We start from the raw sequence: 72089 nt of genomic DNA, 5'->3' as shown, positions 1-72089 counted from the left end.
CCTCTCAATAAGTGGAAATCACATCTTTTATCCCAAGGATGCAAGCAACATGGAATGCAGTGCAGAGGTCAAACTGCATGTAGCCAGTTATAAGAACATAAGAACATAAGAAATAGGAACAGGATTCACCACACGGCCCCTTGAGCCCGCTCCGCCATTCAATACGATCATGGCTGATCCGATCATGGATTCAGATAAGAACAAGTGTATTTTCCACTTGCAAAGTTACTTGGCTATCGAACAGCGGCATCCTCACAGATGCCTTCTAAAAACATTGGGCCCAAGTGTCGCCGTTCACGCCACAAAGTGCGCCTAAAAAAAACTCACCTATTCTCCGGCTCCCTGCAGGGCCTCTGGAGCTGGGCGCGGCGCAGCATGAGCTGTGGGGTGCGGAGCTAGGTCCCTGCGCTGAAAACAGTGCTGGGACCTTTGCACATGCGCACTACAGTGGGCGCGCATGTGCAGTAGCTCCAGGCGCCCAAAACTGTGGGGGGGCCCAAAGCACGCAGCCCCTAGCCCTGGCCGAATGGCCTCACTGGGGCTGCGAGAATAAGGCTCACCTCCCACCCGACCGGACCGGACCCCGACTTGACTGCCGCACCCGGACCGGACCCGGCCCCCGCTCTCCCCACCCCGCCCCGGCGACCCGACCTCTGTTTCCCGCCCCCCCCCCCCCCGGTGACCCGATCTCCGCTCCCCCCTGGTGACCCGACATCCGCTTCCCCCCGGCCCGGCGACCCAACCTCCACTCCCCTACCAACCCCGACCTCCACGACTCTCTTTCCCACCCCCCCGACCTCTGCGACTCTCTCCCCCCCCGCCCCGACCTCTGCGACTCTCCCCCGCAGACCTCCGCGACTCTCTCCCCTGCCCCCCCCCGATCTCCCTGAATCTCCCCTGCAGACCTGCACGACTCTCTCCCCCCACCCTCCCCGACCTCTGCGACTCTCTCCCCCCCCGCCCCGACCTCCTCGACTCTTCCCCCCGACCTCCGCGACTCTCCCCCCGCCCGACCTCCGCGACTCTTCCCCCCACCACCCCGACCTCCGCGTCTCCCCCCCGATCTCCGCGACCCCCCCTGATTTCAGCGACTCTCCCCCCCCCCGATCTCCGCGCCCCCCCCAGATCTCCGCAACCATCCCCCTGGACCCGAGACCCAAGACCCGACGCCACTTACCTGTAAATCCAGCCCGGAGTTCTTGGGCCCGGCCGTTCAGCCTTCTTCTCTCCCTCCCTCCCCTCCCCTCTCCTTCCCTCCCTCCCCTCTCCTTCCTTCCTCCCTCCCTCCCCTCTCCTTCCTCCCTCCCTCCCCTCCCCTCTCCTTCCCCTCCCCTCTCCTCTCCTTCCCTCCCTGTCTCCCCTCTCCTTTCCTCCCTGTCTCCCCTCTCCTTTCCTCCGCTCTCCTTCCCTCCCTCCCTCCCCTCTCCCCCTCCTCCCACCCCCCAAACCCTCCACCTCCCCCCTCCCCCACCCCACTCTACCTTCCTCCCCCTCTCCCCCCCACCCGCCTTCTCCCCCTCCCCCACCCCCCTCTCCTCGTTGTCAGAAACACTGACACTGATAGACAGAGAGTGAGAGACACACACACAGACAGACAGAGAGATAGAGACACTGACAGAGACACACTGGGGGTGGGGGGCCATCCCAGCACACTGTTGGAGGACTCCCGGTGCTGCAGGCGGTAAGGAGAAAATGTTTTATTTCTTGATTTTTTTTTTTTTTAATTTTTTTTTATTGATTTATTGGTTGATTTATTGATGTATTTATCATTTATTATTGATGATGGCTCTTTATTTGTAAAACTGAAATATTTAATGTTTGTAAACTTCCCTTTAAACACCCCCCTCCCCATTCCCTTTGCCTGATTTGTAACCTACGCCTGATTTTCTAAAGTGTAGACAAGGTTTTTCTGAGCGTACAAAAATCTACACTTGCTCCATTCGAAGTTAGTTTGGAGTATGTTTTCACTGCCTAAACTTTCAAAACAGGCGTAAGTGGCCGGACATGTCTCCTTTCGAAAAAAAAATCTGTTCCAAACTGAAACTGTTCTAACTGACTAGAACTGGAGCAAACTAAATGCCGAGAATTGCAATTTTTAAGATACTCCATTCTAAACCAGTTGCTCCAAAAAAACAGGAGCAACTCAGGCTGAAACTTGGTCCCATAGCTGCCAGAAGCTATTATTAATTTGAGTTTACTCTATCTAAAATCACTTAAAATAAATATACACCTTGCATTTTCATTACAGGGTTATCCACAATTAAGAACAGTTCAGCAGTATTTCCTGATAGTCTGCAATATACTGTATCGGTTGTTTTCATCATCATAGGCAGTCCCTTGAAATCGAAGAAGACTTGTTTCCACTCTAAAAGTGAGTTCTTAGGTGACTGACCAGTCCAATACGGGAATTAATGTCTCTGTCACAGGTGGGACAGACAGTTATTGAAGGAAAAGCTGGGTGGGGAGTCTGATTTGTCGCACCCTCCTTCCGCTGCCTACACTTGCTTTCTGCATGCTCTCGGCTCAACGCCTTCACAGATGCTCTTCCGTCACTTAGTGCACTCTTTGGCCAGGGACTCCCAGGTGCGCTTGCAGTATAGGAGTTCCGGAGTAGAACGCTTGCTTTGGGAGTCTTGTGTCAGGCATATGAACAATGTGGCCCATCCAACAGAGCTGCTCGAGTGTGGTCAGTGCTTCGATGCTTCAGATGTTGGCCTGATCGAGGACACTAACTTTGGTGCATCTGTCCTCCCAAGGGATTTGCAGGATCTTGCGGAGACATCGTTGGTGGTATTTCTCCAGCAATTTGAGGTGCCTGATGTATTTGGTCAACGCCTCTGAGCCATACAGGAGGGCGGGTATCATTATAGCCCTGTAGACCATGCGTTTGGTGGCAAATTTGAGGGCCTGATCCTGCGAACACTCTTTTCCTTAAGCGGCCGAAGGCTGCGATGGCACACTGGAGGCGGTGTTGAACCTTGTCATCGATGTCTGCCCTTGCTGATAATAGCTCCCGAGGTATGGAAAGTGGTCCATGTTGTCCAGGGCCGCACATTGGATCTTGATGACTGGGGGGGGCAGTGCTGTGTGATGGGGTCAGGTTGGTGGAGGACCTTTGTCTTACAGATGTTTAGTGTAAGGCCCATGCTTTCGTATGCCTCAGCGAAGATGTTGACTATGTCTTGGATTCAGATGCAAGCGCAAGAAAACAGGAACTTTCTAATCTACTGGATGAACACCAATCAACTTCTAGCTCTACTTCGTAGATCATAAATATCCTTCCCAGATGGAAGGATAAATATTAAACAACTTCCCAGTATCTCCATTCAACATCCAAGAGCTAAATTATGTCTTGAAATGCCTCGACTACACTCAGTTCCCAGGAACTGTGGAGAAAAAAAGTGGATGGAGACCTGCTACATCAGATCTCGGCCCCCACTGCATTATCCTGCATTTCTTGGACTTTTCTCAATGAATAGATCTAGGGATTATTAGGAGACCAGCTGTGGTTATGAATATAAAATCCCAAGGGCTAGACTTTCCACTAGGTGGCCATCGCCCCCAAAAATGGACCTTGTTCCAGCGATATAGGAGGGCCCAACCTTACTGATCACTGGTACATGGCCCTTTTTTTTTGCGATTTTCCACTCAGCCACTCAGCTGATGTGGAATGGGCGATCTGATTTTTCGGCGAAGTCACATTCGCCCACCAATAAAGGAAGTCAAAAGCTTCCCTAGCAACGACCTTGTGCGCATGTGTGAGAATTTTTTCAGCCGACTGGTTTTACCATGTTTCGGGAGGTCAGGGGTCATCACACATGCTCAGAAGGCAGAGGGAGGAGTAGAGAGAGAGAGAGGAAGTAGCAATAGAGAGAGAGGAGCAAGACAGAGTGGAGGAGGAGAGGAAATTGGCTAGTTTTGAAGTATTTGGAGAAATATAATTGCAATAAATTTAACGACAGTAAAAATAAATAAATATTAGTAAGGTAAGTAATGTTTAAAATGGCATCAGAGTGCGATTCCGAGAGGAAAACGGCAAAATCCTTTAGTGATGAGGCGAACGAGGCCCTGGTGAACGAGGTACATGCCAGGTGGGCCAACTTGACACGGGGTGTGCATGGAAAACCTCCACCTTGTGTCTACAGAAAAATATCGGTGGAGATTGCAGACGTGGTAACGTTTGCATCCTATGAGGCGAGGGGGCCTGACCAATGCTGAAAACGCTGGAATAGCTTGGTGGCGGTAGCAAGAGTAAGTTGCATTTTATATTTTATATTTTAACGGTAACATTTTACTGATGCATGCAAATTTTGATTAGAGCATTGAATTTCCTGCATTGAATTTAAGTTTGTCATTCTTAAATGTATTACGTAAACCATGTTAAGATCCGGATAGTGATCTGAAGCAACAGCATGTGACATTTTAAACTGTTGTGACCTCAAAATACTACCAAGTCCATTAGCTTATGCTATACCATGCTCTCTTCTCATTTGTAGAAGAAGATATCTATTAACCGGTCAGAGCAAAGGTGGATGGGGCGTGGCTCTGCTCAACTCCAAACTTTATCGGAAATTGAATCATGTGCGGCCGTGCTGGTTGGCCATGACAATCGTTCGGCCACCATCCATGGTCTGGCCGAACCCAGCCTTGTGTCTCGTGAGTAATGTACACTGCGTAATGTATAAACAGTATTAAAAACAGTATTAAAAACTTAAATAAGTCACTGATGTAATGCCCTGTAATTATAATGCAATATGCAATATACTTGTGATGTACTCATGATATACTAATGATGTCATGTCAGGTCATGCATGCATGAATGTATGCAACCCTTGTGCACAAGAAGCAGAGGATGTGGCCAATACAGCTTTCTGGGGTAGTGTAAAGTATTGATATGTAACATCTCTTGGTATTGTTCACCGTTATGTTCTAATTTTTTGAGGATGTTTCCAGTAAAGTGGACAAAGGAGAACCAGTTGATGTGGTATATTTGGACTTTCAGAAGGCTTTCGACAAGGTCCCACACAAGAGATTAATGTGCAAAGTTAAAGCACATGGGATTGGGGGTAGTGTGCTGATGTGGATTGAGAACTGGTTGTCAGACAAGAAGCAAAGAGTAAGAGTAAATGGGTACTTTTCAGAATGGCAGGCAGTGACTAGTGGGGTACCGCAAGGTTCTGTGCTGGGGCCCCAGCTGTTTACATTGTACATTAATGATTTAGACAAGGGGATTAAATGTAGTATCTCCAAATTTGCGGATGACACTAAGTTGGGTGGCAGTGTGAGCTGCGAGGAGGATGCTATGAGGCTGCAGGGTGACTTGGATAGGTTAGGTGAGTGGGCAAATGAATGGCAGATGAAGTATAATGTGGATAAATGTGAGGTTATCCACTTTTGTGGTAAAAACAGAGAGACAGACTATTATCTGAATGGTGACAGATTTGGAAAATGGAAGGTGCAACGAGACCTGGGTGTCATGGTACATCAGTCATTGAAGGTTGGCATGCAGGTACAGTAGGCGGTTAAGAAAGCAAATGGCATGTTGGCCTTCATAGCGAGGGGATTTCAGTACAGGGGCAGGGAGGTGTTGCTACAGTTGTACAGGGCCTTGGTGAGGCCACACCTGGAGTATTGTGTACAGTTTTGGTCTCCTAACTTGAGGAAGGACATTCTTGCTATTGAGGGAGTGCAGCAAAGGTTCACCAGACTGATTCCTGGGATGGCGGGACTGACATATCAAGAAAGACTGGATCAACTGGGCTTGTATTCACTGGAGTTCAGAAGAATGAGAGGGGACCTCATAGAAACGTTTAAAATTCTGACGGGTTTAGACAGGTTAGATGCAGGAAGAATGTTCCCAATGTTGGGGAAGTCCAGAACCAGGGGTCACAGTCTAAGGATAAGGGGTAAGCCATTTAGGACCGAGATGAGGAGAAACTTCTTCACCCAGAGAGTGGTGAACCTGTGGAATTCTCTACCACAGAAAGTAGTTGAGGCTAATTCACTAAATATATTCAAAAGGGAGTTAGATGAAGTCCTTACTACTCGGGGGATCAAGGGGTATGGCGAGAAAGCAGGAAGGGGGTACTGAAGTTTCATGTTCAGCCATGAACTCATTGAATGGCGGTGCAGGCTAGAAGGGCTGAATGGCCTGCTCCTGCACCTATTTTCTATGTTTCTATATTTCTAATAAGTTCTTTAAAAATGTCATTCGTGTTTTTAAGGTCAACCTGAGAAGCTCGAGACACTGCAGCCATCCCCTGCACCTCCACCAACTACCTCGGAGGAGGAAGAGGAGGAACACGAGGATTCCCAGGATTCCCAGGAACAAGAGCACTTTCCTCACCTCCAGGTGGAGGAGGAGGAGGAGGAGGAGGAGGAGGACTTATATCCTGACCTGCTGGATCCGTCCATTGTTGTGGAGGGGGATGAACCTGCGTTGATCAGGAAGAGGCACCCGGGACCAAGCGGTGTTCAGCTGGCAATGACAAGGCACGATATATTGCGAACACTGACCCGGGAGGCACACATTACTGCACCTCGTGCTGCCTCCCTATATAAAGCAGGCTCCCCCTGCAGTGCTCACTTTTGGAGCTTACATTAAACCTAAAGGTCACAAGGTGACCAGCTCCAGCATGGGGCACATGTGATTTATTATAGTGATAATCATATGTATCAACTGGTGACGAGAATAGGATACTAACACGCAGCTATGGCCACCGTTGACTACATCGAGCGATATTGCGTCGGGGAAGACTGGGATGACTTCATTGACCAGCTGGATCAATGCTTTGTCGTGAAAGACTTAGAGGGAGCCGCAAATGCCAGCAAACGCAGGGCCGTCCTCCTCACAGTCTGCGGATCACGGACATACGCACTGATCAAGGACATACTGGCCCCGACGAAACCCACTGAGAAAAGTTACGAAGAACTGTGCGAGCTAGTTCGAAATCACCTAAAGCCGAAATGCAGTGCGCTCATGGTGAGGTACCGTTTCTACACCCACCGGCGTGGAGTAGGCCAAGACATGGCAGCATTCATCGCTGAGCTCAGGCGTCTTGCGGGGCCATGCAAGTTCGGGTCAGTTCTTGAAGAAATGTTAAGAGACTTCTTTGTTTTGGGAATCGGGCACGAAGCGATTTATCGCAAATTGCTAGCGGAGGAAGACTTGGACCTAGCCAAAGCCTCCCTAATTGCTCAGGCATACATTGCCAGAGAGGAAGAAACAAAGCTACTCTACTCACAACTTCGGAATCACCCGGGGCCAAACACCATGAATAAGCTAAATTCTTCGGCAGACAGGAGAGGTGCCCTCAGTTGGGCTAATGCGACCTCTGCTCGACCTGAGATGACTCACTCACCACAACAATGGACTAATGTGAAGAGATCAGTACCTGAGAATGCAAGTCCATCAGCAAGCTGTTGGCGTTGTGGAGGGGCTCATCGAGCAAACCAGTGCAAGTTCAAACAACATGTCTGCAAGAATTGCTCAATGATGGGGCACCTCCGAATGTGTAAACATGCTACAACTCGATATGTAGCGGAGAATGGGAGGTCAAGCATAGATCCTGAGGATCGTGCAGAGATGACCGAGGAGGAAGAGGTACATAAGGTGCACATGCATGAAGTGCAGACCTTTACCAACAAGAGTCCCACGATTATGATGAACGTTAAACTGAACGGCATACCGGTACCGATGGAACTGGACATGGGTGCGAGCCAATCGATCATGAGCCAGAAGGCCTTCAAGAAGTTATGGACAAACAAGGCACACAGGCCCAAGCTGAGCCCAATCGACGTGAAGCTGCGCACCTACACCAGAGAGATTATCCTGGTCCTTGGAAGTGCAATGGTTCAGGTGCTGTATGATGGTTCTGTGCATAAATTGCCACTATGCATTGTTCCTGGTAACAAGCCCACGCTGCTTGGCAGAAGCTGGCTATGGAACTTTAACTGGAAATGAGGCGATGTAAAAGATTTATCGTCGGTGGAGAAAGCCACGTGTGCGCAGGTCTTAGACAAGTTTCCGTCACTTTTCCAGCTTGGCATCGGCAACTTCACAGGAGCCAATGTGACAATTCACCTCAGCCCAGACGCGAGAGCCATTCATCACAAGACCAGAGCAGTCCTTTACATGATGCAGGAGAAAGTAGAAGTCGAGCTAGATCGGCTTCAGCGCGAAGGCATCATATCGCCAGTGGAATTTAATGACTGGGCCAGTCCCATTGTCCCCGTTATTAAAAGTGATGGGACAATTAGAATCTGTGGAGTAACCATAAACTGAATATTGTTGCAGGACCAGTAGCCACGACCCAAGGTGGAGGATTTGTTCGCGACCCTGACGGGTGGAAAGCTGTTTTCGAAATTGGACTTCACCTCGGCGTACATGACCCAGGAGCTGGCGGAATTGTCCAAGATGCTGACGTGCATAAACACACACAAGCGCTGTTTGTATACACCCGGTGCCCCTTCAGGATTCGTTCAGCGGCTGCGATCTTCCAATGAAACATGGAGAGCCTGCTGAAATCTGTCCTGGAAACAGTCGTCTTCCAAGACGACATCTTGATCATCGGACACGACACTGATGAACCCTCCATAACCTGGAAGAGGTGCTATGCCGACTAAATCGAGTAGGTCTCAGGTTGAAACGAACCAAATGCATCTTCTTGGCACCAGAGGTGGAATTCCTCGGAAGGAGAATCGCAGCAGATGGCATCAGACCCTCAGACTCTCTCAGACTTCTGGAGGCGATCCAGAAGGCCCCGAGACCACGCAACACGATGGAGCTGCGCTCGTTCCTAGGACTACTGAACTACTTTGGTAACTTTCTGCCTGGGCTGAACACTTTGCTTGAACCATTACATGTATTGCTCCGTAAGGGTGATGACTGGGTCTGGGGTAAAAATCAAGAAACTGCCTTCGAGAAGGCCAGAAACATATTGTGCTCAAACAAACTACTGGTGTTGTATGATCCCTGTAGGCATCTTGTTTTAGCGTGAGATGCGTCATCCTATGGGATCGGGTGTGTGCTTCAGCAAGCGAACGTGTCGGGTAAGCTCCAACCTGTAGCGTATGTGTCCCGCAGCCTTTCCAAGGCTGAAAGAGGGTACAGCCTGGTCGAAAGGGAGACCCTAGCTTGTGTGTACGTGGTTAAAAAAGATGCACCAGTACCTATTTGGCTGGCGGTTCGAACTAGAAGCTGACCACAAGCCGCTCACATTGCTATTCTCTGAGAGCAAAGGCATTAACACTAACGCCTCAGCTCACATTCAGAGGTGGGCATTAACGCTGTCCGCTTACGGCTACACGATCCGCCACAGACCAGGCACTGATAACTGCGCAGATGTGCTCAGCCGGCTCTCGCTCGCCACCTCCGAAGGTGAAGCAGAGCAGCCCGTGGAACTGGTCATGGCCATGGAAGCCTCTGAGGGCGAAGGGTCACCCGTCACGGTGCACCAGATAAGAATCTAAACCAGCCAAGACCCACTGCTGTCCCAGGTGAAAAACTGTATATTAAGTGGAAACTGGGCAACCACGTATGGAGAGATGCATGGCGATTTTAAGCCGTTTCACTGGCGTAAGGATGAGCTATCCGTCCAGGCTGACTGCATTTTGTGGGGAAATCGCGTAGTCCTGCCCAAGAAGGGCATAGATTTATTTGTCAAGGATCTCCGTAGCACACACCCCGGCATCGTAATGATGAAAGCCTTTGCAAGATCGCACGTGTGGTGGCCCGGCATCAAAGCAGACTTAGAGTCGTGTGTACACCGCTGCAACATGTGTGCGCAACTCAGCAATGCACCCAGGGAAGCCCCCCTGAGCCTGTGGTCCTGGCCCTCCAAACCCTGATCTCGTATCCACGTAGACTACGCGGGTCCCTTTCGAGGAAAGATGTTCCTAGTTGTAATTGATGCTTATTCAAAATGGACCGAATGTGTTATAATGTCGTCCAGCACATCCACCGCCACAATAGAGAGCCTTCGGACAATGATCGCCATCCATGGCCTGCCCAATGTCCTTGTTAGTGACAATGGACCATGCTTTACGAGTTCCAAATTTTGAGAATTTATGTGCAGTAACAGCATAAATCATGTCAGGTCGGCCCCGTTCAAACCAGCCTCCAATGGCCAAGCTGAACAGGCAGTACAGACCATAAAGCAGGGTATGTAGCGAGTGACGGAAGGCTCCTTGTAGACCCGTCTGTCTCGCGTTCTGCTTGCATATCGGACGAGGCCCCATTCACTCACAGGGGTTCCGCCCGCCAAACTCCTCATGAAGACTACCCTCAAAACAAGGTTGTCCCTCGTGCACCCGGTTTTAAGTGAGATTGTCGAAAGCCAGCATCTTAAGCAATGTACATATCATGACCACAACTCTGTAACGCGTTGTATCAATGTCGATGACCCTGCTTTCGTGCTGAACTTTGGTACGGGCCCCAAGTGGCTCGCAGGCACTGTCGTAGCTAAAGAGAGGAGTAGGGTATTCGTGGTAAGACTCACTAATGGCCCAACCTGCAAGAAGCACATCGATCAAACCAAATTGAGGTTCACCGATGATCCAGAACCACTGGATAACTACAGTGACATCGACTTCCAACCACAAGCAACAGAACCAGCGGTTCACCAAGAGACAGAACCCGTCGCACCGGACAGTCCGACCAGAGCCGCAGCACCGCAAGGCCACAACACTCCGGTCAGGCCGCCCACACCCAGCGTCCAACTCAGACACTCAACCAGAGAGCGCAGACCCCCGGTCAGGCTCGACCTGCAAACCGCATCTAAGACTTGGGGGGAAGTGTTGTGATGTATTTACAGCCATGCTCTATACAATGCTTTGTACCATGTAATTACATGTAGCGGCCAACAGATGGGGAAAGCCCGGGAGGCACACATTACTGCACCTCGTAGTGCCTCCCTATATAAAGCAGGCTCCTCCTGCAGTGCTCACTTTTGGAGTTTACATTAAACCTAAAAGTCACAAGGTGATCAGCTCCAGCAATGGGCCACATGTGATTTATTATAGTGATAAGCATATGTATCAAGAACCATTTGACTATTCTTGTTCTGTGGTGTAGCAGAAGAATGTACTTGTTGTAAAGCATGGATCTCATTAGATTGTTCATTATAGCCATACTTTTTCAAATATGTGGCCCAATACAAATTCAAAAGTACAACATCTGAAAATGAAAGCTCAACACATGAATGGTTATTTATAAACGGATCAGATAGTGTTTGATTTCAATGAGAATATATTTTAAAAGACAAGTGATTCATCCCATATGGCTGCTCTTTACTTTAAACTATATTATATCATAAGTGTAGTGTATTTAGATTTTCAAAAAACATTGGATAAGTTGCCACACAAGAGGCTATTACACAAGATTAGTGCTCATGGAATTGGGGGTAATATACCAGCATGGATTGAGGATTGGTTAACAGATGGAAAACAGAGAGTAGGAATAAACCCTTCATTTTCAGGTTGGTAGATTGTAACTAGTGGGGTGCCGCAAAGAATTAGTACTTGGGGCACAGCTATTTAGAATTAATATCAATGATTTGGATGAGTTGACTGAGTGCAATGCATCCAGGTTTGCTGACAATACAAAGCTAGGTGGGAAAGTAAGTTGTGAGGAGAACGCAAAGAGGCTGAAAAGATTATGTGTGTGGGTAAGAACATGGCAATGGAATATAATGTAGACAAATGTGAAGTTATCCACTTCGGTAGAAAAAATAGTAAAGTAGAATATTTTTAAATGGTGAGAGATTGGGAAGTTTTGGGGGCTGAAATTGCCCACTGTTGGAAACAGGGCGCACCTACCCTGTTTCTTGTGTTTTTACTGGTACGGTAGATGTGGCGGCCTCTTGAGCAAAATTCTGACCTTTGGCTTTTTTTTTCCCAAAGGACTAAAAGTCGGTCATAATGGGGGTGAAAGTGTGGCAGAGCGCGAAAGTTCGCCGTCTAGAGGGCCGGAATTTCGGGGTGGGCAGAATGGCCACCGCTGTCAGTCATCAGCGTAGAGCTGATGATGTCATCATAGTGCCGCATCACTACGGCTCTCCCCTTCACTTAAAGGGGAGCCTGTGTGATTCTTTAAGTTTGGTCCACTGGGGCAGCAGGGAGTGTTTCGGCGGTGCCAGGCTGCCTGTTAACGGCCTGGACAAACCTGGGGGCATAATTGTTGGCCCAACATGGCAGTCGGCGGAAAAAAAAAACCATGACGGCAGCGGCAGTCGGTCCTCCCCTTTAATAGGAGCTGCACCACCGTTTTAGAAGGACTCCAAGCTCAGTGCACCGGCAAAAAAAGCTGTTTTTGGCACCGCGTGGTGGGAGCAAGATTTCTTTAGCAGAATTTCGACATCGGGTGAGAACATCTGATGACGCACTTAGGACGGATCGGCAGCAGCGAAGCAGTGGGGTGGAGTGGGTCACCACCAGGATACCGCAGGAGCAAAATTTTAAAAATGCCGGCCATTACACAAGAAACCGGCGGCCATTGCACTCACAGCATGGCCGCTGATTTCTGGTTGCAACAGGCCTTAAGGAGAGTGGCAATTTCGGCCCCAAAGATGTTCAGAGGCACCTAGGAGTCCTTGTACATGAATCACGTGGCAGTCCTGATCTGCGAGGAAACATCTGCGGCAGGTCGGGGCCTTAAAAGGAGCATACCACCCCAGGGAGCAGTGGGAGCTGGTGCAGCAAGGCCATGACGTGAAGAGGGCGACTGGATTAGATGTCACGATAACCCAGGTCACTGATTAGAGCATGGGCAGGTGAAGCAGGTACGGTGAGGTTGGGGCAAAGGTGCGGTGAGAGATTACACAGTGACATGATTGGGACCCAGGAGAGGTGTGAGTTCATGACCCAAAAGAGGCATGGGCCCAGGGGCAGCACGGGCCAGCCCACACTGCGATATGTGTGCGCACTAGGTCCGTACAGCAGAGCTGGTTTCCAGTCGTCTTGGTTAATCCTTGCCACTGGACCAAGTCCAAGCTCTGTTAAGCCCGTGTGGTGGCTGGTGTGCAACGACCACCACACGTTAAAAAAATCCACACACTGGCATCTTCCGCCCTTCAATATGCAGTTTGGGACCTGAAATATTAGGTCCTTCTTTGAAACATCTGTGAACTTATCCCCTTTTGGCATGGAAACAAGTCATCCTCGATTCAAGGGAATGCCTAAGAAGAAGGAGAAGACATGAATCACTGAAAGTTGTCATGCAGGTAAAGCAAGCAATTAGGAAAGAAAATGGTATGTTCGCCTTTATTACAAAAGGATTGGAGTATAAGGGTAAAGAAGTATACAGGGCCTTGGTGATATCATATCTGGAATATTTTAACATAAGAACATAAAGACAGTTTTGGTCTCCTTACCTAAGGAAGGATATACTTGCCTTAGAGGAAGTGCAGCAAAGGTTCACTAGACTGATTTCTGGGATGGGGAAATTGTCTTATGAGGAGAAACTGAGTAGATTATGCCTATATTCCCTAGAATTTAGAAGAATGAGCGGGGATCTCATTGACACGTATAAGGGCTTGACAGGGTAGATGCAGGGAGGATGTTTCCCCAGGCTGGGTAGTCTAGAATTAGGGGTCACAGTCTCAGAATAAGGGGTCGGCCATTTAGGACTGAGATGAAGAGAAATTTCTTCACTCAGAAGATGGGGAATCTTTGGAATTTTCTACCCCTGAGACTGTGGATCCTCAGTCGCTGAGTATATTCAAGGCACAGATCGCTAGATTTTTGGATACTAAGAGGACCAAGGGATAGGGGGACAGTGCAGGAAAGTGGAATTGAGGTAGAAGATCAGCCATGATCTTATTGAATAGTGAAGCAGGCTCGAAGGGAAGAATGGCCTACTCCTGCTGCTAATTCTTATGTTCTTATTTAACTCTTCACCTTCCTCAATCAAAAACAGTGCCCTTTTAATTTATAGAAATAAAAGTCTGCGTATAGCACGCATCTATCACACCTCAAAATATCACGCAGCGATGTGTCACATATTCAAATTCCATGTCATGCTTCTACCTGAATGGTTCAAAGATAATATTCATAAAAAGCAACATTATTCAACATATAGGGAACTGAGTAATGTCAAGTAGAAAGCAGCTACGAAAAGTACCAATCAAAATGTGCCAAAGAGGAATTAAAGCTACCAAACAGGAATCAGAAGTTTATAAACAGAAACAACTTATATTTATATAGCACCTTTAACATAGAAAATATTCCAGGGTGCTTCACAGAGGCATCAGGAAAAACTGATGCCAAGCCAAAGAAAGACATATTAGGAGGGGTGATGAAAAACTTGGTTAAAGAGGTGGTCTTTAAGGAGGGTCTAAAAGTGAGAGAACGGTGGGGTACCTTCTGTTGTGCTTGTCCAGTGGTACACGAGGTGTAATTCATGGGGAAGTGTGGGAAATCCCCCAGATAAACCACTTGAAATGGGAAGGGCAGACAGGAGGTCCTGGTGCAAACATATTCTGCCCCAATTCCCTACCCCCATGCTGAAATTAGATTTTCCCTCTAGGAGGTGGAGCCAAGATTATAAAATAATAAATGCATTAGCCATATATAACTAACAACTATATCATTAAACTTATCCATGTCTTTTCTGTGTTTGAAATGTCCCCAACAATTATTTCCAGCGGAACTCTGCCCCTCTCTTGGGGTGGGATTTGGGTTTTGCTTTATCCCCACAGTTATCCCTGAGCATGAAGCTTAATTGAATACCAACAACAACAACAACAACTTATATTTATATAGCGACTTTAACATAGTAAAACGTCCCAAGGCGCTTCACAGGAGCGTTATAAGATAAAAATTTGACACCGAGCCACATAAGGAGAAATTAGGGCTGAAGAGGTAGGTTTTAAGGAGCACTTTCAAGGAGGATAAAGAGATACAAAGGCGGAGAGGTTTAGGGAGCGAGTTCCAGAGCTTCGGGCCTAGGCAGTTGAAGGCACAGCCACCAATGGTTGACTGATTATAATCAGGAATGCTCAAGAGGGCAGAATTTGAGGAATGCAGATATCCCACTTTCCAGCTCTAGGTCCATAACCCTGAAGGTCACTGCAGTTCAAGTGCACATCCAAGTACTTTTTAAATGTGGTGAGGGTTTCTGTCTCTACAACCCTTTCAGGCAGTGAGTTCCAGACCCTCACAACCCTCTGCGTGTACAAATTTCCCCTCAATTCCCCTCTAAACCTTCTACCAATTACTTTAAATTTATGCCCCCTGGTTGTTGACCCCTCTGCTAAGGGAAATAGGCCTTTTCCACTATATCAAGGCCCCACATAATTTTATATTCCTCAATGAGGTCTCCCTTCAGTCTCCACTGTTCAAAGGAAATAAACCCAGCCTATCCAATCTGACCTCAAAGCTAAGATTCTCCACTCCTGGCAACATCCTCATAAATGTCTTCTGTACCCTCTCCAGTGCAACCACGTCCTTCCTGTAATGCGGTGACCAGAACTGCATGCAATACTCCAGCTGTGGCTGAACTAGTGTTTTATATATGAAAGCATAACACCCCTGCTCTTATATTCTATGTCTCGGCTAATAAAGGCAAGCCTTCTGTATGCCTTCTTAACCACCTTATCTACCTGGCCTGCTACCTTCAGGGATCTATGGATTTGAATTCCAAGGTCCCTTTGTTCTTCTACACTTCTCAGTGTCCTACCATTTAATGTGTATTCCCTTTCCTTTTTAGCCCTCCTCAAATGCATTAACTCAAACTTCTCTGTATTAAATTCCATTTGCCTCTGTTTTGCCCACCTGACCAGTTGATTTATATCTTCCTGCAGTCTGCAGCTATCTTCTTCATTATCAACCACACAGCCTATTTTGTTATCATCTGCAATCTTCTTAATCGTACCCCGATATTCAAGTCTAGATCATTATTGTATACCACAAAAAGCAATGGACTGAGTAGTGAGCCCTGCGGAAGCCCACTGGAAAAATCCTTCCAGTCACAAAAACATCCATCAATCATTATCCTTTGCCTCCTGCCTCTGAACCAATTTTGGATCCAACTTGCAACTTTGCCCTGCATCCCATGGGCTTTACTTTCATGACCAGTCTGCCATTGGGACCTTAACAAAAGCTTTGCTTAAATCCATATATACTATATCATACTCACTGCCCTCATCGACTCTCCTGCTTACCTCCTCGAAAAATTCAATCAAGTTAGTCAGGCATGATCTTCCCTTAACAAATCCATGCTGACTGTCCCTGATTAATTTGTGTCTTTCTAAATGTAGATTTATCCTGTCCTTCAGGATTTTTTCCAATAATTTTCCCACTACTGAGGCTAGGCTGACTGGCCTATAATTACTCAGTCTATCCCTTTCTCCCTTCTTAAAAAAAGGTACCTCATTAGCAGTCCTCAAGTCCTCTGGCACCACATGTGAATCCAGATCGGTTTGGAAAATGATAGTCAAAGCCTCTGCTATTTCCACTTTTGCTTCGCTTAACAGCCTGCGATACATTTCATCCGGGCCTGGGGACTTATCCACTATGAAAGCTGTTAAACCCTTTAATACCTCCTCTCTTACTATGTTTATTTCATCTAATATTTCACACTCCTCCTCCTCGATGTCTGCAGCGCCCCTCTCTTTTATGAAAACAGACGCAAAGTATTCATTAAGAACCATATCCACATCTTTTGCCTCCACACACAGATTACCCTCATGGTCTCTTATAGGCCCTACCCTTTCTTTAGTTATCCTCTTGCTCTTAATATATTTATAAAACATCTTTGGGTTTTCCTTGATTTTACATGCCTAGAATTTTTCATGCCCTCTCTTGCTTTCCTAATATCTCTTTTAATTTCACCCCTGGAGTTTCTGCAGTATTTAATCCTCGGTATCTGTAATAAGCTTCCCTTGTTTTCTTTATCCTACCCTGTATGTCCCTTGACATCCAGGGGTCTCTCGATTTTTTAGTCCCATAATTTTTCTTTATGGGCATATATTTGGCCTGAACAATGCGAATCTCCTCCTTGAATGCCTCCCACTGCTCTGACACTGATTTACCTTCAAGCAGCTGTTTCCAGTCCACTATGGCAAAATCACCTCTCAGCTTAGCAAAGTTGGCTTTTCCCCAAGTTAGAGCTTTTAATCCTGGTCTTTTCTTGTCCCTTTCCATAACTACCTTAAATCTAACTGAATTATGGTCACTCGCACCTAAATGCTCTCCCACTGATACCCCTCCACCTGCAAAGCTTCATTCCCTAAAACAAAATCCAGAACTGCCCCCTCCCTTATTGGGCTTGCTACATACTGACTAAAAAAGTTCTCTTGAATGCATTTTAGGAATTCCGCCCCCTCCATAGCCTTTACACTAATTTTGTCCCAGTTAATATTAGGATAGTTGAAATCCTGTACTATTACTGCCCTGTAGTGTTTGCTCTTCTCAGAAATTTGCCCACATATTTGCTCTTCTATCTCCCTCCCAGTGTTTTGGTGGTCCATAGTACACACCCAGCAATGTGATCATCCCTTTTTTGTTTAGTTTTACCCTTATGGGCTCGTTTGATGATCCCTCTAACATATCATTCCTCCTCACAGCTGTAATAGTTTCTTTAATCAATACCGCAAACCCACCACCTTTCTTAACCCCCTCCATCCCATCTGAAAATCCTATATCCAGGAATGTGGAGCTGCCATACCTGCCCATCTCTTAGCCATGTCTTTGTAATAGCCATAATATCATACCCCCAAATGTCTACCTGTGATCTCAGCTCATCTGTCTTATTCTCTATGTTCCTTGCATTGAAGTATATACCATTTAGTACAGCCAGACCTTCTTGTTGACTACTTTCTAGCCCTTGTTTCCTCTGTCCTTCAAATTCACTTCCTATATTCTTGCTTTCCAATTCCAGCTTTACTTCCATCCATAATTAATCTATTCTCAGGTTCCCATCCTCTTGCCAAGCTAGTTTAAACCCTCTCCAACAGCACAACCCCCACCCCTCCTCCCCCGCCCCACGAGGATATTGGTCCCGGCTCTGTTGAGGTGCAACCTGTCCGGCTTGTACAGTTCCCACCTCCCCTAGAAGCGGTCCTAATGCCTCTGGAATCTAAAGCCCTCCAACCTGCACCATCTCTCCAGCCACGCGTTCATCTGCTCCTCCTATTTCTGTACTCACTAGCTTGTGGCAACGGGAGTAATCCGGAGATTACTACCTTGAGGTCCTGCTTTTTAATCTCTCTCTTAGTTCGCTAAACTCAAAGTTACATAGGCTAGAATGTGGGAAACCAGCCAGGAGTGCATTGTAGTAGACAAGTCTAGAGGTAACAAAGGCATGGTTGAGGGTTTCAGCAGCAGATGTGCATGAAGCAGGGGCGGAGATGGGCAATGTTATGGAGGTGGAAATAGGCGGTTTTAGTTATGCCGCGGATATGTGGTCGAAAACTCATTTCAAGGTCAAATATGACACCAAGTTTGCAAACAGTCTGGTTCAGCCTCACAGATGCTCGGGAGAGGGATGGAGTCAGTGGCTAGGGAACGCAGTATGTGGCGGGGACCAAAGACAATGGTTACAGTCTTCCCAATATTTAATTGGAGAAAATTCCTGCTCATCCAGTACTGGATGTCAGACAAGCAGTTGAGAGAAGTGGTGCTGAGGTAGAGCTGGGTGTCGTCAGCGTTCATGTGGAAGCTGACGCCATGTTTTCGGATGAATTCACCAAGGGGCAGCATTTAGATAAGAAATAGGAGGGGCCAAGGATAGATTCTTGGGGGACACCAGAGGTAACGATGTAGGAATGGGAAGACAAGCCATTGCAGGTGATTTTCTGGCTATGATTGGATAGATAAGAATGGAACCAGGTGAGTGCAGTCACACCCAACTGAATGATGATGGAGTGGGCAATCGTGTCAAAGGCTACAGGCAGGTTGAGAAGGATGAAGAGGGATAGTTTACCTTTATCACAGTCATAAAGGATGTCATTTGTGAATTTGATGAGAGCTGTGGAAACCGGATTGGCGGGATTCAGACATGGAGTTCCGGGAAAGATGGGCACAGATTTTGGAGGCGACAACATGTTCAAGGAATTTGGAGCGGGAAGGGATGTTGGAGATGGGATGGTAGCTGGCAAGCACAGTGGAGTCAAGGGTTGTTTTTTTGAGGAGAGGGGTGATGACAGCAGATTTGAAGGAGAGGGGGACAGTACCTGAGGAGACAGAACCATTAACAATGTCGGCCTTCATGGGAGCCAGAAAAGGAAGTTGGGTGGTCAGCAGTTTAGTGTGAATAGGGTCAAGGGAGCAGGAAGGGGTCTCATGGACAAGATGAGCTTAGAGAGGTCAAGAGGGGAGATCAGAGAGAAATTGGAGAAAGATGCAAGTTCAGGGCTAGGACAGTTTGGAACCTCAGAATTAGTTTGGCCCGGTGGTTTGGGGAAGGAAGGGAACTCGCAGAGGCAGCTGATCGGATGGTCTCAATCTTTAAGACAAAGAAGACCATGAGCTCCTCATACTTATTGTTGGTGATGAGTGTGGTGGAGACAAGGGAGAGAGATTTAAGAAGACGGTTAGCAGTAGAGAATAGTAGTCGGGCATTATCTTTACATTCCGAATGAATCTGGAATAGTGAGCAGTTTTGGCAGACAAGAATAGGACCCGATAGTGCTTTATGTGGTCGAGCCAGATCTGGCAGTGAAAGGCTGAACCAGTTGTCTGCCACATCCATTCAAATCCGCACTCCTTGGACTTGAGGGAGCGAAGATGAGGGCTGTACCAGGGGGAATGACCAAGGTGAGAGAGAGTAATGGTTTTACTGGGGACAAGGGTATCAAAGGTAGTGGTGAGGGTGCGGTTGAGCAGGGGTGGCAGCAGAAATGTCATAGTGAATGGAGGGCCAAAGACTGGATAGTTGGGATTTCATAAAGAGACTCAACCAGTTGCAACTTCTGAATGAACATTCCCACATTTTGAAATATTGATTGACCGCAAGAGAATGCTTGACATTCACAGAGAATGCGTGGCTTGCTGTTTGTAACCCATAATCACTATAATGATCATCATCATCATCATAGGCGGTCCCTCGAACGAGGATGACTTGCTTCCACATGAGTTCACAGATGTTTCAATGAAGGACCTGATGTTCCAGTCCTGAACTCCAATTGAAGGGAGTAAGATGCCTGTGCGTGGATTTTTTTAACGTGTGGTGACCGTTGCACATTAGCCATCAAATGGTCTCGACAGAGCTAGGCCTTTATCCAGTGGCAAGGGTTAACTAGGACGACTGGAGACCTGCTCTGCTGCACGGACCGAGTGCACACACATATCGCAGTGTGGACTGGCCAATGCTGCCCCTGGGCCCTCGGCTCTTCTGGGTCCCGTACCCTCATTCGCTGCACCTCCGCCACAAACTCTCGCCGCTCTTCTGCCACAAACTCTTGCTGCTCCTCCGCCACAAACTCTCGCCGTTCCTCCGCCATAAACTCTTGCTGCACCTCCGCCACAAACTCTCACCGTTCCTCCGCCACAAACTCTCGCCGTTCCTCCGCCACAAACTCTCGCCGCTCCTCCGCCACAAACTCTCGCCGCTCCTCCGCCACAAACTCTCGCCGCTCCTCCGCCACAAACTCTCGCCGTTCCTCCGCCATAAACTCTCGCCGTTCCTCCGCCACAAACTCTCGCCGTTCCTCCACCACAAACTCTCGCCGCTCTTCTGCCACAAACTCTTGCTGCTCCTCCGCCACAAACTCTCGCCGTTCCTCCGCCATAAACTCTTGCTGCACCTCCACCACAAACTCTCGCCGTTCCTCCACCACAAACTCTCGCCGTTCCTCCGCCACAAACTCTCGCCGCTCCTCCGCCACAAACTCTCGCCGTTCCTCCGCCACAAACTCTCGCCGTTCCTCCGCCACAAACTCTTGCTGCACCTCCGCCACAAACTCTCGCCGTTCCTCCGCCATAAACTCTTGCTGCACCTCCGCCACAAACTCTCGCCGCTCCTCCGTCACAAACTCTCGCCGTTCCTCCGCCACAAACTCTCGCCGTTCCTCCGCCACAAACTCTTGCTGCACCTCCGCCACAAACTCTCGCCGTTCCTCCGCCATAAACTCTTGCTGCACCTCCGCCACAAACTCTCGCCGTTCCTCCGCCACAAACTCTCGCCGTTCCTCCGCCACAAACTCTCGCCGCTCCTCCGCCACAAACTCTCACCGCTCCTCCGCCACAAACTCTTGCTGCACCTCCGCCACAAACTCTCGCAGTTCCTCCGCCATAAACTCTTGCTGCACCTCCGCCACAAACTCTCGCCGCTCCTCCGCCACAAACTCTCGCCGCTCCTCCGCCACAAACTCTCGCCGTTCCTCCGCCATAAACTCTCGCCGTTCCTCCGCCACAAACTCTCGCCGTTCCTCCACCACAAACTCTCGCCGCTCTTCTGCCACAAACTCTTGCTGCTCCTCCGCCACAAACTCTCGCCGTTCCTCCGCCATAAACTCTTGCTGCACCTCCGCCACAAACTCTCGCCGTTCCTCCACCACAAACTCTCGCCGTTCCTCCGCCACAAACTCTCGCCGCTCCTCCGCCACAAACTCTCGCCGTTCCTCCGCCACAAACTCTCGCCGTTCCTCCGCCACAAACTCTTGCTGCACCTCCGCCACAAACTCTCGCCGTTCCTCCGCCATAAACTCTTGCTGCACCTCCGCCACAAACTCTCGCCGCTCCTCCGTCACAAACTCTCGCCGTTCCTCCGCCACAAACTCTCGCCGTTCCTCCGCCACAAACTCTTGCTGCACCTCCGCCACAAACTCTCGCCGTTCCTCCGCCATAAACTCTTGCTGCACCTCCGCCACAAACTCTCGCCGTTCCTCCGCCACAAACTCTCGCCGTTCCTCCGCCACAAACTCTCGCCGCTCCTCCGCCACAAACTCTCACCGCTCCTCCGCCACAAACTCTTGCTGCACCTCCGCCACAAACTCTCGCAGTTCCTCCGCCATAAACTCTTGCTGCACCTCCGCCACAAACTCTCGCCGTTCCTCCGCCACAAACTCTCGCCGCTCCTCCGCCACAAACTCTCACCGCTCCTCCGCCACAAACTCTCGCCGCACCTCCGCCACAAATGATAGGAAAGGTATGACATCACGGCATTCTACAGCCCAGAGAAACCATTATTGCGTATAATTAGTACTTTCAAAGTAGCTGTAAAATGTATTCTTTTGTATAAACAAACTACAATACAAATGACCTTTTGAATTATATCTGAGGAAAATTTACAAGAAAAGCAATATAGCTAAACATATACAAGGATTTGTAATTTATATAACAAATTAAAATGTAAACATACTGGGCTCAATTTTCCCCAGTGATTTGCACCGTTTTTTTGGCGTGTGCTGCTTTCTTTGGCCTAAATTTAAAAATTCAAGTTTCCCCAAAGATTCTGCACCAGCATAACTCAGCTAGTTACAATTATTTTAGGTTAGAGTTTTTTTGCGTCATAGCGGGTGTAACCTGATGTCTGCACCAGTTTTTCACAATTATGCAAGTTTGGCCAACTTACATTTCTCCAAGGACGGCATACATGACCACTCCCAAAAAACCTTCTGGGCACTTAAGAAAATCAAAAAATCAGCGCAGAAAGACGCCATTGTTTTTAGGGGAAATTTTGGAGGGTGTCAAGAACACATAAATATGCATCATCAAGCTTAAATTTTTCAAACTTAAAATGCAGAAAATGGAAGTTTCATGCAATTCTTTAAGTTTGGATTTTTTTTAAGTGCCACGCCACCACTGAACATCTCCAAACTGGGCTTGAGGGTCAGAGCGTTGGGCGGTAGAATCGGTTCCTCGCCCGGACACAGGGGCTCGGGGCTCAGCTTGAAAAGAAGCCTGGCAGGGATGGGGGGTTGTGGGGTGTGGAAGTCCAATTAAAAGGATGAGAACCCTTACACTATGCCACTATGCATCAAAAGAAGCCCGGGGGAAGAGGTGGGGCGGCGTTGGGGGGGTAGTGGAAGCTGAACTGAAGGCATGAGAAGCCTTACAATATTCAGCAAGCAGCATCAAATGCAGCCCAGGGGGGTGGGGCGGATGTGGGAGCTGAACAGACGGCATGAGAACCCTTACACTATGCCACTATGCACCAAGCAGCATCAAATGAAACCCGGGGATTGGGGGGGTGTTTCCCGATCTAAGCAAGCCCATTGCGCATGCTCAGACCTGGGTGTGGTCCATACTAGGGCATCAACCTTGGGGAGAGAGACAACAAAGAAGCTTGACCTGCCTGCCATTTTGAGCTTCTTGCAAAAGTACATTTAATCATGGGAGCAATAATGACAATGCCATACCTCATGCAAGCCTTCTGCACGATGGTGCTGCAGAGGAGACAATTGATTCAACATCATTGCATGAGGAACCTCAGCGCACATAGGATATTGGGCAGGAGGCCTTACCCACGTCGTGTATATCGAGACAGGCGTTCATACCTGCACCTGAGTGATGCAGACTGTGTCAGAAGTTCTTCCGCAAAGAAGTTGTAACCGAGATCTGTGAGTTGGTAAAAGCAGACCTGCAACCTAGAAGCATCAGGAGGACTGCTTTGTCAGTTGAAGTGAAGGTTACAGCTGCACTTTCATTCTATGCATCTGGATTGTTCCAGGCCACAATTGGGGATGTGTGTGCCAATTCTCAACATGTAACACATATCTGCATTCTGCAGGTGACTGCTGCACTATATACCTGGAGGAATGACTCCATAAAGTTCCCCATGACCACCCAGGCAATGTGTGAAAAGGCTGTGGACTTCTCCAGGATTGCCGCCTTCCCAAAGGTACAGGGCTCTATTGATTGTACCCAGATTACCTTCCGATCACTTTTGGAGGATTCCAAGATGTACAGGAACAGAAAAGGCTGCCACTCCGTGATTGTGCAACTCATGTGTGACGACCTGCATCGCATCATGTCAGTTGATGCAAGATACCCTGGGAGCACCCATGATGCATTCATCCTACACGAGAGCGCTATATCTGCCATGTTTCAGCAGCAGCCAGAAGGGCAGAGTTGGCTACTGGGAGACAAAGGGTACGGCCTCGCCACTTGGCTCATGATACCCCAACGCGTAACCCGGATGGAAGCTGACCAGGAAAAAACATGTCTCACATTATGACATGCAACGTAATAGAGAGGACCATTGGCATTTTGAAACAGCATTTATGATGCCTGGACCATTCTGCAGTCTACTTGCATACTCCCCTGAAATTGTCGGTCAGTTCGCTGTTGTGTGCTGCATGCTGCACAACTTAGCCATCATGAGGCAGCAGCAGCTGGTAGTAGAAGACCCACCAGAGATGAGAGTAGCTGATGATGAGGAGGAAGATGCAGATGACAAGGAAGAGGACGAGGACGAGGACAAGGAAGCCATGCAACTACCTGAATCCAGAGCATGACAGCGGAGAGGGGGCGGGCCGACATGCCCCTTTAACGATTGCACGAGCCTTGCACCAGCAGCTCATCCGTGAATATTTTGATGCCTGAAGGCTCAGCGGCAACTATTCCACATGGACCATGTTTACTGTTTGGACCTGCTCCGTTATCTTGTGTTGTGTTAATGGAACAAATAATGGAACTATTCTTCTTTGCTTCAAAAAGTTGTGTTAATAATGGAACAAATAATGGAAATGATTCAATTATAATTTAAAATATATTTTATTCAAAAGTTTAACAAAAATTTGTTTGTACTTAACTTAACATTAATAAAAATATTCTTGTATCAAACTTTAAAGTTTTCAGTTAAGATAATTTACAAACTTTAAGATCACTTACAAACTCTAAGATCACTTAAAAGCTTTAAGATCACTTACAAACTTTAAAACTTATAAATTTACATAACTTACAACAAACTTTTAATTTGAGAACATTTACAACAGTAACAACAATAATAATAACAACAACAGCAACAACAGCAGCAAATAAAGGCTGCACCCATCTCTCCTTATTCTAAGACCACCTGTGTGCTTGGTCTTGTTGACTACATCCCTGCCCGCAGGCGGTAGCACAGCGTTTCTTGGGTTGGTACCAAGTTTATTCTTTCGAACATCTCGGGTAATGTGCACTTCTTGATGGTGGTGGGGGGGCAGCCGGTAATGTGGAAGGCCCGGCTTGGGCCTCTTCAGAGTCTGGTCTGGGGATTGAAGTTTGAATGGCAGTTGATTCTTTCAATGGGCACGGGGTCTGGCTATGTTCCCTTATTGCAGCAGCTAACTCCGATATTCCCTCCCTCATGTGCCCTGACAGTGTGTCATCTACGTGCAACATTCCCTCGCTCAAGTTCACCGATATTGTCTCAGCGACCTGTGACATGCCCCCCCTCATGTTGAGCAACAGCGTGTCAACTACCTGCAACATTCACTCCCTCATATTCACTGACAGCGCATCAGCTACCTACGACATTCTCTCCATGTGCACCGACATTGTAACCATTGCCTGAGACATTCCCTCCCTCATGTTCCCGGATAGTGTTTCCATTTCCTGTGAGAGTGTTGTTACTTCTCCCAACAATCCCAATACCTTATCACCCGCCCCACTGATGGTGTCCAGGAGTGATCACGTAAAGTCAATGCTCTTCACATTCATTGCTATCATCTGAACCACATCTGCTAGAACCTGCACCTTAGGAGAATGCTGTCTTGCTCTCCTTCCCCTTCTCACCCTGGGTGTGTCTCGCTGCACCCCCACTGGGACCTGCAACCTCAGATGGTGGGGCCCTGGCTGTGCCTCGCTGCATCCCACTGGGACCTGCAGCCTCGGATTGTGGGAAACCGTGGACACTCAGGAAAGGGGCTGGCACTTCAATGGGCGGCACCTGCACCTCCTCCAAAGTGAGTATAACAATGGGGGCTTCATCCATCCCCTCCTTTTTCCCCCTCCCCCTCAACCCCATGCTCTTGGTCTGGAAAGTGGGAAGATGATCTCCTCTTCAGGCTCTTCCACATCTGAATCTTCTTCTGCATTGTCAGGGTTGGCAGCAAGTTCTGTAAAATATAACAGATCAGACAAATGGTTAGCAGCAGAGGAGGGGGCAGAGTGGCATGAGTAGGCTCACATAGCTCAGGCAGCAGGCTCATTTGAAGGATCACGATGAATGATAGCACACTGCATCAACTGAAGCGTAGTTGACGGAGACATCCCCATGAACTGAAGCATTGCTAGCTTGCGCAGTACTTAAAATTTAGCCAAGCCAGACACCCTCTCCCAAAAGCATGGGCCCAGCGTGCGCAGTGGGAGTTGCTTTTCTCCAGGCAGGACCCATCAAAGCAGCGACCCTCTCTTCCAAAGGGGTCAGTGGGTGCAGATTTGCTGGGCCTCCTCCTGTTTGAGTTCTTTCGCTTTTGTTGTGTACCACCTTCCTCTGCAAAGCTGAAAACACAACCTTTTAGGGAGGGTGTCTTTCTGCTGGGTGGGACATATACAGCTGGTCACATTTACAATTGCAATTCCATTGAATAAATGAAAATATTACTTACATTAACTACTTGACCAATGTCCTGACACTTCTTTTTGCATTGGCCTCCAGACCTCAGGGTTGTCATCATTGCACACTAATCTTCTGCAAGTTGTTTCTTGATTTATTTTGGTGAAACTTTTATGTGACCATTGTTGGTGTCCAGCTCATGCCATCTGGCCTCAATTACAATAACCAGTGCTTCCACTTCATCCTGTAAGAAATTATTGGTCCTTGAGCCACGTTGCATCTTGTATTGCAGCTCTGATTTTCCCAATGAGAATTAAAGTTCTCACACACAACTGGCTCTTTAAAAATGGCTGAATGCAGACCGGGAGCTGTACTGGGCATGCGTGCCCATAGCAATCATGTCAAAAACATCCTTTTTTTTTCATGCACACGCAGAAGAAGGGGACATAGTTGTTTTTGGTGCAGACATTAGGCTCCACCTCACCCCCCGAAGCTAAAGGCCAGAACGGGGAAACTTTGGGCTCAATTTTCCCCAGTGATTTGCGCCGTTTTTTTGGCACATGCCGCTTTTTTTGGCCTATGTTAAACAATACAAGTTTTCCCAATCAATTTGCACCAGTGTAACTCAGTTAGTTACGATTTTTTTATATTAGTTTTTTCTGAGTGAAAGGGGGCGTAACCTGCCACCCACGCCAGTTAAGACCAGTTAGGCAAGTTTGGCCAGATCAGAGTTACTCCAGTTCTTCTTAGGCCGCCGTATATGGTCTCTGTAGAAAAACCTTCTGGTGAGCTAAGGAAATTGGCACAGGTAAGGAAATCAGCGTAGCAGCCTGGACAGCAGCAGCAGGAGAGGTAAGAGAGAGTGGGAGAGAGGCGGCGGGGGGGGGGGGGTGGGGGGAGCCTTTCAGGTATAATTAGAAGAGGGGAGCAGGAGGGAGGGAGCCATTCGACCAGGGATATGTGCGGGGACCGGGAGGGAGGAGGCCTTTCGGCCTGGGATAGGAGTAGGGACTGACACCGGCATGGGGTGGGTGGGGGGACTTTAATAATTTAATGGAGGTAAGTTACTGCACTGTTTAATGTGCTTGTGCTTGGTAAATTACTGTAATGTGCTTGTGCTTGTTTGCTGTGAGCTGTCTATAAGTATCACTTTCAAGCATCAGCCCACATTCTGCCCATGGTTACCTTGGCAACCTGACCTTTTTGGCACAGATCAAGGCTCCACTCCCAAAACTAAATGGCAGGTTAGCCAGCGCCAAAATGAAGAAATCAAATCAGGAAAATGGGAAGATTTTTTTTTTGGTGTACTTGGGGCCCCCCAAAAATGGGCGTAACTCTTCAAGTACACCAAAAACAGCTTTGCGGAAAATTGAGCCCTTGGTATTTATTTTTTTGGAGTAGTTGGGACCAGAAAAACGGGCGCAAATCTGGCAATACACTAAAAAATGGCATTGGGGAAAATTGAGCCCACTATATGTTACACAGCCTTCATTTCAGCCTCAACCTACGAATACCTTCACTCCCAGACTCATTCCCAGGAATGCTCCTATCCTCAAATCCAAAAATCTCTATAGCAGATACATTTTTGTCTATGATATGTCAAGATATTGGTTTATTTATTTCTGTAACTGTACATATGGGGTTAAAAACCTGGTTCAGTTACAGAAAGGGCCCAACTTGTTTTGATGTGCAAGCAGGTGTTATTGTCTGATAAAGTATTCAAGAGAAGGGGGAACAAGCCATTACATTCTAATACAAGTCTTGTTTGTAAATATGTTTCACTTATTATAATTAAGAGACACACATTTAAACTTGCTTTCTCCGGGTCATTTTCTGAAATGTATTTGGCAAGCTTTCTTGTAAAACTGAATAATCCATCTGAAGGCATCAGAGAGAGAGATAAAAATAGAAAATGCTGGAAATCTCAGCTGGTCAGGAAGCATCTGTGGAGAGAGAAACAGAGTTAATGTTTCAGGTCGTTGACCCTACATCAGAACTGACAAATGTTCGAAATGAACAGATTCTTAAGGAGCACTGAGAGGGGGAGGGGAGGCAAGAACAAAAGGGAAGGTGGAAGAAGGGGAAGATTAAAGACACAAAAGGGATGATGGGCCGACTTGAGATGGTAATGGCAGAAGTTAGAAAAAGATTAGTCTAGAAAGGGTATGAATGGCAGAATAATTACCGGCTGCCATGGGAAACAGCGAGAAAAAAAATCATATAAGATCGGGGGCGGGGTGGGGGGGAGGGAGGGGTTAAAAAAAGGAGGAAAGGGAGCAAAATATGGGCAGAGGTTATGGTCTAAAATTGTTGAACTCAATGTTGAGTCCAGAAGGCTGTAAAGTGCTTAAACGAAAGATGAGGTGCTGTTCCTTGAGCTTGCATTGTGCTTCATTGGAACAGTGTAGGAGGCTTGACTGGGTAGATGCAGGGAGGGTATTTCCTCCGGCTGAGGAGTCTCAAACCAGGGGTGACAGTCTCAGAATAAGGGGTCGGCCAATTAGGACTGCGATGAGGAGAAACTTCTTCACTTAGAGGGTGGTGAATCTTTGGAATTCTCTACCCCCGAGGGCTGCAGAGGCTCAGTCTTTAAGTATATTCAAGACAGAGATGATAGATTTTTGGATATTAAGGGAAGCAAGGGATATGGGGATCATGCAGGAAAGTGGAGTTGAGGTAGAAGATCAGCCATAATCTCATTGAATTGTGGAGCAGGCTCGAGGGGCCGAATGGCCTACTCCTGCTCCTAATTCTTATGTTCTTATGTTCTTATGTTCTTACTCCCTGGTTCAAGTCCCGAACTGCCTGTGATTGGGGACTGATATCTCAGTGGCAGTAAAAGCATAAGCAGATTTTGTCACTCGGCTTTTCCATACTCTCGGAGGAGTGAGTGACGGAGTACAATTGAATGGAACTATCTGAGGCACAAATGTGAAACATTAAAGCTGACACTAACATTGGAGTCCATTAAAAAATAAATACCTATTTATAATAACTTAAAATAAACCAATTATTTTGTTTAAAAAGAATGGATGTCAAAGGGGAGGAGGGGCGGAGAGTATTTTTTATGCATTTTATAGGAAAAAAAATGAGTTTCAGGACTGCTGATGACATTTTACTTAATAAACAAACGTGAGATCATGTCTCTTTCCCCACCAGGTTGATCAGTGAGGGGAGCAGCTCCATGAGAAATAATGGGAGATACAAATTCAAACTAGCCTGAAAGAAAGTCCTGAGGGACAATACCCTAGGAAACCATACTACCAGCTGCCAATACAGTGAGTAAATAAGAATGTGTTTTGAAGCATGGAAGCAAAGAATAATAAGGCAAATGCTACATACGGGTTCTGAAACATGCATTGCGTACTGAACAATTAAATGAAGTAGAAGACATAACAGACGTCATCGTTAACTTGCAGCACGATAAATGGGCAGACCTTCTGGCAGGATTAATGGTAATGATATAATATAGTTCAGAAGTCACGGAAATGAGGAATCTGTAAGCATCTCGAAAGCTGCAGCCAACAAATCTTAGTATGCATGTTTACCACTGTTTGGAAACGTGTTAGCAAGATTTAGCCACACGTCAGTAATTTCCTTCTTACATATTAAAGCAAGTTGTACAGTGATGGGTCTTATGAATGATGCAATCCCCGGTCAGTTCTCTCATAAACAGCATCATCATCACTATCTCTCTTCCTTCCACTCGTTGCATTTCCTCGAGATATTTCCTGCTCCTAGCAGTACTTTTAAGGGAACCAGCTTGACTAGACACTTTAATTAGCACATTCACATTGTGATGCAAACCATCCCCACCCGACCTCTTGGTTTTGGAAATAGCAACAAAAAAATCCACACATTAAAATAAATTAGCATATCTTAAAAAACACAACCCAAATCCGCTCAAATTTAATTAAAGCATCTGCCAATGCAAATCTCACGACACAATTTGGAATCACTTTGGCCATCTGTTTAAAGGGACATGGTGCTTGGCGAACCTTCTCCCATTTGTTTACAAACAAATGATCTTTTCTTGACATAAATTGAATCACATTAGTGTGTGTCATGTTGAAAAGGCTGAATGACACTTCTCCCATTGCACACATAAAATAGGCTCACAAGAGACATTTTAATGAAGACAGTAGCCCTTCAGATGTAATTATCTTGATAAAAACTAGCCTATAACACACATTTGGGATATAGAGGCTGATGGCTTTGCTCTAGTTACTCTGCTGATGTATTGTACTACAAGTTAATGAGAAAGTCTTAACTCATAAAACCTAACACACAGCATTCATTGCATTAACCTGTTTATACAGCCGATGGGTTAATCGTGCATATACATTTTGCACTATCAACGCAGTACATTTCTGACTATTATTTCCTTGTGGGGATATTAACCATCACTTCAGTTAAAAGAGTGCTATAATCACAATCAGAAATGGGGTTTAAATAGGATGAGAAAAATCATATCCCATTGGGGTACCGCGTGGTAGAAGCCTAAACCTTAATTATAAATTTGGTAAGCAGCTTGCACGTTTACCTGTTTACTTTGAAATAGATTGATTGCTGTTATTTAGTCACATGCGGCTTTCATTTTGTGCACAGCAAGATCCCACAAACAGCAACATGATGACTTACCAGAATACAGGGAGATCTCGCTGCTCTTCAAATAGTGAACAATGGGATTGTTATGTTGATAGGCATGTGGGGCTTTAGTTTACAAACTGCAATGAGGTGAATGCCCAGATTGTTGGGAGAACTCTTTGCTCTTCTTCGAGCGAAAGAGTAATGGGATCTTTAACGTCAGTTTAGGTTTCGAGGCTCACTCAAAGGATGTCACCTCAGACTATACCGCACTCCTTGAATACTACAATGAAGTAGGGGGGTGAGAATGGGTGTGAGTGGGGGAGTTAAATGGGCAAAAAAGATCGAAGCGTGTTGGGAAGCCAGCTCCAACCCGCTGACCTCTGCCTTTTACTGAGGCAGGACAAGGGGTGGGCAGCCAACCCACTCCCAACAACACAGTGTCAGCTGTGGCTCAGTAAGTAGCACTCTTGCCTCTGAGTCAGAAGGTTGTGGGTTTAAGTCCCACTCCAGTGACTTGAGCACAAACATCTAGGCAGACACTCCAGTGCTGTGCTAAGGGAGTGATGCACTGTCGGAGGTACCATCTTTTGAATGAATCGTTAAACCAAGGCCCCCGTCTGCTCTGTCAGATGGACGTAAAAGATCCCATGGCACTATTTCGAAGAAGAGCAGGGGAGTTATCTCTGGTACCCTGGCCAATATTTATCTATCAATCAACATAACAAAAACAGATTATTTGGTCATTATCACGTTACTTTTTGTGGGAGCTTGCTGTGTGCAAATTGGCTGCTGCCTTTCCTACATTACAACAGTGACTACAAAAGTACTTCATTGGCTGTGGGACATCATATGTTCATGAAAGGTGATATATAAATGCAAGTCTTTCTTTTCATTTCCCAGGAGGCGAGTTGGCATTTAAAATATGTTAATGAGGCTGGAAGCCTCGAATTAAATCTGCCGTGGAGGTTTAACTGTAGCCGGCCGGGTTTCCCAGACCTTGATAAACCTGGCAGCTGAAGGGAGGTGAGGACAGCTTCGGGGAGCATTCCTTGTTGTCCAGGAGGAGCAGAAGTGCTTTCTCCCAGCCCCCAAAAATCCCCCACCATCAGACAACCCCCCACCCCTGGGGGTCAGGGATTGGACCCCCACCGCAGGATCGAATTCCCCTTCGGATTGGACCCCAACCCCCTGGGGGCCAAGTATTGGACTTACCTGGTCCTGTAGCCTCCTCCAGAGTGCTCCCCACCCGACTGAAAGCCAAGCTATCAATCAGGCTGACTTCTGGGCAGGTAATCTGTCAATGAGGAAAGACGCACACCGTGGAGTTAGATCTCCACAGCATGTGGGGAAACCCAGACTTATGGGTAAACAGTGCGCTATCATAACACCCCTCACCCTCTATCCCAGCACTCCGGGAAGTAAAAATCTGCCCCCCCCCGCCACCCAACCCCCTCAAGTGTCAGTTTAGATTCTATGCTCAAGTCATGGGAGTGGCTTCTTAAATATGTGAATTATATTTTCTTCTCCCCTTACATTTTCCTCAGAGTTTTCCCCTGGAAGTCAGCATTCTAGTATCTCACCGAGATGGTCATTATTCATGAGTGAGATGGGGGTGAGTGCTGCAGGGATATTTGATGGTGGAGTTTTTCATAGCTGAGCCCAGCCCGTTCTCACCTGACAGCCACGTTCGTGTGCTTACAACAGGGTTTGCGAGAATATGATCAAGACCTTACCCTCAGTATCTCTGTTATTATAAATCCAAATGTAGTCTTCCACCACTCTAGCTGAGGTTAGCTGATCCTGGATCCTTCCACTTCTTTAACTCAGTATTGTATTCCATGATCATGTTATTCATTTCTCCTCAGAAAGAGATGAAACTTTAAAATCTAATTTTCCTTGACATAACTAGCACCAGCATGTTGCACACATTAAATTTATCATATTCAGTTAAACTCTTTTGACAGCATGGACACCTATCACCATATTTAAATTTCTCCGACCAAGGCATTCCTGTTTGCTAGATATGGGCCGGAATTTTGCCGGTGCTGAGAGGGTGGGTTAGGAGGCGGGTCCGCTATCAAAATATAAAAGATTGACAGCGAGTCGGCAGCCCACTGTCAACTCATCTCCATGTCAGTTTCACAAGTGTCGGGTCTGTTTGCACTTTACAGACCCGACATCAAGTGGCGGGGGAGCCAATTAACCTCTTTAAGAGCTCGTTAAGAGGTATTTAAGCAGAATTTTACCCTGTACTTATCACTTTTCCAGCTTTTTCACGAGATTCCCGGCATTGAGGATCATGTCAGGTAAGTAGAGCGGGTTTTAAATGACTCTCCATTCCTCTGAATAGTTGACAGCTGCAAAACTGGTACAAATTCTACCATTTCACAGTTGTTCACTTTCCAATCTTCGAAGCTGGAGCCTTCAGGATTTGGAATACACTTTACAGCTTTATGCAGGTTTGAAGTGTTTGCAGTGAACTCTATCCAGTGTCACCTCCTTGGAGTAACCTCTCTCACCATTAACAGATTGCTTCTGTCATCTCAACTTCAGCTGCCATCTATTCCATCAGCATCGGCCCTTGAAATAATCTCACCTTGGTCCTCAAAATTCCATCACGATCAACCCCAACACCAACATCACCAGGCACACCATCAGCACCAATAATAACACCAACCTTCTTCACAATCAACTGATGCTGCACAGGACACAGGGCATCAGTACCCGACCACTGGGTGCACGGGAAGCCAGGGATGGCTTCATCATGACCAAATTTACTTCACTTGATGCTGTACACCCTGGTTGCCACATGATGCACCAGGTTGGCACCACCCCACACAAGCACCATAAAGCATCCCTATAATACCCAAGCCATTTCCCTCATGCTCATCACCATTACGGGGGTACCATTATGTCCCACCATTCACTACAACTCACTAAGCCATTTCCAAGGGTGCACACAAATCTATCCAAGAAGGCAGTGTTGAAAATAAAAATTTCAATGTTTGGCAACATGTCAACAGAAACTTTACATGAACAATTGGCTAAAAGACCCTTGTGTGTTGTTAGTTGCTAAGATTGGAAAAGGACGCGGGTGAGTGTGAGGTGCAGCTAGTGATATGATGATGGAGATAGAGAAGAGGGATGGTTGGAGATGCAAGGTAAGTTTGTGCAAGTAAGGATGTGCAGCGGTAGGATAGGGAAGGCAGAGTGAAGGGGATGTGATGTGTGGCATAGCAGAATGAGCTTGAGGTAACTTAGCGTGATTTACTGAGATCATTGAAAGGTTTGTGCCACTGCAGCATGGTACACCTGACAAAATCCCTGCTTGTGCTCTTCTGTGCAATGTGCAACCAGGCTGCGTAGATATCTTGTGGAGGTCTCTTCCACACATTGGAAGAGAAGAGAACCTCCGTGCGTCCTGTGACTCCCTCCATAAGCATCTGGAGGGAGTCATGGGAGAGCCTGGGTGCAGCCGTGCACCTTTGTGCAATGCTTGCAGCACCTCAATGCTGTAGAATACTGACAGCACAACTGTCAAAATAAATTTGGACATGGTCGCTTTAAGGAAATCGGCTGGTGACGAGTCATCGAATGATGACATCAGATCCACTTCCTTTTTTTTGGCTGGGAAACTTGCAGGCCAGGCTTAACAGCGTGAGATCGAAGGGGAGATAAAGGAGCTATCTGGGAGCAGCGCAAACAGACCTGTGAGGGGAGCGAAATAAAAAGAAATCAACGCATGACATCACAGGAAAGCATCCATTACAGAGATGTGGTTTCAAGATGACCAAGTCAGAGGAGCCAGCTAGTGCAGGGGCAGAAGGAGTAAACAAAGGAGTAAAAAAAAATGTGATGTCACAGCCAAGAGGGTAAGTGATTGGCTGGTGAATTGGTGAGTATATAATCTTTTTCTTTTTCTTTTGCTTTTCTGATCAGTAAGAAATCTTTGGCGTTGTTATCCATTAGGTTAATTTAAGGGTTAAGTCAAGAGAACCCAGACCCATGTCATGTTTCTCCTGTGTGTTTAGTGAGTTGGTCACATCGCAGGTAAAGATTACACAGGCAGACAGATAGGGAATGGGTGATCTTCAGGAAGAGCAGTGGAAGGAAGGTAGTGCAGGGGTCCCCTGCGGTCATCTCCCTCCAAAACAGATACACCACCTTGGCTACTGTTGGGGGAGATGACACATCGGAGAAGGCAGCAGCAGCCAAGTTCATGGCACCATGGGTGGCTCTGCTGCACAGGAGGGCAGGAAAAAGAGTGGGAGAGCTATAGTGATAGGGGATTCGATACTAAGGGGAATAGATAGGTGCTTCTTCGGCCGCAAACGAGATTCCAGGATGGTATGTTGCCTCCCTGGTGCAAGGGTCAAGGATGTCTCAGAGTGGCTGCAGCGCATTCTGGAGGGGGAGGATGAACAGCCAGCTGTCATGGTACATATAGGTACCAAAGATATAGGTAAAAAATGGGATGAGGTCCTACAAGCTGAATTTAAGGTGCTAGGAGTTAAATTAAAAAGTAGGACCTCAAAGGTAGTAATCTCAGGATTGTTACCAGTGCCACGTGCTAGTCAGAGTAGGAGTTGCAGGATAGCTCAGATGAATATGTGGCTTGAGGAATGGTGCAAAGGGGAGGGATTCAAATTCCTGGGACATTGGAACCGGTTCTGGGGGAGGTGGCACCAGTACAAACCGGACGGTCTGCACCTGGGCAGGACTGGAACCGATGTCCTAGGCAGTGTGTTTGCTCGTGCTGTTGGGGAGGGTTTAAACTAAAAAGGAAGGGGGATGGGAATCTATGCAGGGTGGCAGAGGGAAGTAAAAAGGGGGCAGAAGTAAAAGGTAGCAACGAGAAAAGCAAGAGTAGAGGGCAGAGAAATCAAGGGCAAAAATCAAAAAGGACCACATTACAACATCATTCTAAAAGGACAAAGAGTGTTAAAAAAACAAGCCTACAGAGGAGCATTCGTAATAATTTGAATGAATTGACTGCGCAGATAGCTGTTAACGGAATGATGCAATTGAGATTACGGATACATGACTCCAAGGTAACCAAGGCTGGAAACTCAACATTCAGGGGTATTCAATATTCAGGAAGGACAGACAGGAAGGAAAAGGAGGTGGGGTATCGTTACTGGTTAAAGAGGAGATTAACGCAATAGTAAGGAAGGACATTAGTGTAAATGATGTGGAATCTATATGGGTAGAGCTGCAAAACACCAAAGAGCAGAAAACATGAGTGGGAGTTGTGTACAGACCACCAAACAGTAGTAGGGAGGTTGGGGATAGCATCAAACAGGAAATTAGGAATGCGTGGGGTACAGCAGTTATCATGGGTGACTTTAATCTGCATATTGATTGGGCTAACCAAACTGGTAGCAATATTATGGAGGAGGATTTACTGGAGTGTATAACGGATGGTTTTCTAGACCAATATGTCGAGGAACCAATTAGAGAGCAGGCCATCGTAGATCTTCTGTAACGAGACAGGATTAATTAGCAATCTGGTCGTGCGGGGCCCCTTGGGGAAGAGTGACCATAATATGGTAGAATTCTTCATTAAGGTGGAGAGTGACACAGTTAATTCAGATACTAGGGTCATGAACTTAAAGAAAGGAAAGTTCGAAGGTATGAGACGTGAATTGGCTAGGATAGACTGGAGAATGATACTTAAAGGGTTGACGGTGGATAGGCAATGGCAGACATTTAAATATCACATGGATGAACTACAACAATTGTACATCCCTGTGTGGCATAAGAATAAAAAAGGGAAGGCGGCTCAACCGTGGCTAACAAGGGAAATTAGGGTAAGTGTTAAATCCAAGGAAGAAGCAAATAAATTGGCCAGAAAAAGCAGCAAACTTGAGGACTGCGAGAAATTTAGAATGCAGCAGAGGAGGACTAAGGGTTTAATTAGGAGGGTGAAAATAGAGTATGAGAGTAAGCTTGCAGGGAACATAAAAACTGACTGCAAAAGCTTCTATAGATATGTGAAGAGAAAAAGATTAGTGAAGACTAATGTAGGTCCCTTGCAGTCAGAATCACGTGCATTCATAATGGGGAACAAGGTAATGGCAGACCAATTGAACAAATACTTTGGTTCTGTCTTCAGTAAGAAAGACACGAATCACCTCCTGAAAATACTCGGGGACCGAGGGTCTAGCGAGAAGGGGGAACTGAGGGAAAGCCTCATGAGTCAGGAAATGGTGTTAGGGAAATTGAAGGGACTGAAGGCCAATAAATCCCCAGGGCTTGATAGTTTGCATCCCAGAGTATTAAGGAAGTGGCTCTAGAATTGGTGGATGCATTGGTAGTCATTTACCAACATTCTATAGACTTGCGTTCAGTTCCTCCGTATTGGAGGGTAGCTAATGTAACCCCACTTTTTAAAAAAGAAGGGAGAGAGAAAACAGGGACCAGTTAGCCTGACATCGGTAGCGGGGAAAATGTTGGAATCAGTTATTAAAGATGTATAGCAGCGCGTTTGGAACGCAGTGACAGGATCGGTCCAAGTCAGCATGGATTTATGAAAGGAAAATAATGCTTGATAAATCTTCTCAAGTTTTTTGAGGATGGAAGTAGTAGAGGGAATAAGGGAGAACCAGTGGATATGGTGTAATTGGACTTTCAAAAGGCTTTTGACAAGGTCCCACACAAGAGATTAGTGTGCAAAATTAAGACACATTGTATTGGAGGTAAGTTATTGAAATGGATAGAGAACTGGTAGACAGGAAGCAAAGAGTGGGAATAAACGTGTCCTTTTCAGAATGGCAGGGAGTGATTAGTGGGGTGCTTCAGGATTCAGTGCTGGGACCCTAGCTATTTACAATATATATTAATGATATAAATGAAGGAATTGAATGTAATATCTCCAAGTTTGCAGATGACACCAAGCAGGGTGACAGTGGGAGCTGCGAGGGGGATGCTAGGAGGATGCAGGGAGACTTGGATAGATTAGGTGAATGGGCAAATGCATGGCAGATGCAGTATAATGTGGATAAGTGTGAGGTTATCCACTTTGCTAGCAAAAACAGGAAGGCAAATTATTACCTGAATGGTGACAGATTAGCAAAAGGCGAGGTGCAACGAGACCTGGGTGTCATGGTACATCAGTCATTGAAGGTGGACATGCAGCTACAGCTGATGGTAAAGAAGGCAAATGGCATGCTGGCCTTCAAAGCGAGGGGATTTGAGTATAGGAGCGGGGAGGACTTACTGCAGTTGTACAGGGCCTTGGTGAGACCACACCTTGAGTATTGTGTGCAGTTTTGTTCTCCTAATCAGAGGAAGGACATTCTTGCTATTGAGGGAGTGCAGCGAAAGTTCACCAGACTGATTCCCGGGATGGCAGGACTGACATATGAAGAAAGACTGAAGCAACTAGGCTTATGTTCACTGGAATTTAGAAGAATGAGAGTGAATCTCATAGAAACATATAAAATTCTGACAGGATTGGACAGATTAGATGCAGGAAGAATGTTCCCGATGTTGGGGAAATCCAGAACCAGGGGTCACCGTCTAAGGATAAGGGCGAGCCATTTAGGACTGAGATGAGGAGAAACTTCTTTACTCAGAGAATTGTGAACCTGTGCAATTTTCTACCACAGAAAGTTGTTGAGGCCAGTTCATTAGATATATTCAAAAAGGAGTTAGATGTGGCCTTTATGGCTAAAGGGATCAAGGGGTATGGAGAAAAAGCAGGAACGGGGTACTGAAGTTGCATGATCAGTCATGATCATATTGAATGGTGGTGCAGGCTCGAAGGGCTGAATGTCCTACTCCTGCACCAACTTTCTATGTTTCCATGTACATCAACGTGTATTTGGACTTCCAGAAGGCATTTGTTAAGGTGCCACATAAAAGGTTACTGCACAAGATAAAAGTTCACAGGGTTGGGGGTAATATATTAGCATGGATAGAGGATTGGCTAACTAACAGAGAACAGAGATTTGGGATAAATGGTTCATTCTCTGGTTAGCAACCAGTAACTAGTGGGGTGCCGCAGGGATCAGTGCTGGGACCCCAACTATTTTCAATCTATATTAACGACTTGTAAAAAGGAACTGAGTGTAACGGAGCCAAGTTTGCTGGTGATACAAAGATGGAAGAAAAAGCAATGTGTGAGGACACAAAAAATCTGCAAAAGGACATAGACAGGCTAAGTGAGTGGGAAAAAATTTGGCAGATGGAGTATAATGTTCGAAAGTGTGAGGTCATGCACTTTGGCAGAAAAAATCAAAGAGCAAATTATTATTTAACTGGAGAAAGATTGCAAAGTGCCGCAGTACAGAGGGATCTGGGGGTCCTGGTGCATGAAACACAAAAGGATAGTATGCAGGTACAGCTCGTGATCAGGAAGGCCAATGTTATCTTGGCCTTTATTGCAAAGGGGATGGAGTATGAAAGCAGGGAAGTCTTACTACAGCTATATAAGTTATTGGTGAGGCCACACCTGGAATACTGCGTGTAGTTTTGGTTTCCATATTTACGAAAGGATATACTTGATTTAGAGGCGGTTCAGAGAAGGTTCACTAGGTTGATTCCGGGGTTGAGGGGGTTCATTTATGAGGAAAGGTTGAGTAGGTTGGGCCTCTACTCATTGGAATTCAGAAGAATGAGAGATGATCTTATCGAAACATATAAGATTATGAGGGGGCTTGACAAGGTGTATGCAGAGAGGATGTTTCCACTGATGGGGGAGACTAGAACTAGAGGGCACGATCTTAGAATAAGGGGATGCCCATTTAAAACAGAGATGAAGAGTAATTTCTTCTCTCAGAGGGTTATAAATCTGTGGAATTCGCTGCCTCGGAGAGCTGTGGAAGCTGGGACATTGAATAAATTTAAGACTGAAATAAACAGTTTCTTTAATGATAAGGGGATAAGGGGTTATGGGGAACGGGCGGGGAAGTGGAGCTGAGTCCATGATCAGATCAGCCATGATCTTATTGAATGGCGGAGCAGGCTCGAGGGGCCATATGGCCTACTCCTGTTTCTATTTCTTATGTTCTCATGTAACGTAAAATTCCGTTCAAATTGCGGGATGGAGCTGGGAACGGGGTCGCAACCCGCCCCCTATCCCGGCTGCTCTGGGCCCATCTCAATCGGCGAAATTGCAACCATGAAGTGCACACCCCATAAGGCCACATTCCACTCACCTCGATGTATAGAGAATAAGTACCCACTGGCAGAACCAAGGCTGAGGAAGTTCCAAGCTGCAATCTGACATATTACCAGTACAGAGCTCTGGAATGGTCTCTGCTGCTTGACCCTTAGGTCCACCTTTACCATTCGGGCTTTTTCTTCCTGAGCTAAGCCAAGTGGGTAAAATCCCAACCTCAAGTTGCAGGTCTACCCTCTCGGCTCCATTCAGCAGCCAAACAGGTTGATCAGTCATCAACAGTGCCGTGCAATTCTGCTTGCTTCGGGTATAGGATTACAGAGCTGTATTTCCCTAGAATTTAGTAGGTTAGGGGATTATATGATCGAAGTTTTCAAGATATTAAGGGGAACAGATAGGGTAGATAGAAAGAAACTAGTGAACTGAAAGAAAAAGATAAGTAGACCAAAGTTTTAGGTGTAAACCTTCATTGGAACAGCTATGGTCAGGCTGGAGGAAGAATATTTGTATGGATGGTTAAGGCTTGGATTTTCCTATGCGACAGAACATTTATATAGAACATTAAAATGTGAAGGATAGGTACAGAAAATAATTATAAGGCTAATGGAATGCTGGGCTTTATATCCGGAGGACTAGAATACAAGGGGGTAGAATTTATGCTGCAGCTATACAAAACCCTGGTTCGACCATACTTGGAACACTGTGAGCTGTTCCGTGCACCACACTTTCGGAAGGATATACTAACATAGAAACATAGAAATTAGGTGCAGGAGTAGGCTATTCGGCCCTTCGAGCCAGCACCACCATTCAAAAAGATCATGGCTGATCATTCAACCTCAGTACCCCTTTCCTGCTTTCTCTCCATACCCCTTGATCCCCTCAGCCGTAAGGGCCATATCTAACTCCCTCTTGAATATATCCAATGAACTGGCCTCAACAACTCTCTACCGTAGAGAATTCCACAGGTTAACAACTCTCTGAGTGAAGAAGTTTCTCCTTATCTCGGTCCTAAATGGCTTACCCCTTATCCTTAGACTGTGTCCCCCTGGTTCTGCACTTCCCCAACATTGGGAACATTCTTCCTGCATCTAACCTGTCCAGTCCCATCAGAATTTTATGTGTTTCTATCAGATCCCCTCTCATCCTTCTAAACTCCAGTGAATATTCGTCTAGTCGATCCAGTTTTTCTTCAGATGTCAGTCCTGCCATCCCAGGAATCAGTCTGGTGAACCTTTGCTGCACACCCTCAATAGCAAGAACATCCTTCCTCAGATTAGGTGACCAAAACTGAACACAATATTCCAGGTGAGGCCTCACCAAGGCCCTGTACAATTGCATTAAGACCTCCCTGCTCCCTTAGCTATGAAGGCCAACAAACCATTTGCCTTCTTCACCACCTGCTGTACCTGCATGCCAACTTTCAATCACCGATGTACCATGACACCCAGGTCTTGTTGCACCTCCCCTTTTCCTAATCTGCCGTCATTCAGATAATATTCTGCCTTCTTGTTTTTGCCACCAAAGTGGATAACCTCACATTTATCCACATTATACTGCACCTGCCATGCATTTACCCACTCACCTAACCTGTCCAAGTCACCCTGCAGTCTCTTCGTGTCCTCTTCACAGCTCACACTGCCACGCAGCTTGGCCTTGGAGGGAGTGCAGAGTAGGTTTTACTGCTTTTCCCGTGGGGTATTTATAAGAACATAATAAATAGGAGCAGGAGTAGGCCGTATGGCCTCTCAAGCCGGCTCTGCCATTTAATACGATCATGGCTGATCCAATCATGAACTCAGCTCCACTTCCCTATCCGTTCCCCATAACCCCTTATCGTTTAAGAAACTGTCTATTTCTGTCTTAAATTTATTCAATGTCCCAGCTTCCACAGCTCTCTGAGGCAGCAAATTCCATAAATTTACAACACTCTGAGAGAAGACATTTCTCCTCATCTCAGTTTTAAATGGGTGGTCCCTTATTCTAAGATTATGCCCTCTGGTTCCAGTCTCCCCCATCAGTGGAAACATCCTCTCTGCATCCACCCTGTAATATTATATGTTTCAATAAGATCATCTCTCATTCTTCTTAATTCTAATGAGTAGAGGCCCGACCTACTCAACCTTTCCTCATAAGTTAACCCCCTCATCTCCGGAATCAATCTAGTGAACCTTCTCTGAACTGCCTCCAAAGCAAGTATATCCTTTCGTAAATATGGAAACCAAAACTGCACGCAGTATTCCAGGTGTGGCCTCACCAATACCCTGTGTAACTGTAGCAAGACTTCTCTGCTTTTATACTCAATCTCTTTTGCAATAAAGGCCAAAATTCTATTGACCTTCCTGATCACTTGCTGTACCTGCACACTGTCCTTTTGTGTTTCATGCACAAATACCTCCAGGTCCTGCTGTACTGCAGCACTTTGCAATCTTTCTCCATTTTGTTTCTGCCAAAGTGCATGACCTCACACTTTCGAACATTATACTCCATCTTCCAAACTTCGCCTGTCTATGTTCTTTTGCAGATTTTTTGTGTCCTCCTCACACATTGCTTTTCCTCCCATCCTTGTATCATCAGCAAACTTTGCTATGTTAAACTCGGTCCCTTCTTCAAAGTCGTTAATATAGATTGTAAATAGTTGGTGTCCCAGCACTGATCCTTGCGGCACCCCACTAGTTACTGATTGCCAACCAGAGAATGAACCATTTATTCCAACTCTCTGTTTTCTGTTATTTAACCAATCCTCTGTGCTTGATAATAAATTGCCCCCAACCCAGAATGATACCCGGACAAGGAGAGATTACACAAACTAGAGTTGTATTCCCTGGAATTTAGAAGGTTAAGGGGTGATCTGATCAAAGTTTTCATGATATTAAGGGGAACAGATAAGGTCGATAGAGAGAAACTATTTATGCTGGTTGAGGTGGGGGGGGCGTCTTGTACTAGGGGGACATAGTCTAAAAATTAGAGCCAGATCTTACAGGAGTGAAGTTGGGTAACATTTCAACAGGCAAAGGGTGGTAGAAATTTGGAACACTTTTCTGCAAACAGCAATTGCTGCTAGTTCAATTTTAATTTTAAATCTGAGATTGATAGATTTTTGTTAACCAAAGGTATTGAGGGATATAGGGCAAATATGGAGTTAGGTCATAGATCAGCCATGATCTCATTGAATAGTGAAACAAGCTCGAGGGGCTGAATGGCCTACTTCTGTTCCTATGTTCCTAGAATCTGTCACAGAGGGGTAACTTTATTCCAAACTTCCACTGGTAACTTATCCTCTTGAATTCACTGAAAAGAGAGCACACAACAGCGTGAGCTGGTAACAGAGTGAAGTGAGGACAGAATTTGACTGGAGTGGGAATTCAGCGGTGAGCAAAGGTAAATAGTAATCGAGTAACTCAAAATTAAAGGAGTGACCGGCAGAAATTAGAGGTCAGTGTGACAGGGATTTGCATTTCAAAGCAGGGAATCGATTTCATGTGTGTGGCATGATGTGATGGTGCAAATGGCAAGAATCGGCCCCTCTACAATCTGAGCAAAACCAAACCAAGGGTCCTTCTGCATGGGTTTATATAAGAACGCTTAAAATAATAACTTTAAAAAAATATCATTGTTTCTCCCCACCTTTCCAAGCACACACAACGAAAGTCAGGTTCTATAAACAAGTGTTTGCTTTCAAGTGGAGTAGCCAAGCCTTGCACCGGCTGCTGGAAATGAAATGGTGTAAAGGGAAAATGCTTGAATTCCCCTGCCGAGACGCTGGTTGCTCTGACTCCTGGCAGACTGTCGCGGATGATTCTCAAAGTAGCCGCGGAGGAGCAGCAGCAGATCCCAAAGTTTGGCAGAGGCCCGGCAAAGTTGGCCTTCCCGCATTGTCCCAGGCTGTGAAGCTGTGCTCGCAGGCATTCTGTGCCGGAGACCTGCTCACCACCCTCCCCATCCCTCTGTTCCAAGTATGGGTCAGCACTCCGGGGCCAATGGTAGAGCAATGACACAGGGAGAGGGGTGTAGGGAAGTTGCGATCCCATCTTATCGGCGCAATGGAGAGTTTCACTTGAAAGTCTTTCTTCTGAATCACTTGCAGTAGCAGCTCCTTAAATGTACCTAAACCAGCCCAGACCAAATGAGTACACAGGCGGTTAATGCACAGGTCAGGGTGTCTAACATTGTAGGAAATGGCATGTTGCAGTGATTTGCCACAATTCTCACAGAAAATGAATGCAAGTTGCACCTTAAATCCCATGTAATCATCTTTTCCTTTCCAAATTATTTTCCATGAACAGGATGGCGGGGTGGTAGGGGGTAGGTTGGGGATTTTAGGTGGGGTTGGGGGCGTTGGGGTGTGGGTGGGAGGGTTTTGTGTGTGTGTGTGTGTGTGTGTGTGTGTATGTGGTGAGGTGGTCGGAGTACATCAGGTATGGCGAGGTTGGGGCGAAGGAGCGGCGAGAGATTGTGGAGCAACGTGATCGGGGCCCAGAAGAGGTAAGGCCCAGGTGCAGCCTGCGATATGTGTGCGCGCTAGGTCCATGCAGCAGAGCAGGTCTCCAGTCGTCTTGGGTAATCCTTGCCACTGGACCAAGACCTAGCTCTGTCAAGCCCATGTGGTGGCTGGTGTGCAATGGCCACCATACCTTAAAAAAAATCCACGCACAAGCATCTTCCATCCTTCAGTATGTAGTTCGGGACCTGGAATATCAGGACTTCATCGAAACACCTGTGAATTTATCCCTTTTTGGCGTGGATGCAAGTCATCCTCGATACAAGGGACTGCCGATGATGATGATGAACTCAGAACATATTATGTGTGTTTTCCATCCTTTTGTAACTGAACTTCAGGTTAAATATTGTGCAACTGTAGTGAATTAGCAGCTAACAAGTAGCATAAAATCATTAGTCACCAGCTAGGTGTTAATTAATGTACTGTGTAATTGGCCCGACTGAGCTGCTGAAACTGGCATGTGATCTAATTTGGTTGGATATAGGAAGAAATTTGTTTCAGCAAATGCACATCAGTTTGAGCAGAGCGCACAGTACGAAGTGAGCTGGTAATCGAGTTTGGAATTACGTGAGAACAGTATTTCCGTAGTGGAAATTGGACTAAATGGGAATTTGGAACAGAAGGCTAAGGAGAAGCAGAGTGGTTTCATTACTATTCAAGTAGGTAAAAATATAAACTTCCACACAACTTATCTGACAGTTATAGTAATAATGACAACACAGGTAGGAAAAAAAGAGCCAAATATTACGATCGGAGGCTTCCCGTGGGCGGATGCTTCAAACCAAATTTTTTTAACGAAAGTACCTGGTGGTCCCAAAGGAATGAACACTTGTGCTCCAAGGCCTAGGTGTGCAGCCCAGCGTAGAAGCCCATGTATCACAGGAACATAAGCGCATCCTGGCATCACGTGGGCCTGGACCACCAATCGCAATGTAGTATTCTCATTGATAATAATGGCGAGTTACGTTTGTATGAGCTCCCATTACTGTCAATGAGAATACCCCCAAAAACACAGAAAAACTACACAATAAATAAAAAAGCACCTCACATACTTAAAATTAATTGAAATTGAATTAAATTAAATGTTTTAAGAAAAACGTTATTTTTTGAATATGTTTTAAAAATGTTGAGGAGGAATGGTGACTGTGTATGCATGTTGGGGGTGGGGGGTGGGGTGAACAGACAAGAGCAGGAATGTTCAGCAAAAATTCCCCTCGCTAACAAGTTTGAAGCACTGGCTTCCTATGGGGAGGGTGAAGAGTATGGGCAGGATTGTCAAATGGTTTACAATGGCAGGAAAAAAAACATGAGATGGCTCAAGGGGAGGTGGAGGGGGAGAGGGAAGATTAGCAATTCAGTTGGGAATGTAATCGTAATAAGATATTCGATAGAGGTGTAGACACTTACAGAGTTCAGACAAAGTTTAACTGCAGGAAATTGCAGCTCATCCAAGATTGGATTTTGGGTAAGCAGTCCGATAACAGAACTAGTGGAGGGGTCAAAACAGGTGTTGGAGAGCTAGAGGTAAGTGTTGTCAGTCTGCATGTAGGAGCTGACCCCATGTCTTCAGATAATGTTGTCAAGGGGCAGCATGTAGATGAGTAAGAAGAGGCGATTAAGAATAGATCCTTGGGTGATTCCAAAGGTGATGGTTGATAGGCAGGAAGAGAATCCATTGCTAGAAATTCTCTGGCTACAATTTACCACCTGAGTCCCACAATACACCCTCCTTCTCCCCCGAGGTCTGCAATTTCACCTCCCCTCCCTCTCCGAGGCTAACACGTACCGCTGGTCCACTGCGGCACTAGCCGCAGCCCAAACTATCACCACTTACCTTCTTGGTCCCCTCCCGTAACGGTGTTCCTGTGTGAATGAGATCTGAGGCCCGATGTCATGAACTCCTTGGATCCTACCATTTGTGAGCAGCATAAGTATGGAAGCACCCAAAAATGAGAACCTCCCTAATTACTAGGCCTAAATGACTAAAAATCTAGATAATGAGAAAAAAAAATTAGAAGCAGTCAACATGGAGTTAAGAAAGGACAATTGCCTTAACAAACCTGAAGAGATGTATTTGAGATTTGGTGGATGAGGGAAATGGAGTAAATATGGTGTACATGGAGTTTTAGAAAGCTTTTGAGAAGGTACCACACAGAAAGCTACTGGAGAAGATTAAGGGATATGGAATTGGAGGAAGGTGAGCAAAATTAGATTAAAAACTGGTTAAAGTATCAATGAAAATATCAATATTACTTTGAATGGGGGAAAACTGGATGATAAAGAAAAAATAAAGTGACTCTTGCATTTATATAATGGACACCCCTTACAGCCAATGAAGCACTTTTTGAAGTGTAGGCACTGTTGTAATTTAGGAAACACAGCAGCCAATTTGCACACATAAATCTCCCACAAACAGCAAGCAATAATGACCAGATAATATAAAAGCAAAATACTGTGGATGCTAGAATCTGGAAAGAAACAGAAAATGCTGGAAATCTCAGCGGGTCAGGCAGCATCTGTGGAGAGAAAGCAGAGTTAACGTTTTGGGTCGATGATCCTTCGTCAGAACATAACAACATAAGAACGTAAGAAATAGGAGCAGGAGTAGGCCATTTGGCCCCTCGAGCCTCGAGCCATTCAATAAGATCATGGCTGATCTGATCATGAACTCAGCTCCGCTTCCCTGCCCACTCCCCATAACCCTTTACTCCCTTTTGCTCCAGTCAGAACTGGAGAGTGTTCGAAAAGAGCAGATTCTTAACAAGCATTGAAAGGGGGAGGGGAAGAACAAAAGGGAAGGTCTGTAATTGGATGGAAGGCAGGAGAGATTAGAGAGACAAAAAGGATGATGGGTCGAATTGAAATGGTAATGCCAGGAGTTAGAAAAACATTAGTCAAGATGGAGTGTGAATGGCAGAATAATGACCAATTCCCATTGGAGACTAGGAGAAAAAAAAGAAACAGGCTCGGGGGGCTGGGGAAGGGATGCAAAGATTGGTAGCATTTACGCTATGAAATTGTTGATCTCGATGTTGAGTCCAGAAGGCTGTCTAAATGAAAAATGAGGTGCTGTTCCTCAAGTTTGCATTGAAACATACGTCAGAGTGGGAGTGGAGCAGATAATCTGTTTTTCAGTTGCAGTTGAGGGATAAATACTCACCAGAACACCAGGGAAATCCCTGCTCTTTCTGTTATGTCAACTTGAAAGAGCAGACATGGCCTCTGATAGTACAGCATTCCCTCAGTACTGGAGTGTCAGGTGTGATTTTTGTGTTCAAGCCTCTGGAGTGGGACTTGAACCCACAACCTACTGCCTCAAAGGTAAGAGAGCTACAAACTGAGCCACAGCTGATTTAGGATATAGGGCTGATATATGGAAGAGGAGAGAAATTTGGGAGTTCAGGTTCACACAACATTAAAAGCAGCACCTCAAGTGGATAAGGCAAAAAACAACTAATAGACTATTGAAATTTATAGGGAAAGATACAGAACATAAAGGTTGAGCTGTTATGGTGGACCTATGTTAGACCACATTTGGAGTGCTGTTTTGGGCTCCACACTATAGGAAGGATGTTGAACGATGAAAGAAATAAAGAAAGAAAAGACTTGCAATTAAGATATGAAGAAAGATTTGAAAAATAGGGGGTTGAGGGCGTGCTTTCATTATCAGTAATTACATACTAAAAATCTAAGTATATTTAGAAATATCATTAATAATTCAAGGTTAAGGTTAAGGTTAAGGGATTAAGAGAACAGTGTTTTTATTGCTTAGTTCAACCAAATTATTAACATTCTAAAACAATATCTTTTGGATTCCGGCTTCCGACCACATATCCACGGCGTAACTAAAACCACCTATTTCCACCTCTGCAACATTGCCCGTCTCCACCCTTGCTTCAGCTCATCCACTGCTGAAGCCCTCATTCATGCCTTTGTTCCATCTAGACTTAACTATTCCAACGCACTCCTGACTGGCCTCTCACATTCTACCCTACTTAAACTTGAGGTTATCCAAAACTCAGCAGCCCGTGTCCTAACTCGCACCAAGTCCCGATCATCCATCACCCCTGTGCTCACTGACCTACATTGGCTCCCTGTTAAGCAAAGCCTCAATTTCAAAATTCTCATCCTTGTTTACAAATCCCTCCATGGCCCCTCCCTATCTTTGTAATCTCCTTCAGCCTCACAACCCCCCGAGATGTCTGCCCTCCTCTTATTCTGCCCTCTTGAGCATCCCTGATTATAACTGCTCAACCATCGGTGGCCATGCTTTCAGCTGCCTGGGCCCTAAGCTCGGGAATTCCCTGCCTAAACCTCTCCACCTCTCTTTCCTCTTTAAGACGCTGCTTAAAACCGACTACATTGACCAAGCTTTTGATCATCTGCTGTAATTTCTTCTTATGCGACTCGGTATCAAATTTATTTTTTTGTCTTATAACACTCCTGTGAAGCACCTTGAGACATTTTACTACGTTGAAGGTGCGATATAGATACAAGTTGTTGTTGTTGTAGATGTCCTCCCACCGTTTGGTTCTTTTTCACGTGTATGCGCATTCAGGGTCAAATGGTGACTTACTTTTATTCACTGCTTGACATCTGAAACATAGAAACATAGAAAATAGGTGCAGGAGTAGACCATTTGGCCCTTCGAGCCTGCACTGCCATTTAATAAGATCATGGCTGATCATTCCCTCAGTACCTCTTTCCTGCTTTCTCTCCATACCCCTTGATCCCCTTAGCCGTAAAGGCCATATCTGAAGTCAACTACAGCCCTGAGGTTAATGATGTGTAAATATATGTTTCAAGGAACTCAAAGTGGCATTTGGTTTGGCTCTCAGTAATCTGTCCCCAGTCATTAATGTCAGTCTGGTGTGACTGATCTGCTGGCAGAGTGAGTACTGTTCAGAGTGCAGTAACATTATTAGTTCAGCATCAGCATCAAGCAATTTTAGCTTTACACCAATGCTAAACTTGTGGGGGTCAATTTGCACTTGTATCGCCTGTTGTTAACATGGTGGTAACGCTTAAAAATGGGATTAATAGCCAGTCCATCTCATCTACACTGACAAAGAACATAAGAACTAGGAGCAGGAGTAGGCCATTGGGCCCCTCGAACCTGCTCCGCCATTCAATAAGATCATGGCTGATCTCATCTTGCCCTCTTCTCCACTTCCCTGCCCGCTCCAATATCTGTCTACCTCCACCTTAAATTTAATATTTTCCCACATGATACTCCATCTGCCAAATGTTTGCCCACTCACTTAGCCCATCTATATCCTTTTGCAGATTCTTTGCATCCTCCTCACAATTTGCTTTCCCACCTATCTTTGTATCATCAGCAAATTTGTCTACATTACACTCGGTCCCTTCATCCAAGTCTACTGATCCCTGTAGCACCCCACTGGTTACAGTTTGCCAATGTGAAAATGGCCCATTTATCCCGACTCTCAGTTTTCTGCTAGTTAGCCAATCCTCTCTCTATGCTAATATATTTCCCCCAACCCCATGACCCCTTATCTTCTGCAGTAACCTTTTATGTCGCACCTTATCGAATGCCTTCTGGAAAGCCAAATACACCACATCCACTGGTTCCCCTTTATCCACCCTGCTCATTAAATCCTCAAAGAACTCCAGCAAATTTGTCAAACATGATTTCCCTTTCATAAAACCATGCTGACTCTGCTTGACTGTATTATGATTTTCTAAATGTCCTGCCACTACTTCCTTAATAATGGACTCCAACATTTTCCCAATGACGGATGTTAAGCTAATTGGTCTATAGTTTCCTGCTTTCTGTCTCCCTCCTTTCTTAAATAGGGGCATTATATGTACGGTTTTACAATCTGCTGCGACCTCTCCCGAACAAGCTCCTATAGACAGCAATGAGATAATGACCGGATAATCTGCTTTTCTTTTAGTGATGTTGGTTGACAGGTAGCTTTTGGCCAGGACATTCGGAAAACTCCCCTGCTTTTTTTCAAAATTGCCATGGGATCTTTTACATCCATCTGAGATGGCTGGTAGGGCCTCAGTTTAACATTTCATGTGAACGACAGCATTGCCAACAGTGCAGCACTGACATAGTGAGCAGTGATGCACTGAAGTATCTTTTTAGATTATGCACTCAAGGTCTTGGAGTGTGGTTTGATTCAGAGCGCTACCACTGAGCCACGGCTGACACAAGATAATAAACATAACTATTTCTTTCTGTTCTTTGCTCTTCCCAGATTTTACAGACAATTTGCCATTTTCTAGTAAGTACATTTTGAAGACTGGAAAGAACATAAAGGAACTGATTTTAGTTCCACCTGCAAGGATATTAAAAGTACATTGGCTTAACTAGGCTGTGTTGGTGTTTTCCCTCCACATGTGGCAAATGGTACTTCAGATTGGCCATTTACTGCTCCCAGAATTAAACAGAGATGGAACAGAAATCCATGAGGAACATCACAAGTGAAAATGTCTTAAAGAAAGAACTTGCATTTATATGGCACCTTTCATGACCTCAGGACATCCCAGATTGCTTTACAGCCAATGAAGTACGTTTGAAATGTAGTCACTGTTGTAATGTAGGAAAGGTTGTAATTTTGAAAAGTAAAACTTAAAGGCACAGCAAATTATTTTTTCCAATGGGGTAGAAATTCAGTTCACAGCTGTCTATTTTACACCTGAAAAAGGAATGGTTAGCAGTTGAAATTTGGGTGTGGGGAGGGAGGCACCTCTTCTACCCCTTTAATGCCCAAGGCACATTTGATGCAACCTCTGAGCAGGCCTGTATATATGGGTAAGCAGCTCATCTGCCCGATACAGGTGTCAGGCTGCTAAATATGCAAATTAGGGTCCTATACCAGTTAGAGAACCCCGATTGCAAAATTCAGGTTGCAAATGGCTGGAGCGTATGACTCCCATAGGCTGCCCATTTGCACTAGGTGGTGAGCAGCCTAACCAATGGTCATTAAAGGGACTGCTGGAGACCCCTCAAAACACAGCCCAGGAAATATAGGGGCCAAAATTGCTCCTTTGTATAAGGCCAGTTAGTGCCAGTGATAAGGGTGCGCTAAAGGGTTATTGACCGGGCGCTACCCCAGAATTGCCCCCAGGGGTCGGCAGGTGAAAAGGGGTTTGCATTGTGCCCCAGTGAAGTCATCAATGCCACGCGCACCGACCCCTTATCAACCTGCGACGATCCTTTTGCTCCCCGTGGGGGAAATTGAAATATTAAATGGCGGGGGGGTGGGGAGGGAGTGCCGTGGCAGCGACCGCTATCTTTTTTGTGCCGGCTCAGGTGCTGAAGATGCTGCAGAGATCACAGCGGCCCTCCACCACCATTTTTTTCTAAAAGAGGGCAATTCCATGCTGGCTCTGGCGTTTCCCATGCCGGCGAAAAAGGAGGTTCTAATTGAAATTATGCGCTGCAAATCTAGCGTAGGGCAATTTCGACCCCTTATAGAGTTTTAATTATTCTGGGCCTAGGAGGTCTCCGTTCCTGAGCCCATAAAAAGACTCCAGTTCGTAGACGGCCTGTTCGATTAACCTACCTCTCCTCCAATGCCCCCCAGGACCCGATCTACCGGTTGGCTCAGCATGAGAGCCAATGTATTTCCTGCACCCCCTCACAATGACTAGCTGTAGTAGCGCACCTGTTGGCACCCGTGGCTTGTTGGTAGATATTAAACGAGGCCCGAACCCGAACCTGGATCCGGGATGACATGGTTCGTGCAGAGTTATCCAATTTTGGACGTGGTGCAGTTGGGAGGGCTAGAGAACATAAGTGGAAAAATCAGCCAGAATTCTCTGTTCAGCTGATTGTTCTGTGACCTCTGCAGCAAAGAATGCTTGTTGGCTGAGAATGGGATTGTTTAATTGGCAAATGAAGTTCGACACAGATAAATGTGAGGTATTACATTTTGGTAGGAAGAATAGGGAGGTTACTTATTACTTGGAGGGTGCGAGTCTGGGTGGGGTAGAGGAGCAAAGGGATCTCGGATACACAAATAACTAAAAGTTGCGATGCAGGTTCGCAAAGCCATAAAAAAGCAAACTAAGCACTAGGGTTTCTTTCTAGAGGTATAGAATTGAAAATTAGGGAAGTTATGCTAAACCTGTATCGTATCTTGGTTAGACCACACTTAGAGTACTGTGTACAGTTCTGGTCGCCATATTATAAAAAGGATATAAGGCACTGGAGAGGGTGCAGAGAAGATTTATAAAGATGATACCAGAAATGCGAGGGTATATATATCAGGAAAGGATGAACAGACTGGGGGCCCGAAATTGAAGAACTTACTGCTCACTGCCGCCGACTGTCGCCTACTGCTGCCAACATTCCTCTGGTTGAACCGCCCAGTGCAACTTTCGACGTGGCCTGGAGCGGGCGGAAGGAGATAGTCGCCGGGAAGCACCGTCAGCGGATGGCTGAGTCACGCAATTGAACTCCTGCCCACCGAGCTGCGATATTGATGCGGGCGGGTGTCGGCGGCAGTCAGGGCAGAACGGGGGTGGACTGCTGGCTGGAGGCTGGTCTGTCCCCGATGGTAGGTAGGAAGATGGTTGGTAGTTAGGAAGATGATGAAAAAAAGGTTAGTCCACTTTTTGTAATTTTTTTCTTTACAGGGACTTACCTGGATGGGGGTCCCCTGAAGGTCTTCAGATTTTTAAAAATGTAATTTTTATGCTTTTGCTTTTCAGCACTTCGACCCTCAGTTGGCCCAATTCCATCCTCGGTGGCACTTGGGCGACAAGTGCCTTTACAGCCGAGAATGAGAGCTCCCGCTGGCTGCCGCTCAGATTGGTGGCATGAATCGCTCATTTGCCGCCCGCTGACCTTCGAGGGACCTCTCCGATGAAAATCCCGCCGAAAGTACCGTCAGGTACCTCGGCGGCCATCGGCAGTCCTTTGGGCCTTCATCAATTTCGGACCCTGGTCACTTTTCTCTTGAAAAAATAAAGCTGAGGTGTGACTGAATAGAGGTCTTTAAAATTATGAAATATTTTGCTGGAATTTTTCCACTTGTGGGGAAGAGCATAACTAGAGGTCATCAATATAAGATAGTCACCAAGAAATTCAAATGGGAATTCAAAAGAAACTTTTTTACCCAAAGAGTGGTGAGAATGTGGAACTCGCTATCACAGGGAGTGGTTGAAGCGAGTGGTATAGATACATTTAAGTGGAGGCTAGACAAGCATATGAGGGAGAAGGGAAAAGAGGGTTATGCTGATAGATTTAGATGAGGAAAGACGGGAGGAGGCTCGAGTGGAGTATAAACGGCAGCATGGTCTGGTTGGGCCAAATGGCCCTATGTAATCCTATGTAATCCTATATATTTGACGGTGGCGAGATAATTCACAATTACTCACTGCCTTAGTTCTTACATGAAGATGTCCCACTTAGATGAGATATTGGAGGGCAGCCACGTAGAAGGAATTACATATTTCTGATAGCACGATATCAAGACTTTGAAACATAGAAACATAGAAGAATAGAAAATAGGTGCAGGAGTAGGCCATTCGGCCCTTCGAGCCTGCACCGCCATTCAATGGTTTCATGGCTGAACATGCAACTTCAGTATCCCATTCCTGCTTTCTCGCCATACCCCTTGATCTCCCTCGTAGTAAGGACTACACCTAACTCCTTTTTGAATATATTTAGTGAATTGGCCTCAACAACTTTCTGTGGTAGAGAATTCCACAGGTTCACCGCTCTCTGGGTGAAGAAGTTTCTCCTCATCTCGGTCCTAAATGGCTTACCCCTTATCCTTAGACTGTGACCCCTGGTTCTGGACTTCCCCAACATTGGGAACATTCTTCCTGCATCTAACCTGTCTAAACCCGTCAGAATTTTAAAAGTTTCTATGAGATCCCCTCTCATTCTTATGAACTCCAGTGAATACAAGCCCAGTTGATCCAGTCTTTCTTGATATGTCAGTCCCGCCATCCCAGGAATCAGTCTGGTGAACCTTCGCTGCACTCCCTCAATAGCAAGAATGTCCTTCCTCAAGTTAGGAGACCAAAACTGTACACAATACTCCAGGTGTGGCCTCACCAAGGCCCTGTACAACTGCAGTAACACCTCACTGCCCCTGTACTCAAATCCCATGGCTATGAAGGCCAACATATCATTTGCTTTCTTAACCACCTGCTGTACCTGCATGCCAACCTTCAATGACTGATGTACCATGACACCCAGGTCTCATTGCACCTCCCTTTTTCCTAATCTGTCACCATTCAGATAATAGTCTGTCTCTCTGTTTTTACCACCAAAGTGGATAACCTCACATTTATCCACATTATACTTCATCTGCCATGCATTTGCCCACTCACCTAACCAATCCAAGTCACTCTGCAGTCTCATAGCATCCTCCTCGCAGCTCACACTGCCACCCAACTTAGTGTCATCCGCAAATCTGGAGATATTACATTTAATCCCCTTATCTAAATCATTAATGTACAATGTAAACAGCTGGGGCCCCAGCACAGAACCTTGCGGTACCCCACTAGTCACTGCCTGCCATTCTGAAAAGTACCCATTTACTCCTACACTTTGCTTCCTGTCTGCCAACCAGTTCTCAATCCATGTCACCACACTACCCCCAATCCCATGTGCTTTAACTTTGCACATTCATCTCTTGTGTGGGATCTTGTCGAAAGCCTTCTGAAAGTCCAAATACTTTGAAGACATACCATTGATCCAGAGTTGATTATCCTGTTCCTCTCCTCATATTTAATCAGTTTCCAAGCCTCAACATTACCTTGCCTATCATTTTAGAACACAAGCCCTAACTATAAGTGTTCCCAAACTGAGAATACATAAATTTGTTGCTCATCCATCCGTTCTGTCTCCAGAAATGATTTGCTATGATCTACCCTGCAGAGACGAGTGCCACTTTTCTCACACATCTGACATTCTCAAATTAATATTTCACAGCACTGGAAGTCAGAATGACACAAGTGTGAAAATAACCATGAAAGGAGCTTACTCAGTATGTGTTTTTTTCACGCTGTTAAGTGCTTGCCCACTTCCATGTTTTTGGAAATCATTTCTCTACCCGTATTCCTTCATTCCTGAGATGGTGACTTATGCTAATGGACTGTTACACATGAAATTGTGGCAGGGGAGGGCAGGAATGGTGGTGCATCTTGGATCAATCCCCGAGCCAGAATGGGTAGACCCATAGCCCACCCAATATTGGGTCTCAGGCCTCATTTACCTCAGACTAGTAAGCTACAGATGGCTGTTGAGAGTCTCCAGGCTGCTCTCCAGCGAAGACCGTTTGAATTTCAGGAATCTGTGTCGCCGACAGGTCTTCAGAGAAGGGGGGGCGGGTGCAAGGCGATCAGGAGAGGGTGGGGGTTGGGCAACCAGGGAGAGATGGGGGTGATCAGGAGATTGGGTGGCACAAGGCAGCGATTGGAGTGGATGGAGATACTTGACTGGTGGCTGGCCTTGGTTTGAAGCCGGAGCCAGCAGGAAGCAATCCTGCGCCTTCCGATTCACGTGAGCAAGCATTCAGGCATACTACCAGCTCAGAGGGGTCATGTTTCGACCTAAGTTGCTCCTATTTTCTTGGAGCAACTGGTTTAGAATGGAGTATCTTAGAAATTGCAATTCTCGGCATTTAGTTTGCTCCAGTTCTAGTCAGTTAGAACAGTTACATTTTGGAACAGATTTTTTTTTTCAAAAGGGGGCATGTGCGGCCACTTACGCCTGTTTTGAAAGTTTAGGCAGTAAAAACTTACTCCAAACTAACTTAGAATGGAGTAAGTGTAGATTTTTGTACGTTCAGAAAAACCTTGCCTACACTTTAGAAATCAGGCGTAGGTTACAAATCAGGCGTGGGGAATGAGGGGGTGGGGGGGAGGGTGGGGGGGGAAGGGAAGTAATTAAATTCTACAAGCATTCAACAGTCTTACTTATACAAATAAAGAGCCATCCTGAATAAAAAATTATAAACAAAACAAATACAAAATATTGAATATTCCTACCTGTGTGAGGCAGCAGCAGCCTTCGAGCTGCAGTGCTTCAGGCAGGCCTTCCATGTAGGAGACAGGGGCAGCGTCAGTGACTCGACGGCAGCCCAACAACAACGGCAGCAAGCAGCCTTCGAGCTGCGGTGCTTCAGGCAGGCCTTCCATGTAGGAGACAGGAGCAGCATCAGTGGCTCGACGGCAGCTGAACACACAGCAAGCAGCCTTCGAGCTGCGAGGGTAACTGAGGCCATTCGACCACGGGATAGAGATGGTGGCAGTGGCTGATGGCAGCTGAACACACAGCAAGCAGCCTTCGAGCTGCGAGGGTAACTGAGGCCATTCGACCATGGGATAGAGACGGTGGCAGTGGCTGATGGCAGCCGAACACACAGCAAGCAGCCTTCGAGCTGCGAGGGTAACTGAGGCCATTCGGCCACGGGATAGAGACGGTGGCAGTGACTGATGGCAGCCGAAGACACAGCAAGCAGCCTTCGAGCTGTGAGGGAGGCTGAGGGCATTCGGTCATGGGATAAGGGTAGCATCAGTGGCTCGACGGCAGCCGAAGAAACAGGAAGCAGCCTTCGAGTTGCAAGGGAGCCTGAGGCCATTCGGCCAGGGGACAAGGTAGGTGTGCAAAGCACCGGAAGGGAGAGGCAGCCAGCTAGCCAGTTTGAAACTTAAATTTGTAATTGCAGTATGGGTGCTGCATTTTCAACACCACGGATTATGCAATGGTTCGCCAGCAATTCACTGCATAGGAGAGAATTGATTAGAGCTCACCGCACTAGGAACGTCATAGCCCGTAGGCTGATGGGCAGGAGACCTTACCCATGTCGGCAATATCGAGCCAGGCGCTCGTACCTGGACATGAGCGAGGCTGATTGTGTCAAAAGGCTGCATTTCCGCAGAGAAGTTGTCATTGAGATCTGTGATATGCTGAGAGCAGATTTGCAGCCCAGAAGCAGAACACCACTGCCTTGTCTGTTGAAGTGAAGGTAACAGCTGCACTTGCCTTCTATGCCTCGGGATCATTTCAGTCTACAACTGGAGATGTGTGTGCCATCTCTCAACGTGCAATACATGCCTGCATTTACCAGGTCACAGCTGCACTGTATGCGCGAAGGAATGACTTCATCAATTTCTCAATGACCGCACAAGCGATCCATGAGAGGGCTGTGAGTTTCTTCAGAATTGCTGGCTTCCCAAAGGTACAGGGCTGCATTGATTGTACCCACATCGCCTTGCGAGCACCTGTGGAGGAGTCCGAGCAGTATAGGAATAGAAAAGGTTTCCACTCCATCAATGTGCAGCTCGTGTGTGACGACAAGCAGCGCATCATGTCAGTCGATGCGAGATACCCTGGCAGCACACATGATGTGCTCATCCAACGTGACAGCGTTATATCTGACATGTTTGAGCAGCAGCCAGAAGGCCAGAGCTGGAAAATGGGAGACAAAGGGTATGGCCTGGCCACCTGGCTCATGATGCCCCTACACGTGACACGGGCAGAAGCTGACTGTCAATACCACATGGCGCACATTGCGATGTGCAGCATCATAGAGAGGACCATTGGCATATTGAAACAGCGTTTCCGATGCCTGGACCATTCCGGAGAACACTTGCTATACTCTCCTCAGATTGTCAGTCAGTTCACTGTTGTGTGCTGCATGCTCTATAACTTAGCCATCATGAGGCAGCAGGAGCTGGTAGCGGAACCAGAAGACCCACGTGAGGGTCCAGTGCATGATGATAGTAAATTGGAAGAGCAGGATGAGGATGATAACGATGATCAGGAAAGCATGCAAGTGCCTGATGCCGGAACACGAGGTCGGAGGAGGGCCATCCATCATGTTCCTTTAACGATTGCTCGAGCCCTGCACCTGCAGCTCATCCATAAATGCTTCAATTACTGATGCCTGAGGGTTCTGCGACAACTGTTGTTCATGGACATGTTTATTCTTTGGAGTTGTTCCTATGTTGTGTTGTGTTAATGGAACATGATTCAGTTTTAATGAAAAAATATTTTATTGAAAAGTTAACTTCACTGTAATAAAATATTTGTTGTATCAAACTTTACTTTTTAATATGACTCTTGAAGATCACTTAAAAACTTGTAAAGTTACAAAAGTTACAAAACAATTTCAACGTGAAAAATTTTACGCTCTTAAGATCACTTAAACTTCAAGATCACTTTTTGGGTGAAAAATTAAATTAAGTTATATAAAGTGAGAGCATTTACACTATAAGATCACTTAAAAACCCTAAGATCACTTATAAGTTATAAAGTTACAAAAGTTACAAAACAATTTCAAATTGAAAAATCTTACACTCTCTTAAGATCACTTAAACTTCAGGATCACTTTTTAGGTGCAAAATTAAATAAGATACAAAATGAGAGAGCATTTACACTATAAGATCACTTAAAAACCCCTAAGATCACTTATAAGTTGTAAAGTTAAAAAATTACAAAAGAATTTCAATTTGAAAAATGCTACTACAGCTACATCAAGAACAAGAACAAAAGCAGCAAAGAAAGGCTGCAACCATCTCTCATCCACATCTCAGTGAATGTTCACTTCTTCATGGGGGTGTCATTTGATTGGCCGGGCTGTGTGCTCTTATTGCAGTAGCTACCTCCATGAGGGCCTGTGCCGTCACTTGCATGCCCTCCCTGATGGCCTGTGCCGTCGATTGCACTCCCTCGGACATTTCCTCCCGAAGTTCCCGTGTCATTACTACTATTTCTCCCATCAGGACTGTCACCTCTTCACCCACTGCACTGACGCCACCGATGAGTGATTGGCTAAGCTCATTGGTCTCCATACCCAATGCCACAAGCTGAGCCGCATCTGTTGCACGCTGCATCGCAGGAGAGCGTGTCTCCAATCTCCTTCTCCTCTGCCTGGGTCTGCCTCGCGGCACCACTACACTGGAAGCCGCGGACAGGGACGGTGGGACGCTCTGTGTTCCAGACGGTAGTACTCGAGTGAGAGGCGCGGGCTGGGACAGTGGGGCGCTCGGTGTTCCAGACGACAGCACTCGAGTGTGAGCCGCGGGCTGGGATGGTGGATGAATGGGTGTAAACTGCCCCATGGTATCACCAGCACCACTGGGATCCGCAACGTCGGAATCAAAATCATGGAAGGTGGAACCAGAACCTATGCAAGTGGGAGGCGCAGGCTCAGACAGTGGTGCACTGAATGTAAACTGCTGCATTACACCAGCAGCACCACTGGGACCCGCAACATCGGAATCAAAACCATGGAAGGTGGAACCAGATCCGATGCAAGGGGTTGAAACTCTGATGCCCCTTAATGGGGGCTCATAAACATTAATTTGGAAGCTCTCTCCTGTAGATATTTCAGTCATCGCCACGAGCATCCAGTCTGGATCGTCCACATCTGGTTGTACTGGTTCTTGGTCTGGATCTTCAGGATCCTCAGGGTTGGCAGCGTCATCATCATCATCATTATGTTCTGCAAAATATATCAGAACAGTCAAATGTTTAACAGCAAGGGAGGGGGCAGGATGGGTGGCATGACACATAGCAGGCCAAGCAGCAGGTTGATTTAAAGGGCCATGATAAATTTTCAGGACTTGTCCTCTTCCTCGAGTGCGGGCCCAGCTTGTGCTGTACTGATTGTTTTTCTCCATGTACGACTCATCATGGCAGCTACCCTCTGTTCCAAGGGTGTCCCCTGTTCAAGTTGCTTCCCTTTTGTTGTGGGCCAATTTCTTCTGCAAAGAGTAAAATATAACTTTTTACAGAGTGCATCTTTCTGCAGGGTGGGACATACAGATAGTCACATTTCAATTATGATTACATTAAAAAATGAAAATATTACTTACACTTACTACTTGACCAAGGTCATGCCATTTCTTTTTACACTGGCTTCCAGATCTCCTGGTATGCACCACTGCGCAGTAATCATCTGCAACTTGGTTCCAGCGTTTCTTCATTTATTTAGGTGACACTTTTATGTGACCTCTGTTGCTGGTATCTAGCTCCTGCCATCTCTGCTCGATAATATCTCCACTTCCTCATACAAGAAATTCTTTGTTCTTGGTGGACGTTGTTCCATTGCTGTATTGAATTGACACTCTTATTTTTCAAAACACACAGTCCTTATTTTGCATGCACCTATGCAGCACTTGTTCTGGAAGTTTAGCAGCAAAATGCAGCACTCACTGATTTCAGCAGGTGATTTCTTCAACAATGCTGCTATAAGCACTCCTTCAGACACCAAAAAATCACCAAAATTCAATCCCAAGCCTTTCCAGAGGTCCACGAGACAAACCAGCACTTTTCTTCAAGTTCATTAAAAAACGGCCGAGTGCTAATGTTTATGGCTTACTGCGCGTGCGCGCGCGGTCCCACGCGTATGCGCAAGGCTGCTGGCACGATCGTCTCCCATTTAACTTAGCCCCGGCCCCCTGCACTTGCAGAATCGGCGTGACTCTGTAGCTCTGCCCCCCGCCGATGTCTGCGCGCCGCGCCGAGCTCCTAGGGACCTGCAGGGAGCCCGAGAATTGCAAGGTACATTTTTGTCGCGCTTTAGGAGCGAAAAACGGGCGTCCATGTTAACGGCGCAGCCCGAAACTTGACCCCAGAGTATGTGTGCGCACGTCGCCCACCATGTTGGATACTTTGACTCCTGTTTTACACCTGTAAAACAAGGCTAGCTTCATCTACTTTCTCGTCTTTTGGTTCCTTGCTTTAACTTGTGTCCTTTCTACTTGTAGTTTGGTGTTTCTCATGGTGCTTTTCCTTTACAGTCTAACAAGCCCTTCAAAAATTGTCAAGCTGAACATGTTATGGCAAGTACCCATTTGAATTCATTATGAATAATTTATATGGATCCACAGGAGCTGAACATGAATGTAAATAGTAGTCAACCAACTACTTCAGTGTCATTCATATAAATTCATGAACATTAAACAATGGCTTTCCACTTCATGCACACAGTCTTATTCCAAATTAAATGGTGCAGCCTCTGAGGTGTGAGTTGGAAACAAACTCATTTTCGAGTGCAATAGTCCATGAACTTCTATAATCTGCCAAGTTTTCTAAGGTTATCACATCACTCTCTTATAAATCTTATTTTCAACAAGGATTTTTTTTAAATTCTGATCGCATAATCTCCGAAATATTATGGGGTCTAAATTCCTTAATAGAATGATAGAATTATAGAATGGTTACAGCACAAATAGAGGCCATTTGGCCCATCGAGCTTGTGCCGGCTCTCTGCAAGAGCATTTTAGCTCATTCCACTCCCCTGCCCTTTCCCCATAGCCCTACAAATTTTATTCCTTCAGGTACTTATCCAGTTCCATTTTGAAAGCCATGATTGAATCTGCCTCCACTGTCCTTTCAGGCAGTGAATTCCAGATCCTATCCACTCACTGCGTAAAAAAGATTTTCCTCATGTCATATTTGGTTCTTCTGCCAATCACCTTAAATCTGTGTCTTCTGGATCTCGACCCTTCCGCCAATGGGAACAGTTTATCACTATCTACTCTGTCTAGAACCCTCATGATTTTGAACACCTCGATCAAATCTCCTCTCAACCTTCTTTGCTCCAAGGAGAACAACCCTAGCTTCTCCAGTCTATTCACATAGCTGAAGTCCCACATCGCTGGAATCATTCTTGTAAATCTTTTCTGCACCCTCTCCAAGGCATTCACATCATTCCTAAAGTGTGGTGCCCAGAATTGGACACAGTACTCCAGTTGAGACCAAACCAGTGTTTTATAAAGGTTCAGCATAACTTCATTGCATTTGTACTCTGAAGCTCAGGATCCCGTAAGCTTTTTTAACTGTTTTCTCAATCTGCCCTGCCACCTTCAACAATTTGTGCACATATACCCCCATGTCTCTTGTTCATGTTTAGAATTGTACCCTTTAGTTTATATTGCCTATCCTCATGCTTCCTACCAAAATGTATCATTTTGCACTTTTCTGTTTTAAATTTCATCTATCAAATGTCTGCCCATTCCACCAGACTATCTATATCTTCTTGAAGTCTATCACTATCCTCCTCACTGTTCACTATACTTTCAAGTTTTGTGTCATCAACACATTTTTAAATTGTGGCCTGTACACCCAAGTCTAAGTCATTAATATATATCAAGCAAAGCAGTGGTCCCAGAAACAATCCCGGGAACACCATTGTAAACCCTTCCTCTAGTCCAAAAAACAACTGTTCACCACTACTCTCTGTTTCCTGTCACTTGGTCAATTTTGTATCCATGCTGCCACTGTCCCTTTTATTTCATGGGCATCAACTTTGCTGGCAAGCCTATTATGTGGCACTTTATCAAACACCTTTTAGAAGTCCATGTACACCACATCAACAGCATTGCCCTCATTAACCCTCTCTGTCACCTCATCAAAAACTTCAATCAAGTTAGTTAAACATGATTTGCCTTTAACAAATCCGTGCTGGCTTTCCTTAATCAAACCATATTTGTGCCTGAGTATCATTTTGAAAAACTTCCCCACTACCGAGGTTAAACTGACTGTCCTGTTATTGCTGGGTTTATCCTTACATCCTTTTTTGGACAAATGTGGAACATTTGCAATTCTCTAATTCTCTGGCACCAGCCCTGTATCCAAGGATGATTGGAAGATTATGGCCAGTATCTCAGCATTTTCCACTTTTACTTCACTCAGCATCCTATGATGCATCCCATCCAGTCCTGGTGACTTATCTACTTTAAGTACAGCCAGCTTTTCTAGTACCTCCTCCTTATCAATTTTTATCCCATCCAGTATCTCAACTACCTCCTCTTTCACTATGACTTTGGCAGCAGCCTCTTCCTTGGTGAAGACAGATGCAATGTACTCATTTAGTACCTCAGCCATACCCTCTGCCTCCTTGCGTAGATCTCCATTTTGGTCCCTAATTGGCACCACCCCTCCTCTTACTACCCATTTACTATTTATATGGAAGACTTTTGGAATCCCTTTAATGATAGCTACCAATCTGTTCTCATACTCTCTCTTTGCCCCTCTTATTTCCTTTTTCACTTTCCCTCTGAACCTTCTATATTCAGCTTGGTTCTCACTTTTCATCATCATCATCATAGGCGGTCCCTCGAACGAGGATGAATTGCTTCCACATGAGTTCACAGATGTTACAATGAAGGACCCGATGTTCCAGTCCTGAACTCCAATTGAGGTGGTGGAAGATGCCTGTGCGTGGATTTACTTAACGTGTGGTGACCGTTGCACATCAGCCACTACATGGGCTTGACAGAGCTAGGCCTTTATCCAATGGCAAGGGTTGAACCAGAATGACTGGAAACCTGCTCTGCTGCATGGACCTAGTGCGCACACTTATCTCAGTGTGGGCTGGTTCACCTATCCCCCATTTACTGGTGCCCCTCCCTATCCCCCATTTACTGGTGCCCCTCCCTATCTCCCATTTACTGGTGCCCCTCCACATCCTCCCCCATTTACTGGTGCCCCTCCCCTATCCCCCCATTTACTGCTTGTACTTGATATGGCAGTGTCAACATAACAAAAACAGATTACTTGCTGTATCTGCATACCAACTTTTTGTGTTTCATGCACAAGGATCCCCAGGTATCCATGTAGACTACATCAAATGCACTACCCTCATTGACCCTCCTGGTTACCTTCTCCTGGTTACCTCCTGGTTATGGTCAGTGTATGCATGGTCAGTGTAAGCCGGTCAGTCAGGTAGGCAGGCACGGTCTACATCTGTCATACGCCCCCATTTTCTACTTCATCTTACTCTCTGTCTCTTTCATCATCTAGGGAGCTCTGGCTTTGGTTGCCCATTTCCTCCTTGTGGGAATGTACCTCGACTGTACCCAAACTATTTTGTCTTTAAAGGCAGCCCATTGTTCCACTCAACTTTTGCCTGTCAATTTGATTCCAATTTACCCGGGCCAGATCCATTCTCAACCCACTGAAATTGGCTTTCCTCCAATTAAGTATTTTTACTCTAGATTGCTCCCTGTCCTTTACCATACCTAGTCTAAACCTTATGATACTGTGATCATTGTTCCCTAAACATTTCTTTCCTAAAAATTGCTCTATTTAACCCATCTCATTCCCCAGAACCAGATCCAGCAAAGCCTCCTCCCTCATTGAGCCAGAAACATACTGATCGAGAAAGTTCTCCTGAACACACTTCAGAAATTCTCCCCCCTTTCTGCTCTTTACAATATTATTATCCCAATCTATACTTGGATAGTTCAAATCCCCCTTGATCACTACTCTATAGTTCTTGTACCTCTGTAATTTTGCTGCAAATTTGCTCCTCTATATCATTCCTACTAGTTGGTGGCCTATAGAATACATCTAGTAGTGTAATGGCATCTCTATTGTTTTCAACTCTAACCAAATAGATTCTGTCCTTGACCCCTCCAGGACATCCTTTCTCTCCAGCACTGTAATATTCTCCTTAATCAATAGTCCAATCCACCTCCTTTCTTTCCTTCCCTATCTTTCCTGAACACCTTGTATCCAGGAATATTTAGTACCCAATCCTGCCCTTTTTTGAGCCTTGTCTTCGTTATCGCCACAACATCATATTCCCATGTGTCTATTTGTGCCTGCAGCTCATCAACCTTATTTACCACACTTTATGCATTCACACACATACACTGTAAACCTACCTTAAACCTTCTTATATTCCATCTTAGTCTGATCCGACCTAATACGGTACGATTTCTTACTCTAGTGCTATCTGTCTCTCCCAATTCTTTGTGAATCTTGTTTCTCCTTTCTAATACTACATTCTGGTGCCCACCCCTCTGCCAAATTAGTTTAAACTCTCCCCAACAGTACTAGCAAACACCCCACGAGGATATTGGTTCTGGCCCTGTTGAGGTGCAACCCTCCCCCAGAACCGGTTCCAATGTCCCAGGAATCTAAAGCCCTCCCTTCTGCACCATCTCTCCAGCCTCACAGTCATCTGCTCTATTCTCCTATTTCTATACTCACTAGCTCGTGTCACTGGGACTCATGCGGAGATCACTACCTTTGAGGTCCTGCTTTTTTCATTTCTGTCCTAGCTCCCTAAAACCTGCCAGCAGGACTTCATCCCTCTTTCTACCTATGTCGTTGATTCTGATATCGGCCACGACCTCTGGGTTTTCACCCTCCTTCCTCAGAATGTTCTGCAGCCGCTCAGTGACATCCTTGACTTTGGCACCAGGGAGGCAACATACCATCCTGGAGACATGTCTGCGGCCACAGAAATGCCGGTCTGTTTCCCCCATCGAATCTCCTATCACTATTGCTTTTTTGATCTTTCTTTTCTCCCCCTGTAGCTGAGCCACCTGTGGTGCCAAGGACATTGCTCTGGCTGTACCTCGCAGAGGAACCATTGCCTTCACCAGTATTGTACTGAATACTGATTGGAGAGTGAGATGTACTCAGGGGACTCCTGCACTAACTGCCTGGTCCAAACTGGATCCGATTCCGATGGTGTGCAGTGATGACGAGTTGGAATGTCGACCCCCGAGGACTGAAGTAAATTCGTCCTTGTGCCTTAATCTAGCAGAATCCCACTGGGAGTTAAAATCCACCCATTTTATTGGTTATAAAAATGGGAAATGTTGGAAATACTCAGCAGGTCAGACAGAGAGAGAAACAGAGTTAACGTTTCAGATCCACGTTTTTAATTTTTGTGTGGCAACGACAGCTACATTTTGATGGGACTTCTATCATATTCTGCATTAGCATGGTCTGGACATATTCATGGAGTGAACTGCCAGAGCCAGGACTTGGCAGCAGAGCAAAGCATAGCAATTCCCAATGGCTGTGTGAGATACCTTTGCTTTATATGCTTTAGCTCACTGAATGTCCATCGTTTCTGTCCACCGTTTACTGACAATGGTCCACAGCCCCGATCAATCAAACACAGAACAATTATGTTGGTCACATGCTTACTGGCAGCCAATGAGAATACTAGAAATCATGAACCGAACAATCATGTGATCATAGTTGGCCAATGAGATTGCTGAAAAGTGACCAGATTGATTTTTTTTAATGAAAAACTTTACAATCTGCTCTGAAATAAACCAATAATTTTTTTTTAAGTACTTATGGAAATAGAATCAGATGGATACAGAATAGAGATAGAGAATATGGGATTGCTCTTAGAACACAAAAAGTTAAGGGGAGATTTATTAGAGGTCTTCAAAATATGAACGGTTTTGAGAGAGTAAATAAGAAGAAATTGTTTCTATTGGTGGGTGGGTCGGTAACCAGAGGACATAGATTTAAGATCATTGGCAAAAGAAAAGTTGGGGAATTTCTTTGTTACATAGCATGTTATGATCTGGAGAGCACTGTCTAAAAGGGTGGTGGAAGCAGATTCAATAGCAACTTTCAAAAGGTACTTGGCTATAAACTTGAAAAGGAAACATTTGCATGGTTATGGGAAAAGAGATCGGGAGTGGGACTAATTGAACAGCTATTTCATAGAGTTAGAACTGGTATGATGGGCTGAATGGCCTCTTTCTGTGCTGTAAAATTTGTTTAATGAGTCTTTGAGCTGTTTCCTAGACTTGTGGGACTATCTTTTTTATTTGACAGCAATTTATAGGAGGAATATGTCTTCCCTGGCTGGGGAGTCTCGAACCAGGGGTCACAGGCTCAGAATAAGAGGTCGGCAATTTAGGACTGAGATGAGGAGACATTTCTTCACTCAGAGAGAGGTGAATCTTTGGAATTCTCTACCACAAGGGGCATGGAGGCTCAGTCGTTGAGTATATTTAAGACAGAGATCGATAGATTTTTGGATATTAAGGGAATCAAGGGATGTGGAGATAGCGCAGGAAAGTGGAGTTGAGGTAGAAGATCAGTCATGATCTTATTGAATGACAGAGCTGCCTCGAGGGGCCGAATGGTCTATTCCTGCTCCTATTTCTTATGCTCTTATGTTGTTATATCATCTTGTTCCATTGGCAATAAAAATAACTGTCACTGGAAATTTTCTACAAAACATGCCACATGTGATCAAGCATCCCTTGTCTTAGGATGGCCAGCACTTGTATAACACTCGGTGCTCTCAAAACCGATTCAATCCAGTCGTTCGAAGGCAGTTCAGTGCTCCTGTACACTTTTATTTTTAGATTCACCAAATAAAATACACTTACACAAAATTTGCCACCGATCAATGGTACTTTTGTATTTCCATCCTGGCAGTCCACCCAAAGGCCGAATTATTTGGATTATTTAATCTCCTTGCTTATTTGATTAAACAGAGATAGCTGCGACCACTTATTTAGAGCCCAGATGGTTACCATCATCCACACCCTATAGTGCCCTATAAAATCAGGAGTGAATGTACTCTTCATCACATATAGCAGTCTAGCTACTGAATTTTTTGCGCTTGTGCACAACTTGTGTGGCCCGGCAACTTGACAAAATGAACTTTATGCGATCTCTGTAGTGTGCATTTCAGCACTCCTGAAATTAGTTTGAATCTGGTGCCAAATCAAGTGAATCTCCAGTGTCCAGCAACAGTGATGTCACCAAGCTGAATAAGCAGCCAATCACATTGAAGGATTTTCACAGACAGCAAACCAGGAAGTAAAATGCACAGATTCTAATTTACTTTTTATAAGTTTCACCACTCTCTGAGAACAAAATAAAGATTAGGACTTGCACATAGGATTAAGGTACAAGCTGAAATATCATTAACAAACTTTTACAAATTTATATTTGAAAAACAATGCAACTCTTAATCATATTAATGGAAAATGTTCACATTCCACGAATATAAAATTCACTTTTCAGGACCAGAATGGTTGTTCATCAGTTAATACGCCATAAAAAGCCCAGTCCACCTCTTTCAACAAGGCTTAACTTTTTCAGTGTAGGGATTTAACAGTAATATTCCAGTGCAATAGGGAAAGTTTTCATCCTTATATGTGATTCCAATTGATTGCCAGCTCTGAGGAGGTCCCCAGCACAATCTGTGGAGGAGCAGTGAATGACTGACCGCAACTTCAGGATTTCGACATTGATCTGTGCATGTGCTAAATACTGAAGCTGCTGTCAGTTTCACAGGGGGGGACTGACAGCGAATGCTGACAGTTTCACCGGCATTACCAACACAAAATCTGGGCCAATCTTATACGAACATATAACATGCTCATATCAAATTCTTCCCTTTATTTTGTCACAAGCATTAATCCATTTATTTTAACATGGCTCATAGTAATTTCCAGGCTTATGTTGTTGGAAGTATCAAAAATTATATATGAAATTCCTGAGGGATTCCCAATCTACCACTGTCACAAAGTTTGCACCATTTCAATGGAATCTCTGCTGATCTTTTGCCAAAGTTATGGTGGAAGTAAAACTAGCAACACAAGTTAATAAGGCCATAAAGTGTGCAGACAAACTATTGGGATTCATTTCTAGTGGAATAGAATATAAAAGCAGAGAGGTCATGTTAAATCTATATAGAACGTTGGTTGGACTTAGAGTACTGTGCACAGTTCTGGTCTCCATACTAAATTTAAAAAAATGTTGAAGCATTGGAGAAAGTGCAGAAAAGACTTACAAGGATTTTAGCACAATTAAGAGGATGTAACTATCAGAAGAAACTGAGCAGCTTGGGGCTCTTTTCTATGGAATAGAGAAGACTAAGAGAAGAGCTGATAGAAGCCTTTAAAATTATGAAAGGGTTCGATAGGGTGGATGTAGTGAAATTGTTTCCACTTATGGGTGAGTCCAGAACAAGGGCGCATAATTATAAGATAGCCACTAACAGATCAAATAAAGAGTTTGGGAGAAATTTCTTTACTCAGAGAGTGGTGAAAATGTGGAACTCGCTGCCACATGGAAGGGTTGAAGCAGATAGCATTGATACATTTAAATGGAGGCTTGATGGATACATAAGGGAGAAGCGAATAGAACAATATGAAGATAGGGTGGGAAGAGGTAATTAGAGTGGGAGGAGGCTTGTGTGGAGTATAAACACCGGCAGCGACCAGTAGGGCCGAATATTATTTTTCTGTGCAGTAGATTCAATATAATTCCGTGGGACCTTTGAAGAAACCCTTTCGTTAACCATACATTTTAAGAATCTTTAATATTTAAGTCATTAAAGAGTGTGCTTATCTTGTTTCATCAAAATGAATGTACCTTGCAGTTTTTTTTCCAGTAATTGGATATTAAATATCATGTAAATTTAAATCCCGATTATTAGTTTGAATTTAATTTGCTAAATAACCATTTATCAGAGCTTTATCAAGATCTAAAATATATTTTCTGTCTTCTTATAGTTTTCAGACTTTTAAGACCCAAGTTTGTTGTCATCTAAATATCACTTCCTCATTGGCCACGTCCTCTCTGTTTCCCTTTACAACCTCAATGGCCCTTTGACCTTCATCTTAGCTTCTCTCTAATTATTTCTGAAAGTTGGTCTTGTTTTTTTTGGAAAAGAGGTGACATTGAAATGTCCCAATTAAAGTTGCTTTCCTCTAATTACTTCCCCTCCCCTCTTCGAGTCTCTCAGTGCCCCTGGTTTAGTTCTGCTATCGATCCTAAATGGCCACTATTCATGCATGGATCTTGGCACTCAGGCTACAATTTCGCCAATGGGGGTGATTTGGGTGCGAGCGGCATCGGTGGTGGGTGGGGAATGTGCTCCCAGCTGCAGCCAACCTTATGACAGAAATCTTCCGATGATTGGGCTTGTTAAGCCCACCCTGCGGGGTTCCCGGCTAACTAACAGGAAGCCGTTCTGATGACATCATTTGATGACATGTCATCAGCCAGTTTTCTGAAAGGGACCACGGACAACTTATTTTTGACAGTTCTTCTGTCAGAGTTCTCCAGCATTGAGGTGCTACAGCAACTGGCAAGCACTGCACAGAGCAGCACGGCTGCACCCAGGCTCTCTCATGTCTCCAGCCAGATGCTTATGGAGAGAGTCTCAACATGCAGGGAGATTCTTTTCCATTCCAATGAGCAGAAGATACTTCCACAGGACGCCAACGTAGACTGGTTGCACATTGCACAGGAGGACACAAGCAGGGATGTCGTCAGGAGGACCTGGCTGCAGTTGCACAAATCTTTCAATGATCTCAGTAGATCACAAAATGTTACTGCAAAGCCACACTTTACTTCATCCTGCTGTGCCACTCATCACATCTTCATCACTCTGCCTTCCCTACCCTACTCCTGCACATCCTTACTCACACCAACTTACTTTGCACCTCCACCCGTCCCTCTCTCTCTATCTACATTATCACATCCCCATCTCACTAGCCACGCCTCACACTCACCCTCATCCTGTCCAATCATACCAATGAACAACACTTGGATTTTAGCCAATGTTCATGTAGAGTTTCTGCTAATGTGTTGTCAAACATTGAAATCTTTATTTTGAACACTTTGTGTTCTTGGACAGAATTATGTGCACCTATGGAAGTGGCTTAGTGAGTGGTAGTGAATGGACAGACATAACGTGATGAGTGTCAATGGAATGGCTTGGGCATTGCAGGGATGCTTTATGGAGCTGGTATAGGGTGGTGCGAAACTGACACATCATGTGGCATCCAAGATGCACAGCGTCAAGTAAAGTAAATGTGAGGCCATCCCTGGGGTCTCAGACAGCAACATGGCCATGTGCTACTGCCCTATGTCCTCTGCAGCATCAGGTGATTATGGAGAAGGTTGCTGTTGTTGTTGGTGATCGTGGTTGAATTCTGAGGACTAAGATGAGACTTCTTCAAGGGCACCGATGCTGCTGGAGTAGTTGGCAGGTGAGGTTGAAATGACAGAAATGATCCATCAATGGCGTGAGAGTTGCCCAAGGAGGTGACAGGGCATAGATAGTTCACTGCAAACATTTTTAAACTGCATACTGCTCAAAAATTTCTTCCAAATCTTCAAGGCTTCAGCTCTGACATTGGAAAGTGAACAGCTGTGAAACAGTAGCTTTTGTACCACTTTTGCAACTGTCAATTTGTCAAAGCAATAGAGAGACACTGAGAACCTGACACACTTACCTGGCATGTTCCCTGAGGAATGGCAAACCCGTCAAAAATTTGGTAAAATTGTGAATGCCTGCTTTTAATCCTGTTAAGGAGGATTCAACTACCACTTAACGACCTTATTTCACTGGCCCGCTGCTTGCTGTTGGGTCTGTGATCTGCATGCAAACTCGTCAGGTCAGAAACGCACACAGAGGCGGATTCAGAGCGGGATCTCGACCCGCTGTCAATCAGGGTCATTTTGTCAGCCTCCAAACCTGCACTCGCGGGGCTGGGAAGATTCCAGCCTGAGTGTCAATGAACAGTTCACCCAGAGGGAAGAGCTAAGGATATCCTGTCCCCATCCAAGGCCACACTTGAGAACTTCCAGCAGGGGGTCATTGCATAACAATCAAGAGTGGGATCTCTGACTGAGTTTCCCCTATCTAACCCAGGGATACAGTGGTCAATTGTCTCACCTCAACCATCATCGGGCTGCCAAAACGGGGTAAAAC

The sequence above is a fragment of the Pristiophorus japonicus genome, chromosome 1, assembly GCF_044704955.1.
Source record: "Pristiophorus japonicus isolate sPriJap1 chromosome 1, sPriJap1.hap1, whole genome shotgun sequence".
NCBI classification, from domain to species: Eukaryota; Metazoa; Chordata; class Chondrichthyes; family Pristiophoridae; genus Pristiophorus; species Pristiophorus japonicus.
This window is presented reverse-complemented; position numbering follows the sequence as displayed.